Raw genomic sequence first — 72,089 nt, 5'->3', positions numbered from 1 at the left:
TAAGGGTGAGTTAACACACTTTGTGAGTGTGCAGGAGACCATTAGAAGGTGCACTAAACGGCTGTTGGTTGGTATGTCGCAACACGGATAACTTGATGACGTAACATAGGGAGTAGAATGAAGAAAACTCAAGACTGCCTTCGATTTCGTGACATAGGTTGAGGGTGTCACGACATACCCCTGAAGATAGCTGTAGAGGAGTATACTAATTGTTATGTCGTGACATAGGTCCTAGTGTGTCGCGACATCGACTCTATGACGAAAATAAAACATGAAGTAGGAGCGTTTTGTTTTGCACAATCAAAATTTAAGCTCGAGAATGTCAGCTAACCTAGCGTTAAAGACGACGACCACCTGAAGGCTATAAATAAGCTCATTTTTCACTTGTTATGGACATCATTTTTTTAGCCTATATTATCTCTTGTAAATTTATTTTAGCTTTCTTTCTTCCTTAGGGTTTTTAGATTTATTTTAATTGTTCTTGTTGATTTCAAGATATTTGAATTGTGGAAGCATTCAAACTCTATAAATTCATGCTTAATTTCAATACAATCAGGCTCTTTCATTTACTCTTTCTTGTCGATTTAATTAGCATGCTTTCTCTTTACATCGATTATATATTGTTTATGGAATTCATGAGGAACTAATCCCTCTAAGGGGGATTAGTGAGTGAAGGTATGAACTGTTAATTTTTTTGTAGGGTTACTCAAAGGATCAGTTGTTTGGGAAAGGAAGAATGTGAAACAGACCCTAGGTCTAACAACCCCGGGAAATCATCAATGTGAGAATTAACCCAAAATTGGTATTGCCCATCTGTGAACACCTTAACCCTAAACTAGTATGAATTGTGAGGTCGAAAGATAAGTAGTTCTTGTTGACTCATTATGTTAGTGGAAGATCAGAAGATCCTGCTAGGGTAGCGACTAGTCGATTGACAAGGAACTCGAAAACGATAGTTGATAGAGATTACTGAAATGAGCTAATCACCCATAATCAAATTTGATTTGTTCTCCCTTTTTTAATCTCTTGAATTTTATTTTTTTATGTTATTTTATTTTTATTACTATTATTATAAAACCACCCCAAAAATCCTTTATTTCATATTTTTCGTACTATAACTGATTTAAAAATATTAATTAGATTTCTTAGTGTTTAGGTTAGAATTAATACGGCACTTGCTTCCCTTGGGTACGATCCTCGGAGTACTCACCTACTTTGTTGTAAAACTATATCACAACTTAACCCGTATACTTGCAGATACCGTCTTGTCTTTCTATATTTTATTACAATATTCACACTTTGGACGTTAGTACGTTCGGAGGTAGTCCGTAACATAGAATTTTTTCAAAATTTCTAAAGTCTATTACTTGTTTTTAATAGTTTTCGTAGTTAATTTTAATTTTTGTGTGCTTGTTTGTGCTCGAGCTTGTAGAAATACAAGTGATTGGTTTGGAGCATGTAATTAGGATTTTGTGTTTAAACTGTAAATTTAGTTCAATAGTAATTGATTTTAGGTTGTTTAATGTTAGACTAATTAGTTCACTTTGTTACACTGTAAATAAGTAAAAGCTTATTAAGTATACCAAATAAAAAATAAGTACATAAAAAGCATATATGTTGTTTGAATTATACGTTGTTAGAGTGTTAAAATTTAGTTAACTGATTCCATGAATTGAGACATTTAGGAATAACCTAAGACATTGTTTGGTCACCACTAGAGCCAAAAAGTTGACCTTATATGTAAACTCCCTAGTACCTAATTTTTTTAGCCTAATTCCACTTTTTAATGAACCTCAAATGAAACCATGAGACTAATGCATAAATTCTTGATCCTTTTTCTTTTTGGTCCCATCATGAACTTAGACGTTAGGCCATTGATATTGAGGGTTAGGTATATATATAAGGAGGTTTCCAAAGAATTGAGAGTGAAAACTAAAGGATTAGTATATTGAGTATAACATTCTTACAAAGTTGTGCTTAGTAAAGAAAATTCAAGTAAAAGAAAAGCTTTGTAAAGGCCAAAGCCAAGTGAGACAATCTTAAACAAATAAAAGCAAAGTCAGTATTTAAAAAATTAGTAATACTCAGTTTTGCACAGAAGACTCGCTAAGATGATTGTACTCATGAATACTATATTGTACCTTAGTAAATGGAGAGAATAGGAAGGCAAGAGAAGTGGATATAAGGTCGTGAGTAAGGGATATAATTAGGGTAGTATCGGGGTCAATATAATGTGTCAAACTATTTTCATACTTAAATTGTTTTGTAGAAACAGCTCTTCAAATCTAAACCAACCTAAGCTGCAAAACGTTTCAAGTCGAAAAGTACTATTTGACCTAAGTGGTACGACTCATGGATGAGAATTCAACTGAATATTGACATTTCTGGCCACTTGTATTCTTCGAACATAAATGTGTACTTCTGTATTTGTTTAGATGGAAAAATATACTTAGCATTCTTGAATTTGTTTACTTTGTAACCTAGTGAACTAACATGTTTGATATTGAAAATCGGAAGTCAATTATATATCGTGCTAGAATTATGTGTTTAGTCATATTGTTTTGTTGTTCCGAACCAAGCTCGTGTATGAAACATACTCAAGCATAGTTTAGTTCTTTTGCTTTCTTATTGCTTTCTATTTTTGTTTTTCTTTTCCGTTTGCTTGAGGACAAGCAACGACTTAAGTGTGGGGGTATTTGACCTGCCACAGATCGTAGTGGAAATTTAAGCACTTTTTGGCACTTAAAGAGCTTATTTTCTAAGAATTTTAACATATTTTATTGTATTTTTATATTTTTTTCTTAGATTAATTTTATAGCAAAATAAGCATTTTTACACAACTTTTAGTATTTTGACAACCCATTAGGCCAACTTGGGCCTCGGGAACAACTAATGGGTTATTTGAGTGTGTAGGTCACCAATTCAAGCTAAAGAATGCAACGAACGACGGTCGTTTTGCAACACAGGGAGGTTTGTGTCACAACACAAAACTTCGATGCGTTTAGGGTTGAAACAGGGTTGACGTTGCGATGATTGACATCATCCTAACGAAGTGCTGACGTCAACAAACACGTGAACAGATTTTGAAGATACAGTTTATTTATTACAACTTCATTAGTATAAGAGGTATTTTAGGAATAATTTACCCTAATGTTTGCCTATATAAACACTTTTATAATCCCATTAGGAGGGTAGACGAGGTTAGACCTAGTTAGACAGATAATTTTATTTTACTTTAGCTTTATTTTTATGTTCACTTAGCTGGAAAATTTTTCTATTCCGATGTGAAGACATTTTCGAGTGGAGATTGTTCTGGAGTCGCGCTTCAATGATTTATCAATGAGCAATTTATTTATCTTTTTCTTTTATTTAATTCTTTATATTCCGTTAACTTAATCAACTAATGTTTGTATGAATATTGAGATAAAATCATGTGCATATTTTATATCTTGCATGTTTCAGTTATGGATCTAATCTATTAATTGAGTAATTATTTACTTAGAATTGGGTATTTATTCAAGAGTGCTTAGTATATTAGGGAGTGACGCCCCTATTAGAATATTGAGACGGGTGAGACCGAGAAGGTATCCTGTCGAACATAACTTGTGCCAAGCGGTGAGATAGAGAGGATATTTATATGCCTAGGAAGAGACCGAAAGGGTGACTTAGGTGGTAATCCTTAGTGAAGATGAGATTGAGAGGGTATTCTTAGGTAAGGGTGGTAAACAATCCAGTTGATGGTAATTAATGACAATTGATAATTAGAGATTTAATCAATCAGAGGCTGAGAGTTCACATTGTTGACACTAGGAATAGGAAATTTCATTAGGTTAATTTAGGGTAATTAATTGCAATAGTTTAATTAATATTTTAATTTGGATTCACACTACTAACTTGTAACTTGATTAGATTAGTAATTATTTTCAATAATTAATTTAATAATAATTTTCTTCAATCTACAATCCCTTGGGTACGATCCTCGGAATACTTATCGATGTTCCATTGTAACACTTCTATATTATAATTTGACATGTTCACTTGCAAATACCGCATTGATTTTATATATTTTTATTTGCATGATTTATACTTTAAACATTCACATGTTTGGAGGCGGTCAACCAGACACCAAAATTTTCTAATGTTGAGAACATGCCAAACATCTATAGTGGTCATGATCCTTCTCTCATTTATTCACATTCTTTTCATGCTCAATTTTTTCTTCTTCAATCATAGCTTCAGTAAATTTTTTTCTTGGGATTCTTTACTACCAAAATGTATGAGACATTGCAAAGTGTCAAGTAGAAAAAAGTCTTTTGTTTCCATCTTTTATAATTTGTACCTTGAAAGAAGAAAGGACAATTTAGATCACCGACTTGAGTAGTTTTGGGCAAGCTTTAAACAATGTTCTCTATAAGGATTATTGTTTCAAAATTGTTTGAGAATGTTGCACAATATTTCTTTTAGATAAGAGTATAGGATTAATTTGCTGTTGTTGAACTGTCACAACTTTGACAGTTAAAATAAGGTGATGGAGATTGTGGCACGAACCAGGTTGCTCTCTTGAGATGATACGTGTTCTCTCGATGGTAATAACCAGTTCAAAGAGGTTTCATTGCACACCGTCCCCAGGATACAAGAAGTCCAATTATCCACTGTACATCTTGCTAACCTGCACAAGTTAGAAGGTCAAAGCTCCACCAAAAACAACACTTTTTTCACCCAAATAATTAAAACGCTTTAAAAGACTTAGGAGGATTATTTTTTTTATTTCTCTTGAAAAATGAATACAATTCTTATGAAAATTCCTCTTTATAGCTGATTGAGTCTTAGCTAGATTAGTATGGGCATTGTTGCCAATGCAAAAGGACATAGGTTCGAGTGTGTTGAAGCGTATTATCCTCCTATTTATGCGTTAGAGAGAAGTTATAGGTAGTTTTAAGTATTGTGTCAAAAAGAAAAAATATGATTAGATTAATAAAAATCTGTTTTATAGGTTATTATTTAAGTAAAAATGTAAATGAAGCATTAAAAAATAGTAAATTTGAATTAAATGCATTGAAATAACAACTTAAATCATTGAAGTTTGACATTAAAACTTTAGCAAACTTAAAAAAAAATGTTTCATTTAAAATTTCTTTTTAAGTCAAATGTTAATAAGGTATAAAACGTTATGTTTTATTATTATTAAAATATCCCAACACTTAGACACATCATCATATTTCATATTAAATTAATGCGAGCCTTGTTAAAAAATAAAGAATTATTTTAATCATAAAAAAAGTTTTCAGTAATTAAATATACTTTATATATTTTAATTATTATTATAATATTAATCCACCTTATATATAATTAGTATAGTGCACGAATTGATTATATGTATTAATTAAATTACAATTGGTTATTTCTTAATAAAATTAATAAATTTTATAATGTTTCATTAATAATATGATTACAAAATTAAAACATAATAATTTGTAACTTTAAAAACATGATAATTGATATTAGATTGAATTTAAAAAACAATAATTTGAAATTATATTCAAAATACAAATATTTTAATAGTTGATTGTGTGATATCCTATTTTTATATATAGTTTCTAACTTAATTTTAATTATTAATTAATGGGTGTAGATTGCTAATTAAATTTTAGATATTGTGACCACTAAATAATTTATTGTAACATTATTTATATTTTTAAAAGGAAAATATTTGTTGCATTATCAGTGGAGTTTTTAGACTCCACAAACAGGGTCAAGGGTTGACAAATATCCTATAGGTATTGTAAAATTTTAAAAAAACACATGGCAATATTTGAAGGTTGCTTGTGGAAGAAAAAAAAAGTACACTACTAACTCATTTTTAAATATTTATTTCAAATTTAATAGTATATTTAATTTCTAAAAAAATATTTATAAACTTGAAAAACTTTTTTAAATAATTTTAAAATTTACAATGGCTTATTTTCTAAAATTGTAAGTGAATTATTTAATATAAACAAATTGGAATGACTTACTATGAAAATATAACCATAAACACCATTAAAATTTGATTTTTAACCATCAATGCCATTAAAGATGAAAACTGTTAATGGAGGGATTTAATTTTTTTTTTGTTAACGACAATGACTCAACTGGGTGCGAATTACATTAAAGGGCTTAATTCATTTTTAATTTTTTTTCAATGATTTTTATATTTATAAACCTTTAAATTAACTTAAATCTAAAATGAATATTTAAATTTTTTTTCAACCAGTTTTTATGGCAAGCACCTTCCGACAAAACTTTGTCCATGCCAAATTTAGTAAGACACTTTGATATATCAATGTAGTACCCGTTGCCCTTCCATCAATAAGAATGGAAATTCCTTCAAGAGCTTAATGTGTCTGGGTTATCGAGGACATGAAATCTCAATTATCTTTACCTTTCATTTGAGATGGAGATCAACAACATGATAAAAAGGCAGTGCCCATTTATGGTCATGGAAGACCTCGTTTTGGCATAGCATACTTGTAATCATCTCTATTCTTAATCTCTTCCTATAGCTCTTTTTTTCTTTTGGTATCAGAGTCTGGTTCTAGATTAATTCTCATTTTCCTTTAAGTGTAAATCAAGAAAGAAAGAATTATTAAAATTATGGAATCAGACAAAGTTTTTAGTTGTCCTTCAACTTCTACGGCCCTAATCACTTTACCTTCACTACCATTAAAATCTCACTCATCAAAAAAGATCTTATCTCTTTATGAGGAAACTTATATCTCTGAAGAGGAAAAGATCAAACCCACTGATCTTCCACTTGTAAATCCTTATTCTACATACCATAAACCCACTTTCTCTCCTATAAAAAGTATTAAGTCTCTAATACAGACAAAACCAAAAAGCGTCCGTGAATATATGCAATCTTCCAAATTTGACAAACATCTCATCCATGGTGGCCAATCGGAAGAGTTTGCTACTTTAGAAATTCCAGCGAAATTCCCTAAATCATGGCTAGAAAATGGATATACCCATATCCATTTTGGAGTAATCAAACTCACTCTAAACTACCATGGTACTTCAGGGAAACCAATTGTTGCCAGAATTGCGCTTCTTGATTCCAGATACCATAGATATAAAGATGCATGTATTGGAATTGTTGAAGCAACTTTAAGTTCTGGATTAATTATTTCCCAATTTTACCATGTCATTTCAAGATTCAAATCTGATGGATACCTTGAAGGTTCAAATACAGATAGTTGGAGCTAAAATGGTGGAATCAGCAGTCACTGCTATCCTCCATTACCAGATTGTTTACAGGATTTAGGACCATGCTTTTAAACTCTCTAATCAGGGTTTTAATGATTCACTTTTAATTTCTGTAAACACCAAAGAAGAACCACACTGTATCCATGTACCCAGACAAATTTCGAAATAAGAGTTATTAAAACTCTTACCAGAAAAATGGGTTACAAACTATGAACAACTCCAAGAGCACAGACAACCAGTTAGATCTACTAAAAGCCAGATAGTGTCTAAGGGAGATGGTACCAGCGAGATTAGATTTGATCACAGCCATCTCAACCAAAATACAACCGTAACTCCATCAGTGTTACCTACGCAATTGATGATGCAACCATTTCAACACTCTAGTCCAGGACCAGAAGCAGCCCTGATAAAAAGTTTTTAAACATATGGGAAACCTCTGTACATGTTCAAGGACCCAACAACCGGACACTGTCCATGGGATTCTATGTGTTCATGTGAATTATGTACAGATCTGAATTTTGAAGAATGGATCAAGAGTATGGACAACTCAGCCTACAAGCCTCACAAGAAGAAAGGAGGCAAGAAGAAGAAATCCACCCAATCTAAATTTTACAAAAGATGGATGGATGGATGGATGGTGACCCGAACATCGGACCACTTGGAGAAGATAATAGGAAATTTATTTATCTTGTAGATTACTCAGCTACAAGACTCAAAAATCCTATATCCCTATCACCGACATCACCACCATCAAAACCATCTTCTCCACCATCAGATGATCAGCAAAAGCAGAAATGGATTTCAAAACCTTTAAAGCATCCTTGTTACAAAAGGATAAATAAATGGGTACAAAAGCAAAGATGTTTTCCAGAAGCCAGAAAGACTACCCCAGAAGTTGTACAGCCACTAGTACCAGTTGTATGCATATTCCTGTCTACTACATCATTTGATAAGGATTTTTCTCCTCTTGAAGAATTTTCCACTCAGGGATATACTCATGTCCCTAAAATCCCAACAAAAATACAAGCTGACCAAGAAGAAAGGGCAACCAAAATTGCTACTGCAGAAGCAACTCTCAACTGGCAGACAGAGAATGCTTTAGCTCAAAACTCGATTCTCAGAAACATAGATTCAAAAGTTGATCAGATTGACTCTAAAGTTTCTGAAGTTGAGGCTAAAACTAATGAGAACTCAAAAATGATAAATGATCTTATCCGTTTATTGCAGAATTGTCTGAAAGAACAAGCTAGAGAGCCAATAGCATCAGAACAAGATTTCTTCTCTCATCTTACTCAAAGAGAGAAAGAAATCTAAAATATCAAGGATTAGATCAAGATGTTAAAAGAAACAAGACAAATTCCACCTCCTAAACCCTCTAGGAATGGAATTGAATTGTTCCCTTCAATAAGGCAGATAGACGCTCCAACACCTCTAAAAGAATTGAGATTAACTTTTCCGCCACCAGATGGAAAGAAGAAACCCAGCACATTTGATTTGTTTTTACAAATAAATGCTCAAAAAGAAAAAGAAAAAAGAGAAGCAAAAGAAAAGAAGAAACAAGAGGAAGCAGAAGAGCAGAAAAAAGATAAATCCTTGGGAAAAATGCCTATAAATAAAGAATAAGAGGATTCTCCTACACCAAAGCAAATGTTTAAGTCCCTGATGATTAAGGAGAATATAGGTCATTCAAATCCTTTGTCAACATTCTTAAAGGATTATAACCAGCAAATACTTCCCAAAATTACTGCTTTACAAGAAGTCACATAGGAATCAAACTCCTCTGAAGGATCCAGTGAAGATGTCTTAGAATATTTTAATGATATCTTAGAAAGGGAAGAAAGTCAAGTGATAGCAACCACCCAACCAGAAGTTAATGTGAAAATGTCAGATGAAGAAATAGGGAATATCGGTGAAACATCAGATGTTAGACCTCCACCATCTATCTCAAGAGGAAAAAAAACTTTCACTCTCGATGATATTCTATCTTCTAGATGGCCAGGAAGACTCCAGGAGTTTCACTCATGGCTTGACACCAGAAAATTAACAGAAGAAAGTCATTACAATATCCTGTTAGAATTTGTTTCCAGATTTACAAGAATGTTAAGAGACTGGTGGAATTCGATCAATCAAGTAGATCAGATGTAATTTCTAGTCTTAATAGATTTATCCCAAGCCATCAGGATTATCCATAATCATTTTACTGGAAATCCTGAAGATCTTCTGACCTTAAAAAGAAGTGAATTCTTCAAACGAAAATACTACTCTTACAACAAGAAAGTCTTATCTAAGCATTTCCACGCTATGACCAAAATTTTTTGTTCACTTGATCTAGAGAAAAGTCTTAAACCTGCAGTTCTCGCATCCATACCAGAGCCTCTTTAAGTTGCTATCAATCAAAGTCTCCACAGGCAAAACAGAAACATCCTCAGCCTGACAATGGGAGAAATCCAACAAGAAACTTATGTTACTCTTGAAGACTTATGCAACAGGAAAAAGGTTTTCAAAGACTATCTCCATGGTGACAAGCGGTTGGACAAAGCCTGTGATGATTCTTACCTACGAATCAAATGTGGACATGAAAAGCATTGCTATTGTAGGATAAAAAAGAAAAAAAACATTTCAGGAGATTCAAAAACCTTAATCTTCCAAGATCTTTCAGAAGAAAAACAAAATGGAGATATTTAAAGAAAAATATATCTCCAAGGGGAACCAAATCAAATAGGTGTTACATCTGTAATCAAAATGGTCATTTTGTAAAAAAATTGCCCAAACAACAAAAAAGGGTCTAAGATGATCCAGCAAATCCAGTAAGAATCAAGAATTAAGATCAGAGAAGAAGATGACCTTGAATCCTTCTTTTCCATTGATGATGAACCAACAGAACAGTCACCATGTGCAATCTAAGGAATGGCCCCAGAGTCAGATTTTTCATCAAATGATAGCTATATGATCAAATCCCAAGAAGCCCAGATCCTCTCTACTACCACAAAAGTCTCCGTTCCTCACATTCCAATTTCAATCTATTTGGATAAATACAGTAAGCCCATTACTGTTATTGCCTTTATAGATACTGGAGCAACTGAGACTATTATGAATCCAAAGATATTGCTCACAGAATTCTGGAGGCCGCATGTCTGTTATTTCAATTCAGCAGCAGATCAAGTCTTTGCGACCCACTAGATTAATAAGCCCATTAACATCTAATTTTTCCCAGGATGTTCTGTAAAGACTACAGTATTGGGATCTGACCTCCCTGGAAAAGACCTTGTGGTTGGATTTGACTTATACACCAAAGCCCAACATATGAGGATACTACTAGATGGAGTCCATTACAAAAAAATGTTCAAACCTTTTGTCCAAATTCCCAGATTGTTTATGATTCATGAATGAAAGATCTAGGAGATAATTGAAGAATTAAAAAGTAAAGCATGTGCTGATTCACATTCAGAATTTCTTCAAAAATGTAAAAATCCTTTATGGACAAAATTCTAAATTCTTCATCACAATTTCTTTCAAGAAAAATGAAGATATCAACCCCACCAAAGCTAGCCACACAGGGATGAATCCTGAACTCCAGAAGTTAGCTAAAGAAGAATGTTGACAGTTACAGCAACAAGGGTTGATAGAAGGTTCAAATTTCCAATGGGCTTGTGAAGCCTTTTATGTCAACAAAAAAGCTAAACAAGCTAGGGGAAAATTGAGGTTGGTTATCAATTATCAAACTTTAAACCATTTTCTCCAAAACGATAAATTCTTTTGCCAAATCGAAATTTATTATTCTCAAGTCTTGCCCAAGCAAGGGTTTTCTCTAAGTTTGACTTGAAGGCAAGATTTTAGCAATTAGGAATTAACCTAGAAAATAGGCCTAAGACAGGATTTTGTATCCCAAATAAGCATTTCCAATGGATAGTAATGCCCTTTGGGCTCTAGATTGCTCCATCATTATTCCAGAAGGCCATGATAAAGATTTTCCAGCCCATTATGGACCATGTTTTGGTCTATGTTGATGATATGCTTCTTTACAGTTCAAACCAAGAAGCTCATGCAGAACTATTACAACAATTCAAACGGTTGACATTGAAATATGGGATCATGTTAGCTGAAAGAAAAATACAGATCAACAAATATGAAATTGAGTTCCTAGGGATGCAGCTCAAAGATGGAAAGTACCAGTTAGGCAAGCATATTATAGAAGAATTGCTCCAGTTTTCAGAAAGCAATTTATCAAAGAGATAAGTTCAACAATTCTTAGGAATTGTAAATTATCTCAAAGATTTTATTCCAAAAATCTCTAAATTTACAAATCCTTTGAGAAAGATGTTAAAGAAAAACCCTCCTCCATGGAGTACAGCTCAAACCAAGGCAGTAAAAATACTTAAAGAAGAACTTCAACAACTGCCACCATTACATATTCCATCAGAAGGAAAAAGAATTCTCCAGACAGATGCCAGTGACAAATATTGGGGGCCCATACTCTTTGAAGAAAAAGAAGGAAAAAGATACCTTTGCGGATATAAGAGTGGAAGGTTCTCTAATGCAGAAATGCATTACCATTCAACCTTCAAAGAAATCCTTGCAGTCAAAAAAGGTATTTTTAAAGTTTGATTTTCATCTCATAGGATATCATTTCCTTATAGAGATGGACATGTCTTCCTTCCCAAAAATGCTAAGGTTCAAACAAAAGGATGCCCCTCATCTTCAGCTGTTAAGATGGTCAAAATGGTTTTCCAAATACTCTTTCGATGTTAAACACATTAAGGGAAAAGCCAATGTTTTTGCTGACTTCTTAACCAGACCACCTGAAAAAATCTTAATGATGGCACCTTCATCCTCATCTTCTCAAAAGAAAAAAGCCACCTTATCAAACCCTCCACTTCCTTTCAGTACTCAATATGTGCCACCTAATTCACATCCTAAACATCCACCTGAAGTATTGAGTCTAATCCTTGAAAAAAAAATTCACAAAGAAGCTCTGAACATGATGTTTTCTCATCAGCTTGATGTTTTCAAAAACTTTGAGAGATTATACCTAAAACCTTTGGGATTACATCCAGAATATTCATTTATTCATCCGATTAAACTTCAATTTACCGAATTCCCTGATGAATTAAAATGGATGTTATGGTATCTTACCCACTTGTATCACATTGGGATACAGTTTGATAGATTCGATCTCCAATATTTTCTAACTGTTGTTTATCAAAGACAAGAAAACCCAGAACTCCACAACTTGGCTACATTTCTTAAATGGTTTTATCCTTTAAATCAGTGGTTGGATATGATTACCTTAACACTTGAACAATCCAAAGAAACACCTCCTTCAAGTATAGTAATTATTTTCTATAAACCACAATATTTCATGCAAAATGATGCATCAACCCAATTAGGAGCATTTCCAACGGCTTGAATTCACAAGACATATAGCTCAGAGGTTGATACAAATCCCTATGACTACAAAGCACTGCAAAAATATCTCTGCCAACTCAACAAAACCATTCCCACAGAGATATGGCCACCAGGAGATGTACTAGCACCTTGGGACTTTAATGTAAAGCCACCGACACCCTATCAGATGGAGTTAAAAAAAGCACTTAAAGAATATCAAAAAAATATTTCAGATCTAAAAGAGTGGTCACAAGATTACCCATGGTTTTGCAGCAATGCATGGAAAGACACACCAGCTTGGATAAGGACAAATCAACACCAATGGACCTTGACAGCTCACCAAATGATAGCAAATGGAAAGAAAAACTCTACAGGGCAAAGCTAGACAAAGAATAAGGAGTGAAGAGCAAAACCTCACATCAGATGTTAGTACTGAATACAGTGATTAAAAGTAGATTCTGTCTATATATAAAGTAATGGTCTTTATTAAAAGTTTGTATTATTTTACTTTATCTTTTGTAAAAGGCTTGTAAAAGGATATTCCTCCTTATCTCCTTAGTAGTCAGAAAGATGATTTCTCTCTTATCAATTGTAGAAAAATCTTATCCAAGTATTCCTATAAAAGAGAGAGATTTTTAGTGGTAGGTAGATCGAAATCTATCAATAAAAATTTCAGAGTGTTTTCCTAAAACCCATGAACAAAGCCTCAAGGTAATTTGAGAATGAATCTCTTATGAGTTTATGAGTATGCTCTGTGCTTGCCATACTATGAATTCTATACATCAGAAATTAAGCTTAGATCAAAAGATCCCAATTATTAAAAGACTTGGGAAGTATTTTGAGTAGAGAGTTGGTAGCTAAAAGGCAGTGCCCGTTTATGGTCATGGAAGGCCTCGTTTTGGCATAGCATACTTGCTATCATCTCTATTCTTAATCTCTTCCTGCTTACCTTAAAAAAGAAGCTTCAAGGCTAGATGGTTATCCAACAAATTTCTTTCATCATAATTGAGAGATCGCTGGAGCACTAGTAATACACACATGCCTAAATTTCCTCTAGTAAGGTAGAATGCCAAAGTTGTTAAACAGAATTTTTTTAGTCCTAATCCTCAAGAGAAAAAACCCAAAAGAAGTCATATCAACGTGGTTTATAAACTTATCGAGAAAGTATTGGTTAAACGATTGAAACATATCTTAAGTGCAATTATTTCACAATTCCAAAATGCTTTATTGCAGAGAAATAAATTAGTGATAACATCATTCTGAGAGCAGAGTTGATCGAACAAATCAAAAGGAAAATTGAAGTAAAACGTATGATAGACATAGTTGGAATTTTACACATACGATCCTAAGTGCAAGTGGATTTGAAGGGACTAGAATAATTTAATCATGGCATGTATATCCTTTCTCACGTACTAGATTCTGCTAAATGGGACATCTTGAGGTAACATTTGTCTTGGAAGGGATTTAATATTAAGTGATCCTCTATCACCTTACCTTTTTGTATATTGTTAAAACCAACCGTCATTAATGTTAACAAAGCGAAAAGGGCGGGGAAGTTGAAGGTCTTAAAGTCGGAAAAGAAGTATTCAATATCACATCTACTTTTTGCTGATTAGAGCTACCTATTCTTTAAAGTCAACAAAGAATCCTGGCATGAAAAAAACACTCCTTGATCAGTTTTGTAACATATCATGACTATGTAAAAATTACAAGTAGTTTAAATTAATGCTCGCCAAATTCAAAAGAATGTTTTACGACAGATGGAGGGAAATGTTTGGGCTTTGGTTTGGGTCAACTAAACAAAAGAAGTACGTTCTTCCAACCATTTCTTAATAGAATGGAATCTAAGCTTGCTCTTTGGAAAGCTAAATTTCGTGGACAAGGTGGTAAACTTACCTCGATCAAGTCAAATTTGTCAAGCTAACTGCTTTACCAATTATCCTGCTCCCGAGCTCTAAAGAAATATGCAATGAATGGATCATTGATGCGCAAGTTTTGGTGGGGTAAAGACCAAAATACTACATTACATAAACTGTGATCAAATTTGCACTAGTAAGTTATCTGGAGGACTAGGCATAAGAAAAAATGAACATCATGAATAAAGCTCTACTAGCAAAGCAAGCATGCAGAATTGTTAGTTATCATAGCTAGCTCTTCAAGGAAACCTTGGTAAAAACGTATTGCTATGATGAAAATTTCCTTCAATGCGAACCAAAATCAGGTAACTCGTGTACTTCGAGAAACATTATGAACATAAGAGATCTAATCAAGCATAACATCACATAACAGAGAGAAAATAGGTTAAGTGATCCAAGCAATTTGGAGGAAGAGAATTATGAATAGGTTCAAGATGAATTGCAAAGTATGGACCCTCGAAGATGGTGGGAAGCAAAATCTCTATTTGAAGGCAACAAAAGACCGAGATGGTAACTTTTTAGTAAAATCATCATACTCTCACGAGCTCAACAATCAAAGTGGCAGATGGTTGAATTCCCACAACATGAACATTTCGAAGATGCTTGAAGGATGTTGTGGTCGGCTAAAATACCTTTTAAGATTGCCGTTTTTGTGTGGAAGATGCACTACCTTGCAAAGCCAAAATTCACAAAAGAATTAGATCCATGGCTACTGAGTGCACATTCTGTTAAAGCTGAAATAGAGACCTTATATCATCTCTTTTGCAAATGTAACTTTGCAAAGCAGTTTGGTTTGGCTCACCCCTTAAAATCCGTACGTATAACCTTGGAGTTAATTTAGTAAGGGATAGGATCATGCTAATCATGGAACATGCAAGGGGCGAAGAACTCATGCCTGAAGACTTCGGTGGCTTTTCCATTACTCTGTGGAACATTTGGACCCATAAGAACAACGTTTAATTTGAAGGTGCCACACCAAATACCACAACAGTGTTGAGATCAACATACAAAGTTTAAAAAAAAAAAAAAAAAAAACTCTAAATTTAAGCTTCAAAGCACGTTTTAAAGAGCCGAGATTTTTTTTTTTCCTCGTTACTGCAATTGTTGGTATTAGTTTAGCACATTTGGAGAATGGCAAAGAACTTAATTCATCACATCCACAAACTCAGAAAGTCTTTAGAAAATTCACAAAATGTAAAAAGAAATAGAACCCTTCAATCATAGATGCAAATGACATTGATGATTAGATATGATTGATGCTGTCCTTTAATCATTCATCATACGCATCAATATAACATGTCCTGCAAATGTAAACTGTTCTCTTAATGACTCTCAATGCCGAGTCTAAAGATAATTATGAGACAATCTAAAATGGATCTTTGGAGAAAGTAAAAGTAGAAAATAAAGTAGTGACCTTTGACAACACTGTTCAAGGTATAAAACTAGGTAAGTATTAGTAGTATTACCCTCTTTCAAGCAATAGTTCCAAGTTCTCGATTCAGATAGTCTACAAACATCCTCTTTGCACTGTTGGAATCGGAAGGGGGAGGTCGTCCACTCAAACTTGTTTGTCCTGTTAACTTGATGAATGTTCTCCGTAATCTCCGTAGCTCCGGCAACCCAACCGATCTAGAAATATCGATATTCGGTAAACCTTGACCAATGGAGATATTGGCAAGAGGTCCTCCAATTGACTGGGATTGTGCTTCCACAATAGCATTAATCACCTCCTGCGTGGCTCTGTCCATCTCATACAGTGAATTTGCCTCTGAAAACCGGGTATTTTGTGTGGCAATGGTTGGCTGCAAAATCTTAACATCCCGAGATTTCGAGTCTGCTTTTTTTGTCAAATACAAAACCACATCTACAATGGCAATAGAAGATCTCTCCACTCCATCATTATGAGCCCATAGCTCGAACAAAGGCGAATCCCAACGATTTCTTCTATCCGGTTTCTCAAATCTTCTAACTAAATCCTCAAATATCACATCATTATATGCAGCCTCTCCCTTCTCCCGACGCTCTTCATTCCATTTCCTACAGTGCGATTCTCCAACATCACAGTACAACACACAGTACCTTATCCCAGCAGCACGAGCCAAACACCACAACTCGTATCGATAACCCTTGATACTGTTCAAAGAATCAACTATAATGATATTATCTTTGGAGACAGACCTATCAACTTCGGACCTAAGCACTCCCCGTAAATTCTTCTCTGATGGCATATTAGCATAGCTCTGATTACGATCAAGATGAAATGAAGTCTCATCGATGATCCTTACAGTCTGTTTGCACTCTGATTCATTCAGAGCTTCAGCTAGACATTTCGCAGCTGTCGACTTCCCACTGCACGGCTGCCCACAAATTACCACCAATGCCATCTTTTTTTAAAGTCTTATTCTTACTCTTAATACAAAACTGGGTTTAGACCGCAGCTCGCTAAGCTGCAGTTCCTTGAAATCTCACTGTTCATAAATTAAGAAAGTAATTCAAATCAAGAATTTCTTTTGCCTCAAATTTTTACATATACTTGCTAATATATTCAAAGTTTTCAGATTACATAAGACATGTATAGTTTTATAGGAAACTATATGGAAGATATAACTGAAACACAGACTGTATTTCAGCAAGATGCAGAAACAAAATAAATAATCAAGAAAAATTGCAAAAGAATTAAATTAGGGATCAGAAGAATCCTGAAAAAAGCAGTAAGAAAAAGGGCCAAAGATTAAACCGCCAAAAAGTTCTAAAAACTTGAAAACCCTAGTTAAGTAAATTACCTTGGTCGGAGATTTGAATAACAGACAGGCAGAGAGGGAGGTCGCGTTAGGAGGAATCCGCTTCCATCATATTTTTGCGCTTTATGGATTTTCTTATATTTGGGCCCTTTGATTTGGTCAAGATTGGGCCTTCAGTCTCAACTTACCAATGAATATATGTTAAATTCTGTTATTAGTCCCTGCATTATGTGTTAGTTGTGGAATTAGTTCAGCTACTTTAATTTGGCCAATTTTTATTGTTGTACTTTTTAAATTTTAAACTTCCAGTTGACCCAAATGATATAAATTGAGTCCCTTAGGTCAAATTAAGCTATTAGTCCTATATTATGCGTAAGTTGTGAATTTAATCTCTATTCTTCAATTTGATTATTTTTAGTATCTATACTTTTTATATTTTTAAAATGGGATAATGGCAAGAAAGGCCCTTGTACTTTAGGTTTGTTCTAATGTGACACATATTTTCAAAATGTCCAATTTCATACATGTATTTTTTTCGTTAAATATTTCGGTACCTAACCTTGATTACGTCATATTTTATGTTGATGTGGCATGTTGCCCAATCAAGGGCTACCACGTGATTGTTTGTTGACATTTGACCAGGTAGGTGACGGCCTTACGAGCTATTCTTCTTTTTCGTAGAATATTTGGAAATATATAACATTTTTATTGAAAATTATATTCCTTTCAAAAATATATTTTTTTATAAATTCATTTTAAAAATATAAAAATTATATTCTTTTAAAAATATTTTTTTTAAATATAAATTGTTTAAATATGTTGTTTTTGTTATAAATATTTTATTATTAGGTGGATGTTCATCAAAATCAAGATAAGTTTGACGTATATTATGACTCTAATGTTTATTAAAAGTAGACCTGTTCATGGGTCAGGCCACCTGAGCCGGCTCGAAGGTATGCTAAAAAAGTGGAAGGGTTTCGGTAAAAATATAAGTTCGAAAAATGGGCTTGGACAAAAAAAATAATGCCCATTTAAAAATTGAGTTGGGCCTCAGGTAAGGCTCTTTTGGCTCGAGCTCAGCCCAAATTAGCAAAAAGACAAAAAAATGCTATTTTATTATTGTTTTCTTGTTGTTTTTCACTGTTTTACTACCATTTCACTATTATATTACTATTATTTTGTTATTATCGTTTGCGTATTGTATAACTCTTATTTTATTGTTAATTTTGTTACTGTTTTAGAGACATTTGCTTGTTAAGTTACACCTATCTTACTATTATTTAAGTATGAATATTTTTTTAATTTATTTTCAATTTGTTGGGAAACATTTATTTGAATGTTTTTAGTATTTTTGATGTATTATATTTTAAAATTTTTTATAAAAAAATAATGTAAAAAATTAATTCGATCGGGCCGGACCCATGTTTTTAGCATTTTTATTCGGCTCGAACTTGGTCAAAGTTTTAGGCCCATTTTTAGGTTGAGCCAAGCCCGAGCCTAAAATTTTGGCAAGGCCCAACCTGAATCTGTCTCGGCTCGACCCATGGACAGGTCTAAATAGAAATAGAGTTTTATACTTCTTATATCTATAAATATAGACTTTAGAGAAACATTGTAACTATCAGATAAATTAATAAAATATGCTCTCTTTTACTAACATATTTCTTGCTCATTTACTCTTTTTATTATTTATTTATTTCATAACACATTGTCAGCATGATCCTCATGAAAAAAGAAAATTCCTCTCAAAATTCTCTAAAAAAACCCTTTTTGTCTCTTTTTTTAACCCTTTCTTGTTATTTTATAACCTGTTCTAGGCAAGGTAAAAGAAATGGTTATAATAATTCTTTTCACCATTATAAGTGGAAAAATAAAGATAGGAAAAAGAAATAAGAATTTCCAAGAGAACCCTATATAGAGTGGAATAACTTAAGTTATCAAAGGCCATTGGTTACGCACCTGTCATATGCCTAAACATTTAGTCAAACTCTATCAAGATTCCATCAAGCGAAAGAGAGACAATATGGAAACGAATATAAAATGATGGTGAATCAAATTTGGCATGCCAGATTGATGATCGTGACAAATCTAAATAATAAAAGGATATTGAGATTGTCTCTATGATGGTGATAATTTAAATGCTAACATGTCAATTTTTAGGATTTTTATAATTGTTATAATATATTGCTATTGATATTCATTACTAAAATTTAAGTTTATAATAAAAGGCCACACCATATTTTTAAAATAAATGTGGTAAGAATTAAAATAACGAAGTGTGGTGGTTAAGTGGTTAAGTGCTCTTAAGCTACCTTAGATGTATTAAGTTCAAGTCTCCCTTGTTTTTATCTTTTTATTTAATTTTTTTAACACAATTTCCATATGCATAATGTTCTTGTTGTCCACCCCATTGTTACCATCTTTAGGAGGATTCATTTCTCTCTTTATGAGTCAAACTTACCATCTTTAGGATGATTCTCCATTTCACTCCATGTTTCCCTCTCTTGTCAATACTTTATATCTTGCATTTTATTGTGGTTCATTAAACCTACTCACAGTTAACCAAGCTTTCACCACCCTTTTCCGTCCCTACCTCCCTATTACTTTTATCTTTTCATCTTTTTATTTAATTTTTTAACACAATGTCCATGTGCATAATGTGCTTGTCGTCCACCCCATTGTTACCATCTTTAGAAGGATTCCTTTCCCTCTTTATGAGTCAAACTTACCATATGTTGAGGTAACATGATCCTCATTTCACTTCATGTCTCCCTCCCTTGTCAAAACTTTATATCTTGCATTTTATTGTGGTTCATTGAACCTAGTCACAGTTGACCAAGCTTTCACCACCCTTTTCCGTCCCTACCTCCATATTGCTTCTATCCTTTCACTTTTTCATTTTCACAAAATAACAGTCTCTTCATACAGCCGTGTGTCTTATTAATTTTTAGGTGTAGGTTTTTCCACATGGCATCAGGTTGTTACACGGCCTGGAGACACAGTTGTGTGCCCCTCACTTCGAATTGTACACGGTTGGCCACACGACCATGTTCCTGAGCCACACAGCCTGGGCTCTGTCACACGGTTGTGTGACCCCTGTTTTCAAATTTTTCTACGTTTTTCTATTTTGTTTCAGATTAGTCCTTGTTGTTTCCAAACTATTTTTAAGGTTCCGTAAACCCAATTTAAGTTCCATTTTCATATATATGTTATGAATAATGATTGACTATTGATTTATGATAACTAAATTGAGCTATGAATTGTTTTGATTTATAATTGAACTGAAATTTTGAAAATGTTGCAAATTAATCCTAGTTAAATTCTGGATAGTATTAGAGCAGACATAAGCTCATATATGTACACGGTTGGCCACATGACCATGTTCCTGAGCCACACAGCCTGGGCTCTGTCACACGGCCGTGTGACCCCTGTTTTCAAATTTTTCTACGTTTTTCTATTTTGTTTCAGATTAGTCCCTGTTGTTTCCAAACTATTTTTAAGGTTCCGTAAACCCAATTTAAGTTCCATTTTCACATATATGTTATAAATAATGATTGACTATTGATTTATGATAACTAAATTGAGCTATGAATTGTTTTGATTTATAATTGAACTGAAATTTTGAAAATGTTACAAATTAATCCTAGTTAAATTCTGGATAGTATTGGAGCATACATAAGCTCATATATGATCTGAGAAATGACGTATTTGTTAACCATAAATTGAATTGACTATGTTTGGATTTTTTTATTAAATTTGAGCAATAATGTAACACTCTTAACCCATATCCATCACCGAAACAAGGTTATTAAGCATTACCGAAATTTACAGATCAAATAGCAGACATTTCATATCAACTAGCATTCATGTCAGAAACAAATCAAAATCAATCATATTATCCCTTATGTGAGCCCTCGAGGCCCAAGATACATATTAGAATTAAGTCAGGACTAAACCAGGTACTTAGAGAATTTTTTAGAAAACATTAAAATTTTTCGAAGGTGCAGGGGACATACGCCCGTGTGGCCAGGCCGTGTGTCTCACATTGTTAAGAAACACGTCCGTGTCTCAGGCCGTGTGAACATTCGAAGTAGGGACACACGGCTGTGTCCCAGCCCGTGTCCAAACTTATGAACTCTCTGACTTAGGTTGCACAGTCAAGCCACACGCCCGTGTGCTAGGCCGTGTGAGCATTTTGTTTTGCACTAATTAAAAGATACAGGGGACACACGACCGTGTCACTTGGCCGTGTGTCACACACAGCTAAGACACACGCCCGTGTCTCTGCCCGTGTGGACGAAATATGTCATTTTTCTAGCCACATTTCTCACCCAATTAGTCTTCAACCTACATCAACATTTTTGCATATCATCAAGCCATATAAAACTACTTAAAACAAGATAAAATCAAGTCTTAAACATAACATATCATCACATATATCCAAGAATCCATATTTACCAAATTAACCAAATACACATATAAGCATATTTATACCTAATATACCAATCTAATCCAACCATCAATATGCTTATGAATTATCCATCATTCACATTTGTATACATCAAATTCAAGCCATTCAAATGGCTAATCACAACAAAAACAATTGTATGCCATCATTGGCCAAATGAACCTATACATGTCATTATAACCAAAATGGATTTACAATATATACCGAAATGGGTCGATAGATAGTGTGATGTTTCTCCGACCAGCTCCCAACTTTAACGAGCTTTTGAGCTACTATAAAATAGGAGAAATAAAACAGAGGAAGCATTTAAGCTTAGTAAGTTCATATAACATGGAATTTAACTTACCATTTATTCACATTTAAGGTAAGCAAACAAGATATATCCAAAGCAATTTGGCCAATAGCCTAAACACTTATCCTCATCAACCATGTTAGTCATGTATTTTATATGAATATCAAGAAACTTGTATGAGCTCAACAATAATCAAATTTCCATATACATATACTTTCCACATCATGTGTCCATATAACATGTACAAATCATATCCATGTATTTCAAGTATATACCCGTAATAATTCGTCTCGAATTCATATTGTCTTATATCAGAACTTTTCCCGTTGAATCATTTAAAATATCGTTGAATACACGGGTAGTACACACGAAATGTACAAATCTGTAATCCGTAATTCATATACAGGTATGCCCATACGAGTATGTAATCGGGAAGCTCTTCGAAGCCATGTAATAGGAAGCTCATGTAAGTTGTATAACGGGAAGCTCATGTGAGTTGTATAATGGGAAGCTCTTGTGAGACAATTATCGGGAAGCTCATACGAGCCATAAATGAGAAGCTCAAGAGAGCCATTAATCGGGAAGCTCATGAGAGCCACGTATCGAAAAGCTCGTGAGAGCCATATAACTAGATGCTCATAAGAGCTAAATAACGGGACACTCTTGCGAGCTGTGGTGTGTCCGCAACACATGCAGGACTACAACCAATTCAAGAACCCTTAATGACATGTCATTTGTATCCATCGAATTTTCAAGGTTCAAACGAAACTTAGTACTTGTTGGATATACAACCGGTAATTATTCATGGAAATAGTACAATTTACAAAAAATATCAATTTAATACATATGAATGTATAATTTAATTACACAAACTTACCTCGACAAGTATATGTAGATTTGTAAGCTACTAGTCCGATAATTTTTCTTTTCCTCGATCCAATTTTGTACTAGGTCTATCCGGATCTATACGAATGAATTTAGCTCAATTTAATACAATTCACATTCAATTCAATCCAATACACATCTTTGAAAAAATTACTATTTTGCCCCTATACTTTTAATTAATTACAATTCTGTTCCTAGGCTCGGAAAATGAAATTCATACAATTTAATCATTATTCCAAGCCTAACCGATTTTCATATATAACAATATCAGCCCATGAATTTCATAAAATTCAAATTTTTTCCATGAATTTTCCATCTTTTCAATTTAGTCCCTAAATCATAATTTCATCAAAATTCTCTTTACAAAAGTTGTTTATCTATCAACAACCTTTCATTTTCTACCATAAAACTTCATAATTCAACTATACTCATCCATGGAAAAACCCTAACACTTTTATAGTTTTTCAAATTAATCCTCGAGATAGCTAGATTAAGCTATTACGATCCCGAAAACATAAAAATCATTAAAAATGGGATAAGAATACTCACCTAATTAAGCAAAATAAGCTTGTCTATCTTCAAGTTTCCATGGCTAAGGTTTCCATGTTTTATTTTAGGAAAGATGATGAAAATGATGAAAATTTGTTTTATTTTATTTATTTATCAGCATTTTATCATTTACTTTCCAAAATTAACCTTAATAATTTACTAAATTCCAATGATGAATAATCATCATTATCTACTAACTCCTCTAAATGGTCTATTTGCCATATAAGGACCTCCAATTTTGAATTCCATAGCTATTTGATACCTTTAGCTACTAGAATTCAACTTTTATACTTTATGCAATTTAGTCCTTTTCATCAAATTAGACATGTAATCAGTAAAATTTCTTAACGAAATTTTTATACAATATTTCTATCATAATGTAGACCATAAAATAATATTAAAATAAAATTTCTTTTGACCTCAAATTTGTGGTCCCGAAACTACTGTTCCGATTTCACTGAAAACTGGTTGTTACAAATAATTATGCAATTATGAAGTATTCTATGCTTGCGTGAGATAATCAATGTGATTTGAATGTGTTCTATTCTGGTTATGACTGTAGCATTCCGTAACTCGGGTTCGACAACAAGATCAGGTTATAGGTGTTACAGTTGGAGTTCAGAAACTCACCCGCAAAAACACCCGGATGCTAGAACCCTACACCAGTTTAGCCTTTCCTTTGTCACTCGGGCCTCCTCCTTGGTTAGCTAAACAAAATAACCATTCATCAATCAAAACGACAACATTCATAAGTGAGACAATAGAAATCCATTAACATGTAGAATATTTTTATAAGCTCTCTAAGATTTTATGTTCACCACCATGAACTTTACCGTAACTTACAAGTTTCTTACCTCTTTTCTTCAATAAAAAAAAGGTACAAAAGGGTTAGAAAGATTACCAGATCTACAGATTTTTAATTTCTCAAGCTAATAACTCTATTTTTCCTTCATGCAAATTGCTCCTTACTTTCTTACCATTCCAGAAAAAGAAAAGGAAAATGAAGAAGACGAATGCCAAAACAAGAGAATCGAAGAATAGCATCTTCGGTTCTCTTACTTATACCTCTCTCACTTCGGTTCTCCTACTTATAACCCTCTCACTTCTGTTCTCCAATTCCAACATTCAATATAAAATATTAAAGTTATAATCATGTTGTTCCCCACTTATACCATCTAGTTCAAATGTAATGGAACTAGAATTGTAATTCAACTTGTCCACCAATCGGTTCACAAGATTCAATAATTCACACTGAAGCCCATATGAACTGAAAGTTTATCAATTTGATACCTCTACTTACCGTGGAATTTAATTCAAAATAATCATTTTCATCAATGTCTTCCCTACAATCAAGACTAAACTTTAATTTTAACAGTTTCAGGTGTGACACTTGATCTCTCTCCTTACTCAGTTTTGATGTTTGATTTTGAGTGGTGAGAAATGGAGGGAGGGATCTTTATAGTATTTTTATAAGGCATAACCCATCATAGTGTCAATGTAATGCGCTATATTTCTTCCCTTAGTTCTTAAACTGTACAAATACACAAAATCATCTTAATGTAATATAGCTAAAATTGAAAATTAACCTTACTCATACATTGATAATTAAGAATACATAATTTGGTCAAGTACCTACTAAAAATCAATGCATATACATTAATAACACTATAAACATTAAAAATACATGACTTGGGCTAATATACCTATTAATGTTTTACGTGCATAACTTAAATAATAAATCAATCTTCCGTATTTTGTAAATTCATTAAGAGAATAAATGTTAATGAGAGATTCACTCATTCAAATCATATATATAGAAAATTAATTGAAAGACAATGGAGTAAAATCCAAAACCATCTATCTCATCTAATTGACTCGAAATTATCATAATTCAAATAAAAGATTTGCACCCTCTGGATCACATCAATGACATGAAAACAAGAATCAACCAACTTTAAACTAGGCTGTCTTGTTTAATATTAAAAAAGAAAATAAAGTACTTCTAGTGTCCTGCACGTATGCCCTTGAAAGCTTCCAAATACTCTAAATATTCCTTTTATTCCACCTAACTGTACAACCCACATGGGTGCTTCTATTTTATATCAATTTCACTATAAAATTCCCCTTTTTAACTTTTTGTTATTATTACCTATGAATCCTTAAATTAATGGTAATTTCATTTCTATAAATTTATTCTAGTTGTTTAGTTTAATGTTGAATTACTTTGTAATTTTGAAAGATTAGTAAATCCCTTTGTTTACTTATAAAGTTGAATTAAGTCCCACAAAAATATGGCTTGGTTTTCTCTATAGATGATCTAAATTCATACCAAACTCTGTGCTTTAACTGCAGCCATAATCACTTACAGGATCTGGGTTTTTGTCGCTGTGCGAATTATTTTATATTTCCAATTGAACACAAAAGAACAAAATTTCCATCTGCCATTGAAACGTCCCCACTGAAAAAGGAAGAAGCTTTAGCAAACTTTAGAATAATTAATTAAAAAAAACTGTCGGTAGTTATTAGTTAAGTGTGGGATTCATGAGTCAAGGGAGTAAGAAACGTGTAAGAATAAGAGTTGATAATTTGTAGAAAATAATAATAAATTGTAAATATGGGCCGTGGTGGAAGCACTTGAGTGGTTGGATCTTCGATGTGATTTAGCTGACAATATTTCTATATAAATGGAAATCTTTTAGATCTCCTCATTCTTCGCCATTTCCCTCACGGCCTCTCTGCTTCATCTATCTTTTATCTAATAGCTCAAGACCCAGAAAGGTAAGTTATTTGATCTTCCCTTGTTTCCATTCTATGGGTTTTAATTTTTCCCTCTCTCTTTGTTCTTGTCTACCTATGTTTTGGCTTATTTCATTTCTTTTTGGATTCATGTTATTTGGGTTTTGTTAATTGATGGATCTGTTTTTGTTTCCATTGTTTTTTTTCTTTTCTGGTTAGATCTCATGGCTAAATGTGTTCATTGAAATTATTCTTCTTGTTAAAAGGAATTACTAGTAATTGACTGCATTTTTTTCTTAGTCTGTTTGCATTTTGGACCTCTAGTCCTTAATTTGATATATATATACTGGGAAACCATAGATCTGATTCCTCTTACTAGTTCATCAACATTTGTTTTGTAATTTCTTTTCTTGGAATTAAGCTTTAAAAAAAAAAGAGTTTTGTTTATTAAAGAAATAGATCTCGGGTAATTAACGTATTGCCGGCATCATTGTTTGCTAATTTCGATGCTTCATAGGTTTTCTGTGTCTTAAATTAGATGTCTTGTTTTACATGTGTATGTTTTAGGATATCGAACAATGGTGAAGATCTGTTGCATCGGAGCCGGGTATGTTGGTGGGCCAACAATGGCAGTTATTGCACTAAAATGCCCAGAAATTCAAGTAGCTGTTGTGGATATTTCAGTGCCGAGAATTAGTGCCTGGAATAGTGATACTCTCCCCATATACGAGCCAGGGCTCGACGAGGTGGTGAAGAAATGCAGAGGAAAGAACCTTTTCTTTAGCAGTGATGTGGAGAAGCATGTTTCTGAGGCTGATATAGTGTTTGTTTCGGTTAACACACCCACCAAAACTCAAGGCCTTGGTGCTGGGAAAGCGGCTGATCTCACCTACTGGGAGAGTGCGGCTCGTATGATCGCCGATGTATCCAAATCCAACAAGATTGTGGTTGAGAAGTCGACCGTCCCTGTTAAAACTGCCGAGGCAATTGAGAAAATTTTGACACACAATAGCAAAGGCATCAACTTTCAGATTCTCTCCAACCCTGAATTCCTTGCTGAGGGAACTGCAATCCAGGACCTATTTGAACCTGACCGTGTTCTCATAGGAGGCAGAGAGACCCCAGAAGGTCAAAAGGCTATTAAGGCATTGAGGGATGTTTATGCTCACTGGGTTCCGATGGACCGTATCATATGCACCAACCTCTGGTCTGCTGAGCTTTCGAAGCTAGCTGCCAATGCCTTCTTGGCACAGAGAATCTCTTCTGTTAATGCTATGTCAGCATTGTGTGAGGCCACTGGTGCTGATGTGAGCCAAGTTTCTCATGCTGTCGGGAAGGATACGAGAATAGGACCCAAGTTCTTGAATGCTAGTGTTGGTTTTGGTGGATCATGTTTCCAAAAGGACATTCTCAACTTGGTTTATATCTGTGAGTGCAATGGGCTCCCAGAGGTAGCAAATTACTGGAAACAAGTGATAAAGGTGAACGATTACCAGAAAGCTCGCTTTGTGAACCAGATTGTGTCCTCAATGTTCAACACAGTTTCAGGGAAGAAGATTGCCATTCTTGGATTTGCTTTCAAGAAGGACACTGGTGACACTAGGGAGACCCCGGCGATCGATGTGTGCAAAGGACTGTTGGGTGACAAGGCTATGCTGAGCATATACGACCCTCAAGTCAGCGAAGAGCAGATTCAGAGGGATCTTTCGATGAACAAGTTCGATTGGGACCATCCAGTTCATCTTCAGCCGATGAGCCCGAGTTCCATGAAGCAAGTTAGCGTTGTTTGGGATGCCTATGCGGCAACAAAGGATGCTCATGGGATTTGCATTCTGACAGAGTGGGATGAGTTTAAAACCCTGGATTACCAGAAGATTTATGATAACATGCAGAAGCCTGCATTCGTCTTCGATGGCCGGAACATCGTGGATGTAGCTAAGCTGAGGGAAATCGGGTTTATTGTCTACTCCATTGGAAAGCCATTGGATGAATGGCTAAAGGACATGCCAGCGGTGGCATAAGACTGTATTCTGGACCATGGTTGAGCTACAACTTTATAATCTCGAGGAAAACATTATCCGATAGTATACTTTATAACATTCATTTCTTTTAGAATTAAGATTATGGTATTTCAACTTATATTGGATTACTTGGGAGAGTTGAAACATTAGTGTCTGGATCTGTCCTTAGCCGCCACAGTATCTGCTTTGTTATTAGTTTAATATAATAAAACATTTACCATTTAATTTTATACCACACTTTACCTTATGCATCAATCCTACCACATGTTTTTCAAATTGGAGATTCTCTGAAACTCGTGTTGATGCAACTGCTAAATTGCCACTAATAAGGGGCAACTGAGCTGAATTAAGTCTGTTGCCAATAAAAATAGTTTTTATTTCATTGTACAAGTATGTAACATTTAAATTATCCTTTTACCTAAATTTAGTTTTTTTATATATATTTTTCAAAAAGTTTAATGGTATTTAAGTTTGGTATTTTTTTAATGTAGTACATGTGTTATTTTTTATACATTTTGGTATCTAAAGATAATGGTGTTAACTTTTTAGTGTTTAATTTGAGTTTTAGAGTTATTTAATAAAAATTCATAATTAGCTAATAATATTAGTAATTTGTTTTCATCAAATCAACCTTAAAACCCGAATTCAAATTCAATCACATCCATCAGACTGTGTTTATCAAATTAAACGCAAAATTAAATAAATTCACGTTAACACTAAATTTATTTTATTAACAAAATTATGAAAAATTCAGACCTAATAATATTAGCAATTAACTTTCATTAGCTCAATCCTAAAACTTGAATAAACACTAAAAATGTTAACATCGTCACCTATGAGTACCAAAATATATAACTTTTTATCAAATACATGTATCAAATTAGACAAAAAAATAACACAAATATATACCACATTAAAAAAAATCAAACTCAAATACCAAATGATATACTAAGCCTTTTAAAATAAATCTATCAGTTCAGAAAATATAAGTCTTTTTTTTTGTCTTTCATTAAATAAACAATTATTTTATTCTTCAAAAATGGAAAAAAAATGGGAGGAAAATGACTAATCATATATATAATATCAGTAACATAAGCTTTTTAATTAATCATATATTATATATCTGTATCTATTATCTATAATATATATATATATAAGCATAAGTTTGGAAAAACTTTTAAACTGACGAGAATATTCTTCATTTTTTACCATATTATCAAATTGACATTTAAAAATATTTATAATTTAATTTAGAATTATTGGTTAAGTTTGTGATAATTTTATTAACTTTAAAATAGAGTTACAACTTAAATAAAAGTATAAACATACTCAATACCAATAAGTTAAAATAACTAATAATTAAGGTTAAAATATTATTAAAATAAATTCTGAATTATTTTTATTTTTATAAGTAGTCTTTTTTATTTTCATATTTATCAACGTAAAAAAATAAAGTTATAAGCTGAATAGAAGTCTAAGTATATAAATAGAGATTGATTTTATCTTTTAATTATCATTAATTAGTGTTATAATTATATATCAATTAAAATCAAGTTTAAATCTATAAATAGCCTCCATTAATAGCATCTAAGAAAAATCGTTTGTAAAAAGAATGAAAATTGCTAGCATTAATTAGCTAAAATTATCTGGAAAAAAAATATTCGAACGGCAATGACACCAGAGAGCAGTAGAGAGATACGTAAGATCATCTTAATTGATTGTGATATTATATAATTTTATGTTTCTTCTTCTTATTATTATCATTATAGATCAAGTTATAAGTGAATGAGAGAGTTCTTAAAAAATTAAAATAAATTTACCATATAAGATTTTAATAATTATTTATTAACCATCATTATTAAATATGTTTATTAATTTACTATAAATATCTTTTGTACTTATATGAATCATTATTATAATTGATGCTTACTTTTTTTTTAATTTAATATTATAATTTACTTTCAGATATAGTTTTAAATTTTTATAATTTTTTCAATTTCTTTATTTATGAAATATTATTTATTTTAATTAAATATGTTATATATTATATTATTTATTTTTAATATATAAAAAGTAAATGCACAAGTGAGAAAGAAATCTAGTATATATATAACATAAAGTGAGAAACATGAGCAGTTTAAGAAGAGGTTAGTTATGAATTTTTATCTTTAATTGATAATCAATAATTTATCCTAATTTTTATAATAATTTAATATATATCTTAATGATATATATACTTTAATTAATAAATTTTATTCTTAAGGTTTTTTTTTGAATTATAATAACAGGGTAAAGTCCGAAACAACAAACACGACAAGCGTGACTTATTAGCAGTTAAGCAATTGATTAAATTAGCTCAAATTGTAATTAGCTTTGTTAGTTAAAAGTTTGTTATCCAGCCTGTATATAGCTAGCTTCTAGATTCTTTTTATTCGGATCTTACATTGGTCAAATACTTGTATATAAGTTATTGTAAATGATTCAAATAATAACAGAAAATCATTTTACCAATATTTCCACATGGTATCAGAGCTCTCTCTTCCGCTTTTCTATTTTTTGATCTTTGAGTTTTAATCTCAGATCTCTCATTTTATTTTTTGCCATTTTCATGGCTACTGTTGATCCAACTCAGGCTTCAAGCCCTTACTATCTCCATCCCAATGAAAATCCATCATTGGTTCTGGTATCTCCACCTCTTTCCAGCTCGAATTACCATCATTGGTCACGGGCAATGTGGATGGCTCTTCTCTCCAAGAACAAACTTCAGTTTGTTGATGGCACTATTTCAGCTCCTACTACTACAGATCCTCTGTTTCCAGCTTGGGAGCGTTGCAACAATATGGTAATATATTGGCTTAATCATTCTATAACACCTTCAATCTTTACTAGTGTTTTATGGATTGATAAAGGCTCTAACATTTGGATTGACCTTCGTGAGCGTTTTTCACAAGGCGGTCTTTGTCGAATCTCTGATTTACAAGAAGAGATCTATGCTTTTAAACAAGATGACAAATCTTTCACTAACTATTTTACTGAGTTGAAAATCTTATGGGATGAGTTGTTGCAATTTCGGCCTCTGCCTTCTTGTTCCTGTATTACACCTTGCTCTTGTGGTGCTGTTACCACTGTTCATTCTTATTATACGCAAGATTATGTGATTCGATTTCTCAAAGGATTAAATGATTCTTATTCTGCTGTGCGATCTCAAATTCTTTTGATGGATCCTTTACCAACCATCAACAAGACTTTTTCCAAGGTGCTTCAATAGGAACGCCAATTATCTGTTGTTTCCTCCAAGGTGTTTGCTGGTAACACTATTAAATCTGGTACTTCTTATAAGAAATCACTATCTCCTTCTTCTGCTTCTTCCTCAGTTTCTGGTGATAAACGCTGGTGTACTTTTTGTCAAATGCCAAGGCATACTATTGACACTTGCTACAAGAAGAATGGTTACCCTGATGGCTCTCGTCCTCGCAGATCAGTCTCTCATGCTCACAATGTTGTCTCAGATGATTGTGATGATTCTTTGGAGGAAACTAAATCTGTCACTGCCGTGCCAAGTGCTACTTCTAATGGTTCTAGTATTAATCTTACTCAGGAGCAGTATGATCAGCTGCTTGCCTTGCTTCATTCAACTACTTCCCTTTCCAAACCACATGACACACCATCTTCATCCCATCCACCTCATATTACCAATCATATCATGACCGATCCCTCCCAATCCTATACACTTGCTGCTACTGATGGTAATACTCTTTCCACTTCCTCTCATGCTAAATTTTCTTTTTGGATAGTTGATACTGGAGCTACTGACCACATTACACATTCATTATCCTCATTCACATTTTATAAACAAATTAAACCTATCTTTGTTAGTTTACCTAATGGTTCAAAAGTACCTGCACATTTTTTAGGGACTGCCATTTTCAATGATACTTTATGCTTAACTGATGTCTTATATATACCACAATTCTCTTTCAATCTTTTATCTGTCACCAAACTTACATCTAACCTCCCTTGTTGTTTCACCTTTTATACATCTCATTGTATTATACAGGCTATACCATCTTGGAGGATGATTGGTACAGCTAAAGCACAGCATGGACTTTATACAATGGATAATCCTGTTCGCCAGTTTACTTTTCCACAACATAATGCTCTCATCACTCCCACCTCCACCACTGATCTTTGGCACCATCGAATGGGACATATCTCTGATTCTAGGATCAAATTACTTGCTGGATATATTTCCTCCCTTACCTTTCATGATAATACTGCTTGTAAAACTTGCCATTTTGCTAAACACAAGAAACTTTCTTTTCCTGTAAGCCAATCTCATTCAAATAACATTTTTGATCTTATTCATATTGACATTTGGGGTCCTAATTCAATTATTTCTCTTTATGGTCATCGTTATTTTCTCACAATTGTGGATGATTATTCTCGATTTACATGGATTATTTTGCTCAAAACTAAATCTGAAGTTCGTGGTCATTTACAAAATTTTTTTGCCTTAGTCAAAACACAATACTCTTGCTCCATCAAAATTGTAAGATCTGATAATGGCAGAGAATTTGACATGCCTTCTTTTTATGCCTCTCATGGCATAATTCATCAAACTTCTTGTACTGAAACTCCTCAACAAAATGGCTTAGTTGAGCGTAAACATCAACACATTCTTAATGTGGCTCTTGCTTTACTTTTTTAATCTCATTAACCATAAATTTTCTGAGGGTATGCCGTGCTACATTCTGTCTTCCTTATTAATCGAACCCCAACTCCCTTACTTTCTAATCAAACACCATTTGAAAAGTTGTATAATACCAAACCTGATTATTCCATGCTCAAGGTTTTTGGATGTTTAAGCTATGCTTCCACTCTATCTTCCCACCGCCACAAATTTGATTTTCGGGCAAGGCAATGCATATTTCTTGGTTATAAACCTCATGTTAAAGGTTATATCCTCCTTGATACAAATTCTCGAGCCATATTTGTATCACGAAATGTTACTTTTCATGAAACCAACTTTCCTTTCTCCCACCAAAACACCTATGATTCCATCTCCCCCCTCAATTACTTGAACTTGACACTACATATGATGACCCTTCTCCACCACACTCACTACAAAGAACCCCACCCCCACCACCACCACCTTCTCCTCCTCCATATTCTCGTCCACAAAGAACCAGGCAGCAACCCACCCGTTTACAGGATTACCATTATTATAATGTTACAGCTGCTGCCAATCATCCAGGTACACCATATTTTCTTACTTCTTTTATCTCTTATAAACACTTATCACCATCACACTTGCATTATACTCTTGCCATTTTTGCTTCTATTGAACCTAAAACCTATAAGCAAGCCATCCAACAGCCACAATGGATCAAGGTAATGCAAGCTGAGATTAGTGCTCTTGAAGAGAATAATACCTGGATCTTCACTACCTTACTAGAGGGTAAAACACCAATTGGGTGCAAATGGGTGTTTAGAATAAAACATCGAGCTGATGGATCAATTGAACGTTACAAGGCTCGATTGGTTGCCAAGGGTTACACACAAACTGAAGGGGTTGATTATTTCGAAACATTTTCACCTGTTGCAAAGATCACAACTGTCAGACTTCTTCTAGCTTTGGTTGCTTGCAACAACTGGTACCTTCACCAACTAGATGTAAACAATGCTTTTCTACATGGTGATCTCTATGAAGAAGTTTACATGCTCCCTCCTCCTGGTTTTACACCTTCTGCTTCTAATCAAGTTTGCAAATTACAAAAATCACTCTACGGATTGAAGCAAGCAAGCAGACAATGGTTCTCCAAGCTCACAACTGCCTTACTTACCCTTGGATACATTCAATCTTCTACTGACTATTCTTTTTTTATGAAATGACAGCAAGATACCTTCACAATTCTTCTAGTATATGTTGATGATATCATCTTGACTAGTAATTCACTCTCTAAAATTACCAAAGTGAAGGCCTATCTAGATCAACAGTTTCGGATTAAAGATCTTGGAGAACTAAAGTACTTTCTTGGCCTGGAAGTTGCTCGAACTACTGCTGGAATTCACCTCTCACAGAGGAAATATGCTTTGGAAATCTTATAGGATTCTGGATTTATGGATTGTACACCTGCCAAGACTCCATTAGCATCTAAATCAAAGCTTACTTCCGATTCTGGTGCCCTCCTTCATGATGTTACTTCATATCGACAACTTGTAGGAAGGTTAACCTATTTGACATCAACACGGCCTGATCTTGCCTTTTCCGTGCAACAATTGAGCCAATTCATGGACAAACCTACTGATCAACATTTGCAAGCTGCTCACCGTATTCTTCGATACTTGAAAGCTTGTCCTAGCAATGGTTTGTTTTATCCATCTTCCTCTCCTCTTGATCTTCGAGCATTCAGTGATTCAGATTGGGCTGGATGTCTCGAATCTCGGCGTTCCATCACCGGAATCTGCATCTTCTTGGGAAACTCACAAATCAGTTGGAAATCTAAGAAGCAACCAACTGTCTCGCGTTCATCATCTGAGGCTGAGTATAGAGCTTTAGCTTCCACTGTTTGTGAAGTTCAATGGCTCCATTATCTTCTTCACGATCTTGGTACCACTCTTGGCCATGCAACACCCTTGTTCTGTGACAACAATTCTACTATTCAGATTGCCAATAACCTCACTTTCCACGAACGCACCAAACACATAGAAATTGATTGTCACATCGTCCGGGAAAAGGTAACCACTGGCATTGTGCACCTGATGCCTTGCAAATCAAGTGATCAACTCGCTGACCTCTTTACCAAGTCACTTGCTGCTCAACCATTTCATGACATTGTTAGCAAACTGGGAATGCTTAATATCCATTCTCCAGTTTGAGGGGGACTATTAGCAGTTAAGCAATTGATTAAATTAACTCAAATTGTAATTAGCTTTGTTAGTTAAAAGTTTGTTATCCAGCCTGTATATAGCTAGCTTCTAGATCCTTTTTATTTGGATCTTACATTGGTCAAATACTTGTATATAAGCTATTGTAAATGATTCAAATAATAACAGAAAATCATTTTACCAATATTTCCACATGACTCGAATATAGCATAATAATTTTTTAATGATTAATATGTATAATTTAATATATATAATATTTAATATAATATAAAACAAATTACGGGAACAAATTAAGTAAATTTGAGTTTCAAATTATGATAAATAGCTGTAAAAGAAACAAAATATCTAAAAATAATAATAATAATTTGGTTTGAATTGTAAAAATGTTAACATGAAATCCGAATAAAATTACATTACATTAATTTATTTCTATTTTTTAGATATAAGAATATGAATAAAATAACATTAATTATTTTTATTTTATATTTAATTATAAAATCATAATACAATTATTTAAAAAATAATCATAAATAATTTGTTCCATCAATTAGAAAATAGTATCTCAAACTCGATCGAAATTTGTAAGGGTTTGGGTAAAATTATTAAGCTCAAAAAATGGACTTGGATAAAAAAAATTAGATCCGTTTAAAATATGAGCCAGGTTTAGGCTTAAACATTCAAGGCTCGAGTCTGGCCCATTTTTAAGTTTATAATACTTTATATTATGTTATTTTTATATATTATGTAATTTAAAAGACATTAAAAAAATAAACATATACTAAATATATAATACAACTATAATGTAAACATTAAAATAATGTTAAGATGATTATATAAAATTTTTAAATAAATAAAAATATATAAAATTATTAAATATTAAAATAATATAATATAATATAATTTATTTTTAAAAATAATATGAGTAGGCCTAAAATGGGTTTGGATTAGTCTTTTATAAATATAAGCGAGTTTGGGCAAAATTTTAAGTCCATATTTGGGGTCAGGTTAGACCGGACTTAAACAAATATAAAATATGTTAATATCATACTTAGACCTAATCCGACTCGACTCATGAACACATATAATTGAAATTGGATTGATCGGAATTTTAGGCAAAATTGAATTGTATAACCATAAATATAATTAACACCAATATAGTAGTGGAACAAATTTATTACCATATAGATACTTAATTATTCATTCTCTTCATATCAATTATATATATAGATACTAAATTACGTTTTAATAGGAAATTTTGCAACAATCTTTGTTGGCTTACTTTTATCAAATCTTGACTATTAGGTCCTACTTTCTTTTCCTATCATGCCTTCCTTTCAAAGCAAAAATGTCTCTTTATTTTTCTTTTCCAAACCCTAACCACCCAAGAGATGTATAACACTACCGTTGCCACTTTCTCTAACACAAATAATGGCATCCAAATGTTAGGTCAACTTTTGCTAAAACAACTCTAAAATCTAGAGATTTCCACATGAGATACGAAGGAACATTGCTCCAATTAGCTAGCTTTGTCATAGGGGCAAAGTTAGAAAATTTCTTTAGGGGACCGGAATTAAATTATATTTTTTACGATAGTAAAAATATAATTTTTAAAATATTAAATCTAAATTTTATCATTTTTAGGGGGTTTATCTTTTCTAGTTTAAAATTTTAAAAATTTTAAAGGACCAAAATAGAAAAATTTCCATTCTAGGGGGCCAGGGCCCTGCCAACCCCCTAGATTTGCCCTTGCTTTGTCATCCAAATGAAGCCAATTCGAACTATATCTCTTTTTTCTCTTTTATTGGTTTCTTATTATTAGTTTGCTTCTTATAGGTTCAATTTCATTTGGAGTTAGGGTACAAGCCTTGAATGATTTTTTTAAGTACTATTTCAAGTTAGATGGGGCTAATAGTGGCTATAGGTGAAGGGTTCGGTTGAATTTGTTGATTGGTGTTGATGTTAGGTTTATTGCTAAATGTAAGGGTGAGCGTTCGATTGAATCGCATAAAAAAATTCGAGTTAATTGAGTTGACAAATCCTATTTTATCATCCTAACTCGATTTGAAATTTTCTCGAATCGAGTCGAGTGAGATGAGATTCAAATCGAATCGAATATATTTGTTCAAGATAAATTAAAAAAAATGATTTAGAGTCCTTGTAATCACTGTCACCCAACGTAATCAAATTTGTCCATCATAATAAAATTTGTTATTAACTTTCATTCCCTCATAATTTATTTATACGGGTTATCTTCTTTGCTTTCTTAGTTGTTTCAATTATCTTCTGATTCTTGTCACTATGTATTTTGAAATTAAAAAATATATTAAATGTAAAAAAAATGTGATTTTTTAAATAAAATTTATCTTAAAGATAAAATGTGAAATTGATACCAACGTAAAATTTTAACACAAATATTTTATAGTATAATCAATAATTCAATTTTAACAAAAAATTATAAAGATTCAATATGATTAAATAATTCGATAATATAAATAGTACAAAATGTAAAATTTAATTTAATAATATAAATAGTAAATATAAATAAAATTATTACTATTTAGGTTTAGGGATTTTTTTGGATGATTTTAATTTTTGATTTGAGGGTAAAAGGTGAGAAGTAAAAGTATAAGGGGAAAATAAAAAGTTTTGGGAGTTGAGGGAGTAAATTTTGGGGGAAATATTAAAAAAAATTTTGGGGGGGGAATGTGTTTGGGGTAAGAGGGGCGGATAGGAGGGGAGTAAAAGTTTTAGGAGAAAATAAAAAGTTTTGAAAGTTGAGGGAATAAAATTTTGGGGGGAAAATAAATGAGGGAGTAAAATTTTGGAGGAAAAATAAATGGGGGAGTAAAATTTTGGGGGAAAATATTCAAAAAAAATAGGGGAAATGATTTTGGGGTAGAAGGGGGGTGAGATGGGAGATGAATAAAAGTTCTAGGGGAAAAGTGAGAGGGAGTAAAAATTTTAGAGGAAAGTAAATATATTTGGGAGTTTGGGGTAAAATATTATAGTTTGGTATTCTGTTTATTCGAATTCAAAAATCAAACTCGATTTGAACTCTAAATTCAAATTTTTTTATTTTTTCGAGTCGAATCAAGTTTTGCTCACCCCTAACTAAATGGTTAGAAGTTGAAAAAAGATGGTGAAATTGATTCGGTGGTACAAATGTTATTGGAGGATTTATGCAATTGATGTTATAGTGAAGAAAAGATGTTAGAAATGAGAGATGGGTAACAAGGTGGATGTAGTGGTATTGGCAAGGTAGTGAGTGGATTGATGGGTAGATGGCGGCTCAGCTTAATGGATGAAAGTCGGTGATAGAGGTTGTATAGTGATAGGACTATTGAAAAGGGTTTGATGATGCGCAATCGTGATGGTGTAGAAAGATTCGATAATGAGTTAGCTGAGAAAAATATTCTAATTTGTTTTTGAAAATTCCAATTGCTAAGCCCCTCATTCTTTGTTGTAGGTGCTGCTTTATCTTAGAATTTGAGAGTACCTAAAATGAGACTTTATCTTGCAATCATTATGTAGCGGGCCAAATACTACTGTCTACTACTACATTAGTGTCACTAGGGATGGCTGAAGAGGTTACCACTTACCCCAATAAGTGAAGGGATCAAATTATAAAACATAAAAAATTAAGTTTTTTTTTGTAAATTTAAAATTTTCAATATTTATTTTTATAATTTTGTAAAATGTAGTAACAAATTTATACATTTAGAAATATAAATTCAAAATATTATAAATTTAATCGACTAGAATCCAAAATTTTATTCAACATTGAAATAAAATGGAGTTGATCTAGCACCAATTTCAATCAAGTTTTAAAATTCAACCATTAAATTTATTAAAATCATTTTAATTCTTATTCAATAAAAACATTAAATACAATGTCATTTTTTCTAAAGAAATGGTAATTCTTTTTTTTTTTACAAATTTATAAACCTTTTATTATTTTATAAAATATTAGTTTTCATATTAAAGAAATAAATTTACAAAAAAATTAGTAATATAATATCAAATTAAAAGAAAAATTGATAATTTTTTACAAATTTATAAATTTTTTTTCATTATTTACGGGTATACAAACTAGTATTGTGATAAATTTAATTTGATTTCATTGTAAAAGAAATTAATGGACCTTACAGTAATTTTGTATAGAACCGGACCGGTTTAGCTTAAAATGTCCAGGTGAATAACAAAGGACAAAAAATGCTGTTTGGGCATCGAAAAACCAAAATTAGTCCAATCCGGTTTTCTTACTGGACCGCCTCGTATACAAAAGCCCCCGAACCGTATCCTCGCTTCCCATCGCCTCTTTACCCTCATTCACGATCCCCAAATTAATCCGAAAATCGATCTCGGATTTCTCATCGTTCTTCATCAAATCTGTAAATCACGTAATTATCTATTTGATTCTCGCTATTTCATTTTGATTGATCTCTCTTTCTGTCGCAGCCGTTCAATTTTCGCTTCTCTAGGGTTAGGGTTATTCGATCTCCTCGATCGGGCCCTTTTTGTTGATCGATCTCTCATAGGCATTTGTTTCCTCTTCGATTTATGTTGATTTCCCTATGTGATTCGCTCTAATTTTGTCTGACTATTCTTGGTTTGTTTTTTTTAGGGTTTAGGCTTCTTCGATTCGTTAGGGTTCGTCTCTATGTGTGAATTCGTAGAGGGTTTCGGTATTTTACGTGACCTCGAGGTTGTCTACAAGAGTTTTATGCTGTCAATTCGTCGTTTCCTCGGTGAATTGGGAATTTAGGGTTAGGGTTTTCTTGTAAATTTAGGGCTTCAACCTGGTAGTCAAATTAATTTAGGGAAACGTCTCTTCCCATACTTTGAGGCTTTCATCGTCTTAATTGAGGCTTCCTAGGCTTTTAATTCATCTCCACTTTTTTCCAGTTCAATTGAAGTTTCAATTCATCACAATTTAGAAGTAATTGACTCCACCTAACATAAATTTGTATCCATTTCATCATTAGTAAGTGGTTAATATGTTAATTCTCGCCTTTTATCATGCATTTGACTAAATTTTAATTTATTAACCTTGTTAGCTTACCATTCAAAGTCAAATAAGTTAGTTTGCCTTCACTATGAATTGGTGTGTAAATCATAATTAGCATTAGTACCATGGTGGTCCCAAGCACTATTGTATTTTTTTTTCTGTCTAAATGAGCTTCAGGTTGATTTATATTTTTATTGCTTGTGTTAAGTGTTCTTTGCCATAAGCTTGATGCTCCCTTTCTTCGTCTTCTATTGCATGTATTTTTCTGTCTTTCTATGTGCCACTATGTTTTTGCTGTATACTCTGTGATCGACATGCATCTATATCTTTTCTATTATTATTGTTTTACCTCATGTTCATAATTAACCTTTTTGTCCCGCAGGTTGTAAATGGGATTTAAGCGCCCTTTTGACAGTGAGGAGCTGCAGGAACTTCCTTTCAAGCATCCAAGACAGTTTGACAATAACAACAAGTTGACTCAGTTTGCTAATACTATTTCCCATAGCTATACTCATCAGAATCCCCATATTTCAGGTAATGTGTTCTCTGGCTTTTCTGCTTGTTTTTATGGGAATGATTCTTATTCTGCTGCATGGTTTTATTATTGATGTGATCTTCCTCTTTGTGACAGTTGATGTTGAGGGTGGATTTTGTAAATGCCAATGGGATGAAGCATTTGAAACTGGTGGTCTTAATGATGAAAGACCTTCGGTTGATAAGGATTTTGAGACTAGTGCTCCCTTGTCTTTGATCACTAGCATTTCTAGTGAGGAAGATGTAGATACTGGGCCGGCAGCTATTTCACCTATTTCTCCAGAACATTTTGACTTTGATTTCCCAAGAAGAACGTTGGGCCCTGTTGAGGATGCCTATTCTTTACTCTTGGATCGGTCTCCCCGAAAACAGGTTCAGCTTGGGCCAAATCATCAAGCCAATGTTCCTTCATTGGGTAGGCACATAAAGAAGGACAAATTTGTTCAGAATTGTGCATCAGACACCAATGATATTGGCTATGAAGAGATTATGATGGGAACATGTGTCATTCCAATGCCTGATTCAGATTTGTCCGCAAATGACAGTGGCAAAGTTGGTGCTGGAAGAACTGATTGTAGCTGCCTGGATGGGGGCTCGTTGAGATGTGTGAGACAGCATGTCATGGAAGCATGGGAAAAACTGCGAAAATCCCTTGGGCATGAAAAGTTTGTGAAGCTGGGGTTTTATGATATGGGTGAGGATGTTGCGTATAAATGGAGTGAAGAAGAAGAAGAGATCTTTCGTGAGGTTGTTTACTCTAATCCTGCATCCTTGGGTAAGAATTTCTGGAAGCATTTCTCAATGGTGTTCCCATCACGATCCAAAAGGGAGCTTGTCAGCTATTATTTCAATGTCTTTATCCTTCAGAGACGAGCTGTTCAGAACAGATCCAGTATTCTGGACAGTGATAGTGATGATGATGAGTGGCATGGAAGTCAACAGGTTTATGAAGTTAAGGCTTCAGAGGAAGATGAAGACTCTTCTGCTATTGAGTCCCTTGCTGCTCAAGAAGGCCTGTCAAACCATGAAGGTGATTGTCTTGGAGATGATGACGACGATGGCAGTGATGATGATGATGATGATGATGATGACAGTGGTGACTCCGATAGTGGTAGCGGAGATGGAAATTATAGCAGTGCTGCAGCAAGAGGGGATTATGGTGTAAATCTTATGTTAAAAGGACCTATTGCAAAATCATTTGATGAGAGCAGGTTTGATCCTGTTTTTGAACAAACAAACAAAGATTTGGGACGAGTAGAGGACTTCAATGTACAGGATGACTCATGCATGTCTTTTGAGTTTCAGCCAAACATGGTTGACTCTCATAGTCTGATTGACACAAAGGCCGATTTGCATGATAGTCAAATGAAGACTGACCTTAGCAAGTGTATGCAGGCTAAAGTAGACGGGTCTAGTGACCTGGTGAGCCATGTCTATTTATTGGATACCTGTGATGCAAAAATCTGGGACGCTAGATATCCTACAACTGCTACAGAAGGTATTGATCTCCAGCCTACATGCAACATTATTGAGGAGATTTTTGGACAAGACACTTGGGATAACAAAATGAGAAATGAATAAGCATCTAATAATGGCTCTTGAAAAGTCCGAATCTTCTCCTTCGAGGAGGCTAAGACTTTCGGTTTTGACTTTTTCTTTTTTCTTGTTTACTCATAAGTTCATTTAGCAAATGTAATTTGCTTCAGCATGTTAAAAAGTGCTCTTAATGAGATCTTTTCTGCTTTTGTAAATGGCATAGCAGCAAAGCACTCTTTTCTCTCTGTAGGGTCGGAAGTTGCCGCATGCAGGTAGTCTTTTTGTGAATTATTAAGCTGAAATTTGTTAAGAATCTTTTTGTGGGTAAAGTTGCAGGTAGTCAATGAATGACATTGACTTGTATAAAATTACTGCTAATACCTGGCTCTTGTATAGATGATTCATTAACAAAGTTATATGTATATGTTTGTTCAGAGGCTTTCATGCTTTCTTTTCTTCTTTCATGTTTTAATAAAAGAAAATAAAGTTGAAAATGCTACATCATTTCTGTGTATTATGATCTTTATTTTCTTGATTGTTTTCATACTAGGCTGTGCAGCTTGTTAGACTTTGATAAGTGTGGAATTCATGCTTGGATTTCATCGATAAATGATCCCTTAAGTCGGATTTGGTTGAATCACAACTTGAATATCAAACATAACTTGTCTAGACTTGACTTGTTCCAATTCAAATTATTGTCTATAAGATAATGTTGATATTGTAATTTAGCTGTCATAAGCTCACTCACCCTTAACGCAAGGTGTTGATAATAGGAATCCTTTTCTCTTGTATTTCAACAGAAAAATTTACATGTCTATTTATACTACATAATCAATACATTTAATCAATAACCCCATGTTAAGCTAATCTAATCCCAAAAAATTAGTAATGAAATTAGTTGAGATAAGCTATCAACACTCCCCCTCAAGTTGGTGCATAGATGTCACATATGCCCAATTTGTAAACAAATTATGATAGTTTCTGTTATGAAGTCCTTTAGTGAACAGATCGACTAATTGCTAGTCAGAGGCTACATGACTTAAGCTCAAGATGCTGATAGTCAACTTTTCTTTGATGAAATGTTGATAAATTTTATGTGCTTTGTTCGATCATGTTGTACTGGGTTTTAGGGTATATTGATGGCAGCCTTGTTGTCACAATATAAAGATAATTTTCCTTTATTCGACAACTTTAATTCCTCCATAACTTTAATAACCATTGTAGCTCGCAAACACCTTGAGCCATGGCTCTCTATTTTGCCTCAGCATTTGATCAAGCAACCACACTTTGCTTCTTGCTTTTCCAAGTGACTAAGTTTCCTCCCATAAGTGTGCAATATCTAGATGTAGACCTCCTATCATTCAGAGTTCCAGCCCAATTTGCATTTGTAAAAGCTTCTATTTGGAGATGGCAATGTTTAGAAAAGAGAAGACCTTTTCCTGGGACAAACTTTAGGTAGCGTAGAATGCAAAAGACAACTTACATATGAGATTCTCAAGGATCATGCATAAACTGACTTACCAAACTGATTGCATATTCTATATCAGGTATAGTGTGTGAGGGATAAATTAGTCTACCAACCAGTCTTTGATATCTTTCTTTATCCATTGACTCTCATATTCCAGCTTGCAACTTATGATTGCTTTCTATAGGTGATTCTGCGGGTTTGCATCCCATCATACCTGTCTCAGTCAAGAAGCCTAGGATGTATTTTCTTTGAGATATGAAGATTCCTTTCTTTGATTTGGCAACTTCAATTCCCAGGAAATATCGTAACTTTCCTAAATCTTTTGTTTAAATTCTTAAGCCAAACATTGTTTCAGTCAAGCCATTTCTTCCTCATCGTCTTCTGTCATCACTATGTCATCAATATATACAATAAGAAGAGTGATCTTACCATTGTGATGTTTCATAAAAAGGGTATGATCAGCATTGCTTTGTTGATAACAAAAAGTGATCATAGCTTTGCAGAATCTGTCAAACCATGCTTTGGGAGATTGTTTCAATCCATATAAGGCTCCACACACTTTTCCTTGCATTTTTGCATTATCAAATCTTGGAGGAATCTCTATATATACTTTGTCATCTAAATCTCCATGTAGGAATGCCTTCTTCACATCATATTGTTGTAGGTTCCAGTCAAGGTTGGCTGTACAAGATAACAAAATTATGATGGTGTTCATTTTGGCAACAGGGGAAACATCTCTTGATAGTCTACTCCATAAGTTTGAGTGAAGCCTTTACCAACCAATCTGGCTTCGTACCTTTGATCGAACCATCAGACTTGTGTTTCATAGTAAACACCCATTTGCATCCCACCAAATTTTTGTCTACTACAGGAGTTACTAGCTCCCAAGTCTCATTTTTTGCTATTGCCTTCATTTCTTCAACCATGGCTTCTTTCCACTTGGGATATTCAAATGCTTCATGCCAATCCTGTGGATTAGACACAGAGGACAAAGACAAAGCAAAAGCTTTATAGGAAAAGGACAATGGGTCATAAGAGATAAAGTTAGACATAGGGTGTCCAGTATAAGATCTAACACTTTTTCTTTGGGCAATAGGTTAATCTAAACCATTAGAGGGTAACTCACCAAAAGAGGAAGATTATTGGCATATAGTAGGTTGTATGATGACTTCTTCTATTCTAAGCCTTTTTGAATACTTCTTTAGATCCAGTTTGTCCAAACGCCCGACAATCTCCTTTTGAACAGTAGTCTCCCCCTGAGTAGTAACTTCCCGTTGAACAATGGTGTTTTCTGGAACAGTAGTCTCCCCTTAAATAGTAGCTTCCCCTTGAACAATGATGTTTTCTAGAATAAGATTTTCAATAGTTACTGAGTCAGGTATCACTTCTTCTCTCTCATTATTCTCCCCCTTAAGAGGTGATTAAGTTGTACCACAATAGGGCTCAGTTTCTCGGAATGTAACATCCATACTAACGAAAGTTCTTCGTGAAGGAGGATGATAACAATTGTAACCTTTCTTTGTTGGAGAATACCTAAAGAACACGCATTTAAGGGCTTGTGGATCTAATTTTCCTGCTTTCCGATCATGGACGTAACAAACATATCAAAATATCCTAAGAGGAACAGTATAATTATTTTTACCTTATAAAGTTTCCAAGGGACTTTTGAAATTAAGGGTTCTAAGTGGCATTCTATTAATAAGGTAAGAAGATACAAGAATTGTGTTCCCCTAGAATGGTTTTGGAAGGTTTATGGAAAACATAAGAGATCTAGTGACTTCTGGCAAATGCTTGTTTTTCCTTTCAATAACCCTATTCTGTGAACTAGTATTGGGACAAGTTGTTTGATGAATTATCCCATAAAACTCCAAATATGTATCAAAATTGTACTCTGTACCATTGTTAGTTCTAAAAAACTATATCTTAGAATCAAATTGAGTACACACCATTTTATAAAAAAGATCGGAAGCATGTAAACAAATCATTTTTTGATTTTAGCAAATACACCCAAGTCATCCTAGTGCAGCAATCAATAAAAGTAACAAACTATTGATTACCAGATAATGACGTATGTCGAGTTGGTCCCCAAACATCAGAATGAATAGTCATAAAAAGAGTGTTACTTCTATTATTTCTCAAAGGATAAGAATTTTTAGTGTGTTTAACAAACTCACAAGCTTTACAAAACAATGAATCAAATCGAGTTTTTGAAAATAATTTAGGATATAACTTTTCCATAATAAAAAAGGATGGGTGTCCTAACCATTTATGCCACTACATTATTTCATAGTTGATAACCTTATTACCTCAAAAAAAAAAAGGCTTGAATAGATTCAATACTTCTCTCCGACATATATAAGCCATCATGCAATCTACCATTGCCAATCTTCTTCCTATTTAAAGGTCATGGAATAAAAATGATTAGGAAAAAAAACTCAATTTTGCAATTTAAGGTATTTGTGATGGCACTAATAGATAAAAGGTTAACTAGAAAACGAGGCACATGTAGTATAGAGGATAGTTTAATATTGAGTGTACAGTTGACAGAACCTGACCCAGTTACGAGAGTAAAAGACCCATCGACTATCCTGACACTTTCTTTTGTTTGACTTGGGAAGTAGTTTAAAAAACTATTAGAGGAACTTGTCATGTGTCTCTTCGCATCAGAATCAATAATCCATGAGTCAGTATTAATATGAGTATTAAAGGCATTACCTGAATGTAGAAAATTGAATGTTGGGTTCGAGGGGTTATCATAAATAATATATATTTTTTAATTTTGTCATTTTTTTCTCTAAAAAAATACACCACAAGAGCCAATAGTAGTAAGGAAGATCTGAGAAACACCAACAAAGCCAATAGTGGTGGTTGGAAAATTAAATTCGACGAATGTGAGCTGCATGTACCGACACGTGAGAGAGTATGCCGAAGTTGTGGGTGGTGCATGAGAGCCACACGCAGGGAGTTTGGTCACTAGGTTTTGAGGTTTTGCCAAAGATGAGATTGTGACTTTTTTGAGGGGGCGGTGAGAAAAAAAGGCTCCCTAAATTTGGATTCTCAAACTCTGATACCATGTTAATAATATGAATCATTTTCTCTTGTATTTCAACGGAAAAATTTATATGTCTATTTTTATATGTCTATTTATACTAAAAGAGTAGGCCTAACTAAGGAAACATAACCAATACACTAAATCAATAATCCTAATTTTAAGCTAATCTAATCCCAAAAAATCAATAATGAGATTAGCTGAGATAAGCTGTTAGCATAGGGAACTAGGACTCGTATGACATCGGAGGAACCTCAGCCTAGCAACTCGTTTTTTATTCTTATTTTAATGTTTCCATCCAAAGTTTTCCTTAATCTCTTTTAGGGTTGTAATTGCTAATTATTTCTTACTTTTATATCTTAGATGTGGGATTGTTTAGCTTATTAATTCTAAGCATGATACTTAGTTAATACTCTGATAATTGCATGCTATTTGTTTAGAAAACTATTGTTCTTAATAATATTTTCTGCTGCTTTACAAATAATTTAAGTTTTGAAAAGTCTTTTTTAACTATAATCGTTTTTCAAAACTTCACATCAATAACATTGTAATTGAATTGCTAAGTAAAGTTGGTTTAATCAATAAATGTTTTCCTTTAAAACAGAAGAGTGCTTTTCATACAATCCAACTCAAAGCAAAAGAATGATTTTACAGGATCATTTTGGTGATCAATATAATGCCTTCGACTTAGCCGAAACTCCTAGGTCGGGTTGAGGGTGTTACAGAATTTTTTACAAATTTGATGATCTGAATATTTTTAGAACCTAAAACTTTTCTCCTTTGGTTTCTTATGGCTTTTTGCGGTTGAAGGGATGAAAAAGATGGTAAGCTTCCACTATTTTTACCTTATATACTTTAATTAATCTTTAATTAACTTAGATTAATTAAATTAACCTAACTTAATTAACATAAATAAATTTTCAATTATCAATACTGAGGAGATGCCATCATCAAGCACTATTTTCTATTGAAAAATGACCTATTTATCACTTTAGACCTTTGGTTAATTTCCATTCAAGTCCTCAAGCCTTTCGTCAATTAAAAATCTATAGTGATTGGACTTTACAATTTACTCTTTGAACCTTAAATTAACTATTAATTCAACAAAATTATTGGACCAATCTTTAATTTATTTTTATATCATTCTCATAAATATTAATATTTAATATATACAGACTCGATTTACGGAAATGGGTTCCAAAACTATATCTTCCATTACTACTGAAAATTAGACTGTTACACATTATTACCATTTTAACCCTTTCATGTGAGTTACCAAGTTAAGGCTCAACTTATAGTTTGATAATTTATTAATAGTTTTCCATTACGCATGTGTTCTGAATTTTGGCATTTGATTCATTTATGAATTTTACCTTTCGATTTTCAATTTTCATCCCTAAGGGCTTACTCGACTATTAACTTACCTTAATTGCGCATTAAGACTTTCAATTAAACTACAATTATTGGGACATATTATTATGTCATATTCTTAGTGGCTTATTCCCGGTCAATTTTTTATAGTTCATATAATTTATTAGCTTCTTATTACATACCATCCTTGGCACTCATTACTTATGTTCATAGCCAATCTTATTAATCAATTTTCAGTTAATTACACCTTGAGTAGACTTAGAAACAAGGGTTGGATACTTGGGACTAATTGACCAATACACCACAATAATAGAAATGTCGTAGCTGTAGTGTCCGAAGACCAAATTAGAATTGCATCAAAGTGCCAAAAATTGAAGCACCCAAGTTTTGGAAAAATTGCTTTTATGGGAACTTTGAAGCGTATTCTCAATAGGTAAAGGTGGAGAGTTGAATCATAAAATTATGGTTTCATATTCTACTCCATGAGACCTTTACAAATGAGAAATTGATACGCAAAGTAAGCTACTTAGAAATATTGTTGAGGAAAAGTAAAGGCTTAGATCCCACATTGGTTAAATATCAAGTGTGAGATGTGTTTATATATGTGAACCATCTTGAAGGGTAATTGAATGACTAAGCTTGAAACCTTGCGTCGCCCATAGGGGGTACAGGTCCAAACCTGATTGGGTTGGTGTGCACCTACACGACGTGGGCAACGTGAAATGTTCGACCGATCAGGCTCAAATGGGTCTACGAATTTTTAGCCCAACACAAATTTATTTTCCTTAAGGATACTTATCTTATTGATTTGATTCCAATAAATTTTTTAATCAAATTGATTTAATGGAAAATTTTGTGGATATCTATTTCTAAAATTTCAACATTCTCCATGCCTATAAAAGGCCATGATTTCTGAAGGGTTTTCACAAGAAAATAATCTTTGATATTTTTCTCTTACCGAAACTCTGTTGCTTTCTAAACTTTTCCTTTTTCTCTTCGTATTTTCAAACATTCCGGTGATAGAAAAAGGCTTTGTTCGTTGTAAAGGTGCTACTACTTTGATCACTGCTATTGTTGTATCTTGGGAGATATTCGACCAACATTACTCCAAGTACCGTAGGAGTAGCCGAATCTATCTTAAGAAAACTGTGTTTCACAGGCCTTAATGTTTCATAAAATCCTTATTCTTTCTTCTTTATTTCAAATTTGTATTACAATTTTGTTTTATTTCATATTTCACAATTTAATTATAAATTGTTCCATTTATATTTTATTTATATAAATATTTATTTATATTTATCTATATTTGTTTCGCTAACGTGTGTATTGTCTAACACCAGGTACTAATAATAGGAGTCCCTTATTGGCATGCCAATCGTATCCTAACTGACTCTCTAATCTACTAGAGCTTCATTTATCAATGTAGTTAGTCAGGAGCTTTTATTTATAGTAATTATTCATTTTAGTGTTGATTTTCATGATTTATGCTACTATAACATAATTCAATGACAATTTCATGGCTATGTCATCATAATATAATTTAATAGAATTCTCACTTAATATATTACGTCAATATCATTTCACTCACAAACATGGTTTTCAAGTCTTTCGTTTCAGTTTTCAACATTTATATTGTAGGTAGGCAATCTTTTGCCTAACTCTACATATAGGCACCAAACTGTCAGTCCATAAACATTTAAGCCTTCCCTTTTAATTAGTCCATATGCAATTTTTGATATTTAGTGTTTCATATCATTTTATGGCCATTTTGGTATTTTAAGCTTATATTGACACTTGTCGACATAAAGTAAAACTTTACATTTTGATATATATTTTTGGTCATAATGGTCGTATGCAATCCTTCTATAATGATAGCATGGTTCATACATATACATACATATCCTATCAAGCTTTAGTTACTTCCATGGAAACCTTAACATCCTTTTCACATAATTGCCTAACAACACTTCTTATGGCCACTTATGACAACAATTTACATTTTATTGACTTATTTCATCACATTAGGCTATAGGATTTCACACTAATATTAACACTTAATTATGACATTAACTTCATAAACCCTAAGCTTACTAACTTAGGGTAAAGTTGAGCATCTATGATACTTACCTTGATGGATGTTTTACAACACTTAATCAAGCTCTCATGAACACCAATCCATCATAAATAAGCTTGGACATCCTCAAATCATCGCTTCCTCATTTCCATGCAACCAAAATATATAAAAAATGTAATATTTTTTCTAAGTCTTTTCATATCATTTCTCAATGATTATCAAACTAAGGAAGGTGTAGGAAATCATTTCTTGCCATTGTTGAAGTTTTCTCACTCTAGCTTCATATAATCTCAAAAAAGTTCTATAAACCATAAGTTGAAATTAGTCAAATTGATAATGATAATGATAATGAGTTTAAGAGGTGGTTTCCATAGAGGTTTTAACAAAATATTAAAGTGGGTAGTGAAAATTTTGAAAGAAAATGAAGAAATGAGCAAGGAAAAGGAGAAGAGAAAAATGGCAACAACGGTGGCGGCTGGTTAACAAAGAACAAAAAGAAAAAGATGAGCTGATGGGGTTCATCCCCCATTTAAAAATATCCTTTCATGGGCCTAGAACCTAAGTCCATCCATTCATGTTCAATTTCTTTAAATTGTGGCCCAAATCTTTAAAACAAGGTTCCAACAATTTAAAATAATTCAAGATACTAAATATCATATTAAAATATTATTTCCACCATAAAGTCTCAAAAATTTGCCAAATTAGCCTTTTACAATACAATTACTATTTTGTCTTTTTTGTCATTTTTAATGATTTCTTCTCAAAATTTGATACTTGGAACAATTTAAGCCCCTAATCATAAATCTTTAACATCATTTCATAAGTGGTAAAATTTGCACTTTATCTCTTCTTTCGACAAAAATGGAAACTTTTACAATTTAGTCCCTATACTATTCAATTTTTTTAAATTAGTTTCAAAAGTTATTTTCATCACACCAAACACATTCCAATTTGTTTCATGTTAAATAATACGCAATAATCAATATTTTTCATATTCAGATAATTTTGCACATTAGTCCTCATACTTTTCAAAATTTATGATTTGGTCTTTTTTTATATTATCAACTTTAAAACTCTTTCCACATATTTCCATCGCCAATATCAAATTCCTTTCATGAAATTTCCTATCCGAGTTATTTCCATAAATTTTCTCATAATTTACTTGATATTCGAGCTTAGAATTATGCCACGTATTATTGGAAATTTTTGGGCGTTACAAAAACACTTTATATAAGATCATTTAACATTAATTCATCATGTTTATGCATGTAATTTAATGTGATTGAATTCCAAATTATTAGTGAAATGAATTGAGTTAGTCTGAGTTACTTCAGCAACATAATGTAATGTCACACATTCAAATTTAGTGATCGAGTTAGGTGTGAGGGTGTTACAAATTTTTTTAAATTTTTTTGTTCAATTTTGAAAGTGCTCTTGTAGCACCTCCCACTTGTACCGTACATTGAAATAAGTGAGGGGTGTTAAATTGCGTACCGCATTTAGTATGCAAAAACAATGCTCCAAACAGCTAGAGCCCCCTCCAACGGCTCCAAATTTATCCGAATTAATGAGAGACCATAAATATGATCCAAAAACAATCAAATGAAGACAAGAAACAAGCTTACAAACATCAAAGAGAAAAATTCCAAATGTTTCACTTATTATATTCCAATTTCATTTAAAAACATTTGTTGGGTTTAGTTGTATCTCTTTATACAAGCGTTTTATTGTATTTGTGAGAGCTAATAATTGTATATTCCATGTAGTAGGTTTCACATTAGTGCATACCGTTCTAGTAATAAACCAGAATGACCATTTCTCTTTATTGCACCAGTGTAAATTTCGGCTCATGTGGTTGCATCGACTTGTTCCTGGCAATTTTGGTTGCATCGATTGGAACATTGCGCACCAATCACTGTATGGATAATGTTAAAAAATAGATAAAATTATTTTTTTACCAACTTTAATTTTTTTACTAACCAAATTTAAAATTTAAACATTAACCAAGGTAAAAGAGAAAATTTAAAATTTAAAGTAGAAAATTAATAAATGTTAGAATTAAGTGACCCAAATTCTTATTTAAATAAAATACTGTGGTAAAATAAAATAAAAGTAAAATTCCTATAGAATTATACTTCTTTTATTTTATTTTAGAATAAGGTTTCTAAACCTTATTAAACTCCATCTATTTGATATTATTTGAATAAGGAGTTTCACTCCTATTAGAATAAGGTTTACAAGCCTATAAATAGGCATAGTCTACTCCTCTTGTAATTAAGTTTTCGACATAGTGAATTTTCTTCTCTTCTGCCCGCGGTTTTTTCCCGAAAGGGTTTTCTCGTAAAATTTGTGTGTTCTTTATTTTTCTATTTCTATTTTTCTTTGCGATATATTGTCATTACCGACATTATATTTTTCTCAAATTGGTATCAGAGCTTCCAGGTTGTTCATCTCAATCACGGTAATGACGTCTTTGAAGTACGAAATTCTGCTGTTGGATCGTAACACTAGATTTGCATTGTGGCAGATAAAGATGCAAGCAGTTCTTGCACAGATGGACTTAGAGGAAGCCCTACTAGGGGTAGATAAGATGCCTTCAACTTTGATGGAAGAAAAGAAGAAGCGCAAGGATCGAAAGGCATTAACACAGTTACATCTGCATTTGTCTAACGAAATTTTACAGGATGTGATGAAGGAAAAGACTGCCGCTGGATTATGGAAGAGGTTGGAACAGATATGTATGTCGAAAACTCTAACTAGCAAACTACATATGAAGCAGCATCTTTATGCTCATCGTTTGGAGGAAGGTGCATCTGTGCACGAACACGTAACAGTGTTCAAAGGAATTATCTCAAACTTGGAGACCATGGAGGTTCAGTATGATAAGGAAGATCTAGGGCTGATTCTACTTTGTTCGTTGCCCCCGTCTTATTCAACCTTTAGAGATACGATTTTATATAGCCGCGAGTCTCTCACAGTTGATGAGATTTATGATTTTTTAACCTCATATGATAAGATGAAGCATCTTGTGGTTAAAACCGACTCTCAGGGAGAGGGTCTTATTGTTCGTGGGAGACAAGATCGGATGCTGATAATGATCGTGGAAGGACACAGGAATGGAATCCTCGTAGTAAATCTAAAGGTAGATCGAAGTCTTCAAACAGAGGTAAAACTTGTAACTTTTACAAGAAGAAAGGGCACATTAAATTTGAGTGCTATAAGCTACAGAGTAAGATCAAAAGGGAGGCTGCGAATCAAAATGGAAAATAACTAGAAAATTCTGGTAAACCTGATGTTGTATAAGATTACAGCGATGGTGAACTTCTAGTCGTTTCTGTCAACAATTCCAAAGCGAGCGAGGAGTGGATCCTTGATTCGGGTTGCACCTTCCACATGAGTCCCATTCAGGACTGGTTTACAACTTATGAAACAGTTTCTGAAGGTATTGTGTTGATGGGAAATAATGTTTCATGTAGAATTGCAGGTGTTGGAACAATTAGAGTTAAAATGTTTGATGGAGTTGTCAGAACACTCAGTGACGTACGACATGTTCCAGAATTAAAGAGAAATTTAATTTCATTGAGTACTCTTGATTCAAAAGGGTACAAATACACAGCTGAAAGTGGGGTTTTGAAAATTTCCAAAGGTTCCCTCATTGTGATGAAAGGGTAGAGAAAGACTGCCAAGTTATATGTTTTGCAGGGTTCTACTGTTACTGGTGATGTAGCTGTGTCATCCTCTTCCTTGTCAGATGATGATATTACTAAAATTTGGCATATGCGCCTAGGGCATATGAGTGAGAATGGCATGGCAGAATTGAGCAAAAGAGGACTTCTTGATGGGCAAGGAATTTGCAAACTGAAGTTCTGTGAGTACTGCATTTTTGGGAAGCAAAAGAGAGTTCGATTCACCAGAGGAATCCATAACACAAAGGGAACGTTATAGTATATACATTCTGATCTATGGGGGCTATCCAGAGTGCCTTCGAGAGGTGGAGCTAATTATATGCTAACTTTTATTGATGATTTTTCCAGAAAAGTGTGGGCGTTATTCCTGAAACAGAAAAGCGATATGTTTTTCGCATTTAAGTCTTGGAAAATCATGATTGAAAAACAGACGGGAAATCAAATAAAATATCTCCACACAGACAATGGCTTAGAGTTCTGTTCTGATGAATTTAATAAACTGTGCCAGTCAGAAGGGATCATGAGACACTTGACAGTTCGTCATACTCCACAGCAAAACGGCGTTACAGAACGAATGAACAGAACGATCATGGAGAAGGTTCGATGTATGTTGTCAAATGCCAACTTATCAAAGTCATTTTGGGCAGAAGCTGCCTTTACTGCATGTTTTTTGATCAACCGATCTCCATCTGTTGCCATTGAGAAAAAAACTCCACAAGAGGTATGGTCTAGTAATCCTACTGACTATTCTGATTTAAAGATCTTTAGTTGTCCTGCGTATGCTCATGTGGATAATGGAAAATTGGAACCAATATCTATTAAATGTGTTTTTCTTGGTTATAAAACTGGTGTAAAAGGGTATAAGTAATGATGTCCTGAAAATAGAAAAGTTGTGATTAGCAGAGATGTTGTTTTTGATGAAACTGCTATGCTACCTAATTTATCTCTTAAAGACTCTTCCAATAAAGAAAATCAAAAGCAGGTGGAGCATCAGATTGATCTAGAATCTATAACAGAATCGACTACTAAAGCCAGTACAAAAATTCAAAATAGAATTGCTTTTTCACCACAATACTCTACCGCCAAAAACAGAACTAGAAGAGAAATTAAACCTCCAAAGAAGTATGCCGAGGCTGATCTAATTGCTTATGCTTTAAATGTGGCTGAAGATATAGATGTAAATCAAGAGCCATCTAATTATTCTGAGGCGGTTAGTTGTGAAGACTCAGAAAAATGGATGTTTGCTATGCAAGAGGAGATGGAATCACTACACAAAAATAAAACATGATATCTTGTGAAACTTCCTAAAGGTAAAAAGGTTGTTCGTTGTAAATGGGTGTTTAAAAAGAAAGAGGGGACTCCAAGAGTTGAAGAGGCCAGATATAAAGCAAGGCTTGTTGCAAAGGATTACATTCAAATTCCAGGAGTGGACTTCACAGATGTGTTCTCTCCAGTTGTGAAGCATAGTTCGATTCGAGCTTTGCTTGGTATTGTGGCCATGCATGATTTGGAGCTTGAGCAGTTAGATGTAAAAACTGCATTTTTGCATGGAGAACTTGAGGATGATATTTACATGCAACAACCAGAGGGTTTACAGTTTCAGAAAAAGAGGACTATGTTTGCTTGCTGAAAAAGTCCCTTTACGGTTTGAAACAGTCACCAAGACAGTGGTATAAGAAGTTTGATTCCTTTATGACTTTTCATGATTTTAAAAGAAGTAGCTTTGACAGTTGTGTTTACTTTAAGAAAAACAGTGATGGTTCTTTTGTGTATCTACTCCTTTATGTTGATGACATGTTGATAGCAGCGAAAGATAAAGGAGAGATAAGAAAGGTCAAAGCCCAACTAAGTGAAGAATTTGAGATGAAAGACTTGGGACCAGCAAAGAAGATACTTGGTATGGAGATTCTCAGGGATAAAAAAGCAAGTAAATTGTATGTAAGTCAGAAAGGGTACATTGAGAAAGTTCTTTCCAAATTCAATATGCAGAATGCTAAGCCTGTTAGTACTCCTTTAGCAGCCCATTTCAGACTTTCATCGGCTTTGTCTCCACAATCAAATGATGAGATTGAGTACATGTCACATGTTCCATACTCTAGTGCAGTGGGATCTCTCATGTATGCCATGGTTTGTTCACGTCCAGATTTATCATATGCAGTTAGTGCAGTTAGCAGATACATGGCGAATCCTGGTAAAGAACATTGGAAAGCAGTTCAGTGGGTTTTAAGATACTTACGAGGTACTACCGATGTTTGCTTACAGTTTGGAAGAAATAGAGATGGAGTCAATGGGTATGTTGATGCTGATTTTGCTGGGGACCTCGATAGAAGAAGATCTCTCACCGGTTATGTCTTTACAATCGAAGGTTGTGCAATCAGTTGGAAAGCCACTTTGCAAACTACAGTCGCTTTGTCTACCACTGAAGCTGAGTACATGGCGATTACTGAGGCTTGTAAAGAAGCTATATGGTTGAAGGGACTCTTTAGTGAACTCAATGAAGACCTTCAAATCAATACAGTATTTTGTGACAGTCAGAGTGTCATCTTCCTTACAAAAGATCAAATGTTTCATTAGAGAACAAAACACATTGATGTTCGGTATCATTTTGTTCGTGATATTATTGCTCGTGGTGATATTGTTGTGAGCAAAATTAATACTCATAAAAATCCTGCAGATATGATGACTAAGTCACTTCCTATAACCAAGTTTGAGTATTGCTTAGACTTTGGTTGGTGTTCATTGTTGCAAATAAACCCTTAAGGGGTTTTATGGAAGAGGTGGAGAAACTTGTTCGTTGAGAGTTCGCGATGAAGAACTTGTTCATTAAGAATTCGTGTCAAGGTGGAGATTGTTAGAATTAAGTGACCCAAATCCTTATTTAAATAAAATATTGTGGTAAAATAAAATAAAAGTAAAATCCCTATAGAATTATACTTCTTTTATTTTATTTTAGAATAAGGTTTCTAAACCTTATTAAACTCCATCTATTTGATATTATTTGAATAAGGAGTTTCACTCCTATTAGAATAAGGTTTACAAGCCTATAAATAGGCATAGTCTACTCCTCTTGTAATTAAGTTTTCGACATAGTGAATTTTCTTCTCCTCTGCCCGTGGTTTTTTCCCGAAAGGGTTTCCACGTAAAATTTATGTGTTCTTTATTTTTCTATTTCTATTTTTATTTGTGATATATTGTCATTACCGACATTATATTTTTCTCAATAAATAATAAAAAAAAGTAAAAAAAATTATATAACAAAAAAAAGTAAAGAAAAAAAAGACAAAATTTTTAAAAGCTTTACGAACACAACTTTATCGGTATGTTTTTATTAAAATTTTATTTTATATATTTAGTATGAGATGATTTTATTGTAGATTTTTTAAAATAATGTTATAGATAATTTTGTTGTTTAATTGTGGAATGTTTTTTTTCCTTATTTACTTTAAATTTGTTAAATGATGAAATTTTATTTATAAAGTTTATTGATAATTATTTTATATAATCAATTAATATTTTTATATTTAAAACTATTTAATCTAATTCATTTGATATATTTAAATATTTTATATATTAAATTTAAACAAAAACCGATAAATGTGAAAAGGTATCTTGAAACAGATTGGTATAAATTTGTATTAGCTTCAATAGATAAATGGTATGCCCATCAATGCGGTACTAACTACCTTGGTATATTCACCTTTGAGAGGTTTTATATTCATTCTTATTTTTTTTCTTTTTCTAGGGATTACTTAAGTTTTTATTTTTTTATTTAGAAAATCTTCAAGGGCATTGGTGCTATCTTATCAAAGGTAAAAGATAGAGATTTTATAAATATTATATCTTATCAAAGTTAAAATATTTATAAATATTTTATAAATATTAATATTTTATAAATATTAATGAATTGAGAAAATCCGATAGAGATTTTATAAATATTATATCTTATCAAAGTTAAAATATTTATAAATATTTTATAAATATTAATATTTTATAAATATTAATGAATTGAGAAAATCCTTAGTTAAGGAAAGCTAAGGTAATAGAGGTAGACAATTAAGCTCGAACTACTCTAAATTTCTTGTGTCATTATTTTTTGCTTTCATTTTCTTAAATTCTAAACACCAATTCACCCCCTTTGATGTAATTTGAGCTTAACAAGATACAAATTCTTACATTTAAACATAGTAAATGAACCATAACCATAATTTAACCTAAAACAATCTATGTCTAGCACAATCATTTTTCATTTGATTTAATAGAAAAATTGATTTTCTGAAAGTTTTTTTTTTAATTAATTCAAATCATTATCTTTTTCTTTTTACCCAAAACGGAGTGGGGGATAACAAACTAATACTAGTCATTAGTACAAGAGATATAATAGCATTTAGCCTATGAAATTTGGTAACTTTTTTACCTTGATTTTTGAATTTTTTTTTGTCTAAATTAGTCTCAGAACTTTTATTTTTTCTCATTTTAATCCATGAACTTGGATTTTGATAAAGTATGATGATGCGATATAATGAGATTATGTTACATCATCAATAGAAAGTTTTTAATAATTTTTGGTATTTTTTTTATTATATATATTAATTTTTAGATGATAATGTAGTATAATATCATAATTTTATATCATCACATCTTTATAGAATTTAGGTTTAAGAACAATATTGAAAAAAGTTACTTAGTGACTAAAAAAAAAAGGCAGAAAACAATCTTGTTAGTATTTTATTATTATCCTTTATAAAAAAATTATAAAACAAGGGTTTACAAGAAAATATATAATAATTTATTTAGTCCTCCAACTTTATAATAAAAAATTCATTTTAGCCTTTCATTCAAATTTTCATTTTTTTAGCCTTTAAACTTGTATTTTTTGTCCAATCACTTCAAAATGGATGGAAAGATTAATTTTTTTTAACTTTGCTAACGTCGCATATATGTGGATTCCCAAGTTGATAACACGTTAGCATTTAATTAATTTTAAAAATTTTTAAAAAATATCTTTAAAAATTAAAAAAAATATTAAAATTATTAAATAAGTATAAAATATAAAATATATTGTTTAATGTTTTTAAAATTTTAAAAAAAATTAATTAAATACAAACATATCATCTACAAGATTTACGTTAGTAAATTTTTTTTGAACAATCAAATTATAGATTTTAATATTTTTTTGTTTTTTAAACAATGCCTAGAATTACTCATAGGCCCTTCTCAACTCATAATTAGGCGGATAATGAAAGGTTAATTTTATCAGAGATGATTTGACAAAAAATATAAATTTAAAAACTAAAAAATATAAAATTAAATAAAAGATTAAAATGATTATTTCTAGTTGTCAAAAAAAAAAAAGAGAGCAAAGAAAACAAATTTTTTAGTATTTTATTATTATAAAATTGGGAAAGTTGAGTGACAAGAAGTAGGGGAGAGAGCGATTGAGGTATATCGCATAAAAGTCCAATTGCTATGAATGACGTATCGTAAACTTTACCAACTGCCCAACTGCCACTTGAGTAATCGTCAATTTTAAAACAATCGTTGAGGAAATTTAAGGCTAGGATATGGGAATCAACCCGACCAACTTTAAAGGTCGCGACACTTTTAATTAGACTAGTTTCTAATTGCTTTTTACGTATTTAATTTTTAATTAATTTTTAAATAATGTATTTTTAATTATTGTAATTATTTTTTAATTTTAATTGTTAAATATAATTAAAATATATTAATTTATATAATACTTCAAATATAATAAAAAGATATTTTCAAATGCCATATTACAGGATTGGTATTTTGTAGATCAATAATTTTTTATTAGTATTAACAAATTCAAATCATAACTAAAATATTTGTACTATTTTTTTTTCTATTTTGTTTGGTGAAAAAAAGAAATAGAACCAATTAAGCTAAACCACTAGGACAACTAGTAAACAACTTTAATCCTTCTTCTCTGTCAAAGGCTAATTTTGCCATTCAATTGGCTTCTCTATTTTCTTCTCTTAGTACATGTTGTATCAGCCAATGGTCAACAATATTCAAATGTTGATAAATCTATCTGATTAGCGCTGAATTTGAGGTCTTCGATTTGGACTCTTTTATTGCTTCAATAACTTCCATGCTATCTGTTTGCAACAAAACTCTACCATGATGCCTTCCTTGTAGTAGTGATAGACCGTTTAATATACCCCAAAATTCTGCATCAAAAAAGTACATCTTCCCAATCTTCGATTAAAACCCATTGTCCAATCGCCCCAATCATCCTTCAAAGCTCCCTCTACAGTAGTAACTCCTGAGTCTACCTTTACCACACCATCAGCTTTTAAAGTCACCCACCCATCTAATTGCGTTCCTCCTTACCACAAATCCAGCTTTAGGGATTACCTTAGGGGAAAGTCCATACTGTTTAGCCCAACTTAGTGTCCCCTTTATGATTTCATCTGAGCTCCATGGAGATCCTTGGAATATGTAGAAGTTCCTATTTTTCCATATGCGCCAAGACACAAGACCAATGAAAACCAACTAGTCAACCCCTCCAAAGGCCAAGTCTTGACGATTTTGTAAATTACGTTTTATAAATATGAGGAAAAAAAGTAAATTAACTTGTTTTCTTAAAAAAAAACTAATTTATGAAATAACATAAAAAATTTCCTCATTGATTATGCAGAGACTCGAACACAAGACTAAAGGGTATATAGAAGTTTAACCATTAAACCATTAGGCTCATCGTTCTCATTAGTTGATCGGAAATAGAATTTATACCAAATGGTCAAGAATAGGGGTTCGATAAAAAATAGAAAATTTTCAAGAAATAGGATTCGAACGTAGAACCTCGCATACTCAAACACAACATTTAACCACTGAACCAGATCAATTTTCTTGTCAAAATTTCCAAAATTCTAACTCAAAATCGCGAGACGACCACTTTTGACTTCACAACTCAATTTTTTCTTACCCGATTTTTGGGATGTTACAAGGACCACCTTGATCCAAACCTCTTTCGCTACTTTGCAATATCTAATGGCGTGTAAACCATCTTCTGGAGCTGCTCCACAGATCAAATAGAAGTCACTATTCCTAATACCACGTTGACACCTCTTTACTTGCGTAAGCAAACATTGCTTAAGAGCTAGCCAGATAAAGAGACGAACCTTCTAAGGACCCTGGTATTTCTATGTCATCTTCCATAGATCATATTTTAAATTCTAAGTATTCTCCTTGACCACTCTATAGGGGCTTTTGATAGAGAAAGATCCTGACAAAGTGCCGATCCAAACTACTTTATCTAGTCCCATAGAAGGATCTGGAGGATGTAAGCTTATAATTTTATCGATAATCCCCTCTGGTAGCCAAATCTTAAAGAGATCCAAATTTCAAGCTCCATTCTTTGTAACCATTTCCCTAAAAAGCAATCTTCATCGATATTTTTTCGAGCTGGGATAGAGTTGATAAGTGGCCCCACTCCAAGTACCCAACAAGCCTTCCAACATCTTATACTTTCCCTATTTCCTATTGACCAAAGAATGTTCCCACGAAAGAGTGGCCAAATCTTAGAGAGAGCTCGTCGTAAGAAGGAGCAATTACCCTCAGAGATACTCATAGGAACTCCTTCATCCACCTTATATTTAGAAAGGAGGGCACGAATCCATAAAAAATTAGTGTTTGCCAAATTATTATACCCCAATTTAACATAAAAGAGGAATTTTGGTCCGTCAATCTCCGCAACCCAAATCCTCCACAAGCTTTAGGTTGACAAACAAATTGTCAATTAACAAGAGCTAGCTTGTTCAGCCCTTTAGAGTTCCCCCAAATAAATTGTTAGCGATGCATTCAATCTCCTTACAAACACCTTTTGGGATCATCAAAAATTGCATAAAGTAACTAGGTATAGTGAGGAGTACTAATTGAGCTAACGCGACTTTACCAACCAAAGAAAGTTGTCGAGCGTCCCATCTCTGAAGCTTGGCCTTGACATTCTCTACCAAAAACCTCAAAGAGCTATTAGTGATTCTTTCATAAAAAAATGGAACTCCTAAAAATGATCCAAGATCCTGAACCTAACGAAAACCTAGGACTTCACAAAGTCTTCCCCCAAGAATGTCATTAACACCTTTAGAAAAGAACACATTCATTTTCCTAGCATTTATTCGGTGTCTTAAAAAATCACAAAAATTGGTCAGTAATTTTTTAATAAGTTTATCTTGATCATCTGTAAAGAATAAATAGGATAGTGTCGGCTTTGATCTCGATATCCTGATCGGGTTCCAATGGCTGAAAGTAATGGAGGAATAAATAACCTGCCCCAACTAATCCATACACAACACGAAAAGATAAGGAGACAACGGACAATCCTACTAAATACCCCGAATGTAACACTCTTAACTCGTATCCAATACCGAAACAGGGTTATGAAGCATTACCAAACTTACAATCGAACAAATAGACATTTCATATTCATCTCACATTCAAATCAAAAACCATTCATTAACAATCATATAGTCCTTAATACGAGCCCTCGAGGCCCAAAATAGACATTAAAAACAAATCGGGACTACACCGAGTACTTAAGGAATTTTTTGGAAAACATGGAAATTTTTGAAAGGTGTAGGGGACACACGCCTGTATGGCCAGGTCGTGTGTCTCACACGACCAAGAGACACGCCCGTGTCCCAGGCCGTGTGGGCATTCGAAATAAGGACAAATGGCTATGTCTCTGGCCGTGTCCATGCCTGTGTAACTCATTGACTTGGGTCACACAGCCAAACCACACGCCTGTATGCCAGGCCTTGTGCCCTTCGAAATAACCTCACACGCCCGTGTGCCAGGCCGTGTGCTAGGCTGTGTGAAAACTAGAGGGTATACTGAGTTGTGTCACACGGCCAAGCCACACGCCTGTGTGCTAGGCCGTGTGAGGCTACTGATTTGTTTTCTTTAGAAGTTACAAGGGATACACAGTTGAGACACACGCCCGTGTCTCTACCCGTGTGGACAAAAATAGGCCATTTTTCAAGCCATTTTTCTCACCCAAATTGGTACCCACCTAAACACAACAAATTGTATATAACCATAACATAAATAGGCATTCAAAACCAACCAATATCAAGCTTATAACATGTTATAACATCACATAAAACCATGATACTTATAGGAACTTCAATTGGCCATTTAAAACATGCAAAATATGTCTCTAAAATCTACCTAAATGGTCAAACATATATATGAATCATTATGCCTAAAACTTAACATATATGCCACTTATCAAGATCAACTAAACGATACCCAGAATACTAATTCACAACTAGCACACACTCACATGATAAACATACACCAATATGATAAGACCATTTATACATATATACATAAAAAAATATACCAAATACAAGCCAAATCAAATGGCTAAATACATGACCAAAACATATAGGCTGCCATTAGCCAAAATGACCTATACATGCCATTAAAACCAAAATATATGATCAAAAGCATCAAAATAAATGTTTGATAGTGTGATGCAAACTCCAACAACTTTCAATCCGAACAAGCTTCTGGATCACTATAAAACATGAAAAAAATAAAACAGAGTAAGCAATTAAGCTTAGTAAGTTCTTATAACTAAAAATACAACTTACCATTCAACCACATTTTGGCCCAAAATCCTAACACATAATTATCAACCATATTAGTCATGTCTTCATATGTCAAATATAAACCACTTCCCGTATTTCACGTAAATACCTGTACTAGTTCGTATCGAACTCTTATAACCTCGTAATAACATTGTGCCCGTTAACCACTTAGAAAAGTATCAGATACACGAGTATCTCACACTATGTGCCAACACGTGTCGAAACCACTGTGATCTCATATCTCATATCAATGCTTTCTCTCGAGCCATAACTGGGTTTGCTCACACAAGCTATCAGTCAAGACATAGTTACACAGTATTGCTCATACAAGCTGTAAAGTAACCGCAACACATGCCGAAAACTCAGCAACCGGTAGGACATACGAGACCAACACCCAAAACACGGTAACCCCTGATGACATGTCATTTGTATCCTATCTATTCCTAAGGTTCAACCTGGATCCATATTTCGCCGAAACTTCATCGAATATTTTCGTGGAGTCATATCATCAAGAATATAATAATAAAACATTTAAATAAAATATAATTTTATGCTTATTAAACATACGAACTTACCTCAAAATTGTACGAAGAAAAATGATAGGTTAGTCCAATACTGTCTTTTCCCCGATTTAAATTCGTACGTTGCTTTTCTTAATCTACATAATCAAATTTAACTAATTTAAACTCCATTCTAATCAATTTAGTCCAAAAATCATGTTTTGGAAAAATTAACATTTTCCCCTGTACTTTTAACTTCTTTACAATTTAGTCCTTAGGCTCGTAAAATGAAATTCATGCAATTTTATCCATACCCAAGGCTAGTCAAATATCATATATGTTTATAGCATCCCATACATTTCACAATTTCACACTTTTACCACACAATTATCACATTTCTCAATTTAACCCCTAATTGATAATTTCATCAAAAAATCACTTAACAAAAGTTGTTTAACTCACAACAAAGATTCATTTTCTTCCATTAAACTTCAAAAACAACTTAAACGTACTAATGTTAAAACCCTATACATTCAACCATTTTGCAAATTAGTCCCCGGGTTAGCTAGGTTAAGCTACAACGTTCCTGAAAACATAAAAATAATTAAAAACGGAACAAAAACGCACCTACATGCAAAGGGAGAGATGGCTGAATGTTTGAAGGTCTCTAATGGTGTTTTCTTTCTCACTTTTTCGGTTGGGGAAATGAATAAATATGATAGCTTCTAATTTTCGTTTTGTTTATTTTATCAATTATTACCTAATTATCAAATTACCCTTACCTAACTTTAAAATTTTCATAATTACCAAGACATGCACATCTACTAAATCAATTAATGGTCTAATTACCATATAAGAACCTCAACTTTAAAGTTCTATAGCTATTTAATACCTTTACTAATTGAACATGCAAACGGTAAAATTTCTTAACAAAATTTTTATACTATAATATTATCATGCTGTAGATTACAAAATAATATTAAAATAAATTTTTTGACCTTGGATTTGTGGTCCTGAAACCACTATTCTGATTTCACTGAAAATAGATTGTTACACCGAACCGATCTAAACATCTAAGTTGGAGTCCGGTTCCATAAAATTTCCATGGTTGAATTCATGATTTTTGACATTATCACATTAATGAGAAAGTTCAGAATCTTTTCTGCTTTCAAGGAGGCTTTAATGAACTCCCATCTCACCCTGTCATACGTCTTCTACAAATCAATCTTAATAGCCAACCATCTCTTACTCTTACTTTTACTCCTAATGGAATGGATCACTTCTTGTGCTAGAATGATATTATCAGTAATATTCCTTCCAGCAATGAACCCGGCCTGTTCCTGGCCAATAATCTTTGGAAAGACCACCTTAAACCGAATCACAATAATCTTCATAACTAGCTTGTAGAGAATCAAGCATAAACTGATTGGTCAAAAATCTGTGAAGCTTCAGCCAGTGAAAACTCTCTTAACCCATTCACAAACCGCTTTACCAACATGATCCCATTGACTTTTAAAAAAGTGTGCATGAAAGCCATCACTACTTGGTGCCTTTAACAGAGCCATGTCAAAAAGCACAATCTTGATCTCTTTATTTGAAACCTCTTTACTCAAGAAAAGAATATCTCTATGGTCATGATCGGGAAAAGAGCTATTTGGGAGATCCGACATTTGAACCTATTGCTCATCATACAAACTCTGAGAGAAATTAATTGCCTCTATTTAGAGCTCCGTATCATCATAAATCCATTCCCTATTCCCCATTCCCATTCTTCATAGAAGATATTCAGTTTCCTTTTTTGAATTGTCTGAGAGTGGAATAATTTAGCATTACGATCCCCAAGATACAACCAATCACATCGAGCTTTTTGTTTGCAAAGAAGCTCCTCGTGGTATAAAACACTTTCCAATTCTTCCCTAACTTAAACTTTTATTTGCTTCAGGTCATTAGACTTCGACCATTCTAGAGCCTTTTGTACCCAAGACAATTTCTGCAAAAGAGCTCGTTTACGAGTAACAATGTGTCTATAGATGTTCTTGTTCCAAACTCTGACATCTGAGGTAAACTGGTGTAGAGTATCAGCAATGTTACCCTTATAGGACCATTTATCGTTGACAAACTCCGAAAATTTAGGGTGTTCCACCCATCCAGCCACAAGTCTAAAAGGACATCTCTTGGAAACTAAACTCCTTTGTTTGAGAGAGAAAATCAGAGGCCTATGATTTGATTTAAGCTTATGAAGGTGAGTACCGAGCAACTAGGGAAGGCTCTAAACCATGCATCGTTCCAAATAGCCCTATCAAGTCTCTCAAATGTTGTACCCCGCTGCCAAGTGAAGGAAGGGCCCCTAAATCCCAAATCATATAAGTTGGCTCTTTCAAGAAAATCTCCAAAAGTATGACAACCTTTACCAACCTTACTACCTCCTTTTTTTATCACTAGAGGTGAGTAAAGCATTAAAATATCCAATAGCTACCCAAGGAGTGCCCCCTGATGGAATAACTGAATTAAAACCCTCCCAGAGTTTCTTCAATTTCTATCTATCAGGACTACAATAAACAAACACTATAAAAAAATTAAGAGAATTAGCACTACTATGAACCCGAACACATATGAATTGGGGATGAGTATGTATTACTTCTATTGAAACTGAATCCCTCTATCCAACCCAAATACCACCAAAGAAACCTATAGCCTCCATCCTATGAGAACACTGAAAACCCAAACTAGCAATAATTTTATCCGCTTTACCTCCACTAACCCTCGTCTCAAGAAGATTGACAATATCAAGCTTGTATTCTCTGTTGTATTCGCGGAAAATCCTGGGAAATTTTGTTTTGGCACACCCCTAATAATTTCAAGAAAAAATAGCCAAGTCCATAAATATAATAATAAAATGTCAAAAAAAATAGGTTTGAAAAACGCAGCGGAAAATAAATTTAGAGAAAAACCAGAGTTTTAAATTTTTTTCAAAAAGAAAATTTTGATTGTGATATCTAAAGTAATAAAAACTTAATCAAAATTGTACCTTTTCAATTCGTTTGGGATGAGCGCTTCGACTGAGTAGTCTTCTTCTCTATCCTCAAGCTGACGTCTGCCGAGTGTGGGCTCGCTTCAAATAAGAAAAATTTTCACAAAAATTACCAGTAGGGTAATTTTATAATTTCTCTAAACTTTTGGGTCAAGTTGTAAATCAGAAAAATATCTCTAGAAATTTTCTGAAATAATCTCTTCAGAGAAATTTCTCTTTACAACTTTCTCTTGAATTCAAGTGTGAAAAATAATGACCCAATGATCTCTTTATATAGGGAGAGTTTAGAGAGTTCAACTATGATTAAACTTAATCACTTTAGTATTAAATTGATATAATATTTATCAAGATAAATATTATATTAAATTTAATATTAAATATTCCTAAAATAATATAATATTTATCTACAAGATAAAAATTAAATTAAATTAAATATTAAGATAATAACTTTAATATTAAATTAATAAAATACTATTAAGATAAGTATTAAATTTAATTTAATATTAAACTATTAAAATAATATTATTTTTGGAATAGTTAATCTGAAATCAAATTCTCTAGTAGAGTCCTAGTAAGAGAGTAGTTCTTCCACTACTCAACCACCAAAGACCAACTGCCGTCGGCCACGGGGATGCCGCCGTTGCAACTACCGACACCGTCGTGTCCAGTGATGCAGGTGTGACACCTTTAGGACACCCCAAGCCAATTTAGCTGTTGTCAGTTTGGTCTGGGTTAGTGACAACTTGACCGGTCCGGTCTAGACACCGGTTCGACCATAGGCCCGGTTTCACATAGTAGGCCTGGTTCAACCAATTTTTGGGTCTTGGTCTCGATTTTTGGGCTCTGGGCCCAATTTACAATCTCAGGTCTAATTTTCAATTTCAATTACCCATTGAGCCAATTGTCTGAGTTGAAAATTAATTTTCAAAAATATCATATTAATTTTAATTAATTTGATTAATTAATTTTACTTGATCAAAATTAATTTTTTCCAAAACTCACTTCGATTTTCTAAATTAATTTTTCAAGAAAATTCTTTAATCAAAATTTCTAGTTGAACAATTCTGACGACCGCCTAATTTAATTCCACATCGAATAAATCGACTCAATTAAATTATTTCTAAAATCGTAGAATTTTCTTCTAATTCAAATGCAGTCCAATCGAGCTTTTGTTGAGTTAGAGGAGGGACCAATCGGACATATACAATTAGGCTCTAATAATTGCAATTATGTCCAGAAGCATGTTTCAATAATTCGCAATTACTTAATCATGGAGTCAGTCCACAATAATTACCATGATTGAAAACTCCTTATTGTATACTCTTTATAAAAGCAATTCATCATCTACTTTGTCTAATGACCTCGTCATGTGTGTGTTACCCTCATATGATATCCTTGATTCCTTTGAGTTAAATCTGTTCACTCAATACAATCCTATTTTATTTCATTGTCACCATTGTGTCTTCTTAATGATTAATATGATCATTGCCAACAAATGACTGTGATAAATTGCTCATTTGAGAACTAGCAACCCGTGACCATGTTCCATATTTATCAAATCCACACAATGCGAATGAGAGAATATCATTAAATCTTTAATTGAGTTATGAATTCCACTATTTCTAGTCAAGCCATGCCATACACAAGTCATTTACCCAACATACTGACTATGGGCTCAATCATCTTTAGAGTATAAGCCTCCACTTATATCAAAGCACATGAGTTGCATACGCATGGTCAGTGACTAACTTAGGATTTAGGTAAATTACACCATGAACGTCATAAGTAAATTAATTTACAAATAGATTCAGAATTAATTCATCTTGGGTTTAGTCCAATGTATCATTCTACCAATGAATACATCTATGTCTCTACTCGTGGAGTCAACTACTCCGATAGCAGAGACTAATCATCTCCCCAGTTAGAATTGTAGACGACATAATAATCTTTCTTAGTATTTGAATCAAATGCTCACTTCGATTCTTTTATGGGATTGTGGACTTATTTAGATTATCTACTAAAGTAAGTTGTCTTTCTCGTAATGTAAATGTTCTTACAATGCCACTTATCTTCAGTTTGAATTTTAAACAATCAATGAACTAATATTTGCTTGTCACAATTTTGTTATGCATACAAAATATAAAAGACGGAAATACAAAAAATATAATAGTGAAATGTGAAATTAACTTTATTTATTTATTCTTCATTCAAATAAATAGAAAACAGTTATAAGTTTATACAATATGGACACATTTCCGAACATAAAATGTAGAGAGCATACTTACTGTTTGGAGGACCCAACCTCCTCCAAGCGCTTTTCATCATAAATTGAGGAATCACGTCTGTAACACCCCTTACCCGAGACCGTTTCTAGAGTCGAGCATGACACGTTATTTGACTTAATTTAAAAGTTCAGGGCATAAAAAATTACTTTTAAAAGTTATCTCACTGTTCCTAATAAAGCTGTCCACCTGTGCAGCAGTCCCTAAATTAATTAACACTCAAGCTACAAAACTCAAAATTTAGATCCGTAAAATTTTCCTAAAACTAGACTCATATATATTTTTACCATAAAATTTTCAGAATTTTTGGTTCATCCAATTAATACAGTTTATTCGTTAAAGTCTCCCCTGTTTCAGTGACTGACTATCCTGACCTCTTGTCACTAAAATTAAATTTTCTCTTTGCACAGACTTCATATGGTGCTTCCACTTATTTCTACTGAAAATAGACTAATTAAAGAATCTATACATATAAATTATAACTCATAATTCCTTATGTAAAATTTTTAATGAATTTCTAAAGTCAGAACAGGGGACTTCAGAAACTATTCTTACCCTGTCTTACTAAAATTCAAATATCTAAAAATATATAAATCTTTTTCTTACTCTATTTCTTTCATGTGAAAGTAGATTCATTCAGCTTTAATGTCATATCTCACTAAACTTCTAATTAAACTTCCACCATTTTTGGTGGTTTTTCAAAGTTACATCAATGCTGCTGTCCAAAAACTGTTTCATTGCAAAATTTTAAAAAATTCAATATAACCCATTTATAATTATTTAACCTTCCCTGCAAATTTCAAATCACAACCAATTCCAATATTTCAACTACTTCATTTAAATACTAATGAAGTTCAACCAATCAATCATTTCAAACTAAAAACATGTATATTTCAATGTTTAACACAACCATCACATTCAAATTTGCTTTGCATACTTAATCATTCATTCTATTACTTTTTACTTTAATTCCCTATACATGCCATATAAATCCAAAAAGTTGTTTAACAAAATCTACCGGAGTAAATCTGGATAGTGTGATTCTTGATGTAGATCTGATCCTCTGAATGTATAAATACGTCAATCTACATGAAACAATAAACACACACAAGTAAGCTTATAGAAAGCTTAGTAAGTTCATTGGCACAAAACATAAACCTTACCAAACATTTATACACTTATACATTATACACCATTACTAAATTTACCTGTCAACCATAATCTTTGGTGAGTTCCTTGGTATAAACTCACTACTACTTATTCTTTTACCATAATTCCTTTGGGCCCATTTGTCACTTACCATCCTTGATCAAAATTAAGGAACGGTTACGGAAAATTGAGTACTTCACTTCCACTTTGCCATAGTTTAACTATGGTCTTACATATGATCACTTATCACTTGTCCCTGATCAGATAAGTGTAGCTAGGCTACCACTTATCACTTTGTCACTTGATCAAATAAGTGTAGCTAAAGCTACCACTTATCACTTTGTCACTTGATCAGAAGTACTCAAATCCGGCGATCTGCTCAATTTGATCATTTATTCAATTTTCGCATTTTTATTTTATTCTCATTTCAGCAATAAATATATATTTCATCATACATTATATAATTCATGAAATTAACATTTAATCATTAAATTTCAGCCATATGAACTTACCAGGGTCGATTTGCTGAATTTGTAAAAGTTTAGGGACTAATTAGCTACTTTTTCTTTTCCTCGACTTGCTTCGAGTTCTCGATCTAAAATGCAAATTTATTCATTCATCAGCATCTAATTATATTCTAATTCATTTCATAATTTATGCCCTTTAATTTTTGAAATTACACTTTTACCCCAAACTTTACAATTTTTACAATTTGGTCCCTACTCAATTAACCTCTCAATTGATCTAATTTTTCTCAATTAACACCCTTTTCAACTATTTTAGACTACTACATAGGCTTTTAATATTCAAAACCGCAACACCAAACCTTAAGTCCCAACTTTTTCACAATTAGGTCCCTAAAATCAATTTCTAGCAAAATTACTTAATAAAATCATCATAGAACAAAATTAAAGCTTTAATTACATGTTTATTCATCATAAAAATCCATCAATTATCAATGGTAACTTTCAAAATCATCCATGAAATCAAAAACTAATGAAATAATTAGTTGGACCTAATTGTAAAAGTATCAAAATAAAAAAATAGAAGAAATAATTAAGAATTAAACTTACATGAGTCAAATATATGAAAAACCAGATTTTTTCAGACCTCCTATGGCGTTTTTGCTGATAAATTGTGAAGAGATCTCTAGATTTTTCACTTTTGTCTTTGTTTTATATATTTAATTTGTCAAATTTCTAATTTTACCCTTGTTTCTCCTTACTTTCTTGCTGATTTTTCTTACCCAACCGTCCAGCCCATATACTTTGGGCCTAATTGCCTTTTAAATCCCTCCTCATTAGTCACTTAAGCTATTTAATCACAATTTAACAAATTTTACACTATTTTCAATTTAGTCCTTTTTAGTTAATTAACTATCCAAACGTTAAAATTTTCTAACAAAACTTTAATACCAACTCAATGACACTCTATAAATGTTTCTAAAAATATTTATGGCTCGATTTATGAGTTTGAGGTTTCGATACCTCATTTTTTGATTCTAATTATTTTAATATTTATTCCTAGTACACTATTCACTATTTCAAAAATTTTCCTAACTTCACATTTAACTTATACTCACTAAATTAATAATATTTTCTACTCATTTGTCAGATTTAGTGATCTCGAATCACCATTCCGACATCACTGAAAATTCAGGC

The 72,089-nt window shown here is 32.9% G+C and overlaps 3 protein-coding genes and 1 long non-coding RNA gene across 8 annotated transcripts; 2 read left to right on the top strand and 2 right to left on the bottom strand.

The window, feature by feature from the left end:
• Positions 1–9,282: 9,282 nt before the first annotated feature.
• Positions 9,283–10,296, bottom strand: LOC121214664 (uncharacterized). The gene is made up of 2 exons (XR_005910271.1): positions 10,087–10,296; positions 9,283–9,672 (listed from the first exon to the last, which is right to left on the bottom strand). It is a non-coding gene; the product is annotated as an uncharacterized lncRNA (long non-coding RNA).
• A 4,501-nt stretch (positions 10,297–14,797) lies between these two features.
• Positions 14,798–17,430, bottom strand: LOC107910137 (protein KTI12 homolog). Of its 4 annotated transcripts, none has more exons than XR_005910270.1 (4): positions 17,327–17,391; positions 16,010–17,011; positions 15,291–15,467; positions 14,798–15,213 (listed from the first exon to the last, which is right to left on the bottom strand). XR_005910270.1 is itself a non-coding variant. In XM_041088587.1 (3 exons), exon 2 carries the CDS (start codon positions 16,925–16,927, stop codon positions 16,016–16,018), a length of 912 nt encoding a protein of 303 aa, XP_040944521.1. In that variant the 5' UTR covers positions 16,928–17,011; positions 17,327–17,391; the 3' UTR covers positions 14,798–15,213; positions 16,010–16,015. The 4 variants fall into 4 exon arrangements, 2 of the variants coding, with proteins under 2 accessions (XP_040944521.1, XP_016693392.1); XR_005910269.1 differs by having other exon boundaries at positions 15,346–15,467; XM_041088587.1 differs by lacking the exon at positions 15,291–15,467.
• Positions 17,431–25,548: 8,118 nt separating this feature from the next.
• LOC107910136 (UDP-glucose 6-dehydrogenase 5) lies at positions 25,549–28,465 on the top strand. The gene is made up of 2 exons (XM_016837902.2): positions 25,549–26,256; positions 26,782–28,465. The coding sequence occupies exon 2, from the start codon at positions 26,793–26,795 to the stop codon at positions 28,233–28,235; it is 1,443 nt and encodes a 480-aa protein (XP_016693391.1). The 5' UTR covers positions 25,549–26,256; positions 26,782–26,792; the 3' UTR covers positions 28,236–28,465.
• Positions 28,466–39,358: 10,893 nt separating this feature from the next.
• LOC107910135 (uncharacterized) lies at positions 39,359–42,700 on the top strand. 2 transcript variants are annotated; one of them, XM_016837899.2, is made up of 3 exons: positions 39,359–39,523; positions 40,514–40,665; positions 40,763–42,700. In XM_016837899.2, exons 2-3 carry the CDS (start codon positions 40,521–40,523, stop codon positions 42,244–42,246), a joined length of 1,629 nt encoding a protein of 542 aa, XP_016693388.1. In that variant the 5' UTR covers positions 39,359–39,523; positions 40,514–40,520; the 3' UTR covers positions 42,247–42,700. The 2 variants fall into 2 exon arrangements, with proteins under 2 accessions (XP_016693388.1, XP_016693389.1); XM_016837900.2 differs by lacking the exon at positions 39,359–39,523 and adding an exon at positions 39,562–40,107.
• The last annotated feature ends 29,389 nt before the right edge of the window (positions 42,701–72,089 follow it).

The sequence above is a fragment of the Gossypium hirsutum genome, chromosome D02 (genome assembly GCF_007990345.1).
Source record: "Gossypium hirsutum isolate 1008001.06 chromosome D02, Gossypium_hirsutum_v2.1, whole genome shotgun sequence".
Lineage (NCBI taxonomy): Eukaryota > Viridiplantae > Streptophyta > Magnoliopsida > Malvales > Malvaceae > Gossypium > Gossypium hirsutum.
This window is presented reverse-complemented; position numbering and strand designations above follow the sequence as displayed.

Excerpts from the sequence above, each read along its gene's own strand:
- LOC107910137 (XM_016837903.1), bottom strand. The coding sequence starts at position 16,927 with ATGGCATTGGTGGTAATTTGTGGGCAGCCGTGCAGTGGGAAGTCGACA.
- LOC107910136 (XM_016837902.2), top strand. The coding sequence starts at position 26,793 with ATGGTGAAGATCTGTTGCATCGGAGCCGGGTATGTTGGTGGGCCAACA.
- LOC107910135 (XM_016837899.2), top strand. The coding sequence starts at position 40,521 with ATGGGATTTAAGCGCCCTTTTGACAGTGAGGAGCTGCAGGAACTTCCT. Across the intron at positions 40,666-40,762 it reads TCAGAATCCCCATATTTCAG|TTGATGTTGAGGGTGGATTT; the intron begins GTAATGTGTTCT and ends TCTTTGTGACAG.